Raw genomic sequence first — 72,089 nt, forward strand, 5'->3', positions numbered from 1 at the left:
TGGGGTAGAGGAAAGTCATCTTTAGGGCTTGCTTTGTTCAAGTCCCTAAAGTCAACACAAACACGGATTCACCCATCCTTTTTGGGTACGGGTACTATGTTGGCTACCCAGTCAGAACACTCGAAAACTTTGATGAACCCGACTTTGAATTGTTTGTCAACTTCTTCCTTAATCTTGAGAGCCCATTCTGTCCTCATTCGTCGAAGCTTCTGTTTCACAGGTTTGAAACCTGGCTTAATTGGAATTCTATGTTCAGCGATATCCCTGTTGATCCCTTGCATGTCTTTGTAGGACCAAGCTAAAATGTCTTTGAATTCGTTTAGGAGGTTTATGAAATCGGCCCTTTCGGTAGAGCTCAAGGTAGTCCCTATCCTATGTTCTTGGGGTTCTAGTTCAGTTCCTACATTGATGGGTTCGGTGTCTTCTATTACTGGTCCCCCTTCCCCTTCCTGTAGTATTTCTTTGGCTATGTAGGGAGGTATTTCGATCGAGTCTGGGTCTTGGTCATCCTCAGTATCATCGTAAATAGAATTGCACTCAAGATAACACAAAGAGTAAGCAGAACCTGATTTATTCATATTAAAATTTGAGTATAGTTGAAACAAAAAAGCCAACTGATCCATGGTTAGTGGCGACAAAGGGACAGTGGTTGGGGCATTTCCCGAACTACTGTGACTACTCGAGGCTAAGCTAGGAGAAATAAAGGGAGTAGGGATGACGACAGGAGGAGACTCTCTAATGACTTCTCTAGACTCCGACTCTGACTCCGACTTCGACTCGAACTCATCGTCTTCTGGTTCTCCTTTGAACATCTCTCCTTCTCCAGTGGTGAGCTTGAAGAGTCTTCCTTGATTGTTGGTCCACTTGATCGATTTTCTCCATCCTTTCAGCCGTCTTGCGTTGGTTTTTGTAATTAACGCGTTGGGGTTGAAGCGATCGTCTTGAAGTATCATGGTAATGATCTCATCCTGCGCGGCCCTGACAATTCGATCTTCTCCAAACAATAGGCTAACGGCTTGTTCGTCTAAGCAAGGCGCTTGACGGGTTTTGACGGTAGGAACCGTTTCTGGAGGGATAAAGTAGCAATCATGAAAGATCTCGATTCCGGCTAGCTTCATCTCGAGATAATGCCAAGGCTCGGGAAATCCGTGAAAGAGTTCTAGACTTCCTTCTTGAACAAAGTACCCATTTAAAGTGGGGAGATAGGGTCTCATTTGGACTCCTACATGCTTGCGGTTTTGGACTTGGGCAAGCATTTCGAGAACCTCTTATTTAGTGGGTTTGTACCCTAGTCCAAGTGGTATCCTCTTTAAGTTGCCTTCCTTGTATGGTGCGAAGGTGTTTCTTCGAGTAGGGTTCAAAGGCATTCCAGGGAAGTATCCCTGGGTTTTGAGCATGTGGTTGACCACCAAATTGGAGTAGGGATCATAGTATAAGGGTGCCAACTCACTTTCTATGACGCTTACACTTTGGAAGCCTCCAAGTTCGTATACGGGATCTGCAAGGACTTGATTGTTCGACTATTTTTCGATTATTGCCTTGATGGGTGACGAAGTGATCGTCACTACTTTGCCATTTAGTGGGATCTTGATCTTTTGATGAAGGGTGGATGTTACCGCTTTGGAAGCGTGAATCCACGGCCTTCCCAGAAGTATGTTGAAGGAAGCTTCAATGTCCACTATTTGGAAGTTAACCTTTCGTTCAATTGGCCCTGTGGCTATGGTTAGGTTAACAAGTCCTACCACCTTTCGTCGTGTACCATCATATGCACGCACACCTTGATTGGTAGGGGTCCAATCCGACTCTTTCATGCCTAACTTGTATGCCGTTTTGAGGGGTATGACGTTGACCGCGGAGCCATCATCTACCAAGGTCATTGGCACGTTCTTCTTTAGACAAATGACAGTGATGTAAAGAGCTAAATTATGACTGGCGCCAAAAGGTGGCAAATCTTCGTCTGAGAAAGTAATAGGATTACTTAGCTTTGGTGATTCTTGGAAGACCAAGTTGACTACATCTTCGGGTGTCGAGTTATGTGCTACATTTAGTTTGGCCAAAGCTTGCAGTAAAGCTTAGCGATGTGGGAATGAGCTTGCTACTAATTGCCAGACTGAAAGATCAGCCTTCGTCTTCTGTAATTGCTTGAGCAAATGGTCAGTGGAGTCCTCTTCGTTATCATTTGGTGTGACAACGTTGGTTGGACCGTTTTGAGTAGTGCTTTGATATGGACGACCCGAGCGAGTTAGGTGGTCTACATCTTGGTCTTCACCATTTTGGACTATTTCTTTGACTAGGGAGTTTTCAATGAGATACTCGTCCTCATCATCGTCGGCCCAAACTTCATTGATTGCAGTTAGCTCTCTCATTCTCATGATTTCATCTTCCAGTCGTATGATTTGGTCAACTAGTTTATCAACCACGGTGACTACTTCTTGCATAGTAGCATTTTGAGAGAAGATTAGTGGCACTTGTTCTTTGGGTGTTGCGTTGGGATCGCGTAAAGTTGTCACCATATTTTCTAATTCCTAAACTTGCCTATCTACACTCCTTGCCCATATGATGAAGTCGGAAATGGTAGGGGAGATAGTAGAGTAGAACCCTTCATTCTCGATTGCGTAGACTTCATTTTCGATTGGAGAAATAAGGTGTGAGCAATCTAAGGTAGATTCATCACTTGTAATCACTAGAACTCCAAGAGGATTCTGAGTATTGTTGGGTTTACCTCCCGGCGGTATTGGCAATCGACCATCTTCAATCATGTCTTGAAGCACGTTTTTCAACTTGTAGCATTTTTCTGTGTCGTGCCCCTTGCCCCTATGGTATTCACAGTACGAGTTCTCGTCCCAGAATTTGGATTTCCTTTCGGGTTCGGGAGTAGGTCCAATGGGTTGGAGTTTGCCTTACTTCATTAACCTTTTTAGAGCGTTGGAGTAAGTGTCCCCAAGATTTGTGAATTTCCTTGGTGGGGTACTTTTCTTGGATGGCTCGAGAAGGTTAACCTCATCGGTTTTGCTAGTAGAGCCGTTTGAACGACTTGTTGAACCTTGATATCCTCGACCTACCGTTTTGGACAAGAGTCCTTTATGGATGTCATCTTCAATCCTTGTCCCTAGTACGGTCAAGTCCTTAAAAGTTTTGATGTTTTGGTACCTCAAATGATTGGCATAGATGGGTTTGAGATTATCCACAAACTTCTCCACAAGGGTAGCCTCATCCGGGCGTTCAATCAGTTGGGTACTAGTCTTCCTTCACCTACTTAGGAAGTCAGTGAATCCTTCTTTGTCATTTTGGGTAAGAACCTCTAGAGTGCGCATGTTAACTTGGATCTCGGCATTATCCGCATATTGTTTAGAAAACTCAATTGCAGCATCTTCCCAAGTAGCGACCTTCTTATGATCTAAGGAGTAGAACCATTGTTTTGGGATAGTGTCAAGAGATGAAGGAAAGATCCTTAAAAACATCTCGGGTTTGATGCCTTTGATAGACATATAATCTTTGAAGGCACGGATGTGGTTCAAAGGGTTCTCGTGTCCCTTGAATTTAGGGATATCCGTCATATTGAAGTTGGTTGGCAATTTTGAATTGACGGCCTCATACTTGCGATTGTTCTCCCTATAAATGTCATCCCCCTTAAGGTACATCAATTGCTCCTCTAAGTATTGGAGTCTTTTCTCAGCTACAGTCATCCCCATGAGAGGATTTTCATCCTTGGATTCATTATCGGAGTCACCTAGTACTTCACTTTCATGAGGGGGCAACCTTCCCTCTACGGCATAGATACGGCCCTCGATGAGCTCAAGGCGGTCATAGACTTGGTATTTGGTAACTTGCATTTGGGCTAGCGCGGCTAGGATTCGATCATTACCATCTTGAAGTTGGTGGAGGTTTGTTTCGCTGCATCCAGGCATCTTGAAAACTGGATAAGAGATCGGTGACGAATCAAAACACGATCGACCATTCTAACACACTTGCTAAAAGAACAAATTAACAAACTAAATCAATTAATTAGGTTAAATACAACGGATTAATGACGAATATATGATAGATATGACAAATAACAGATGTAAATATGTCAATGATGAATTCCAGAAACTCAATATTGATGAATTGAATCTCTAAAACCAGAATTGAGTTTAATGACGAAAACCCGCAAATATTGATTACTTGGGATTTAAGTCGAATTTATGATGAATTACGTGCCAATGATTGATAATTAATATACATGTGAGACTATTATGACGAAGAATTAAAGAACAAACAAATAAAAAGCAAACAACGAACGAGTTTACAGAGGACGAAGGAAGAAGAAAGGAAGCAGGAACTGCGGCAGCCTCACGAAGAGGCGCAGCAGGTACTGCGCTCCTTCGAAGAGGCGCAGCAGTTGCTGCGTCCTTTCTCAACGGTTAGTCTTCTGGAAATCCGTGAAAAAAAGAGGTTTTAAAGCATGGTTAGAAATCGGTTTTAACGAGGTATTTTCAATATAAACCTTACAATAGTGATACAATAATTAAAGTACAATAAATAAAGGAGGATTTACACCCTCAGACTTAAATGTTGACGAAACGAGAAGGACTAAGATATCGATTAGTGATGCTCGACGCGAATGCAAAGAAAGTGCCCTCGTAAGAGGAAAACGATTAGATTAATAAAGTTGATTGATGTGTAGTTGGTCAAGTTGGTCGGTCATGCAAACGAGGCTGGTACTCAGAAGGATCCGAGCTTACGTGGTCGAATGTTCAAGCACGTAGACGTCAAAAAGTAAGAACAAAGGTCTAGAATGCAAAGGGAGAAGAGAAGGGCGGACACTCGCGTGAGAAATATGAGGAGCGAAGGCTCCTATTTATACTAATCACGTGAAGGAATTAGGGTTTCGGAGACTCTTTGGAAGTGAATCTCGGAAAGATATGAAAAAGATATAAAAATTACACAGAAAAGGACCTGGGAAGAGGCGCAGCAGTCACTGCGTCTCTTGGAAGAGGCGCAGCACCTGCTGCGTCTGTTCCCAAGGGGTTTCCACCTGCGGAAGAAAGATTTCCGTGTTTAAGTTATGGTAGGACGGAATAATTCGGTTTTCCTTAATATCTTATGTGAATATTACGGGAAATTGTTTACCAAAAGATAAAGATTGTGAAATATGGAATAGAAATATCCGGAACATTCCAGAACATTCTGACTTGGGATTTAACGGTTATCAGAAAATGGAGACGGTTTTAGGCCCGGACTCCAAATGTACTCTAATTACTGTCAAAACGACCGTATCGGCACGTAGATGATAACTAAAAGGTAGACATTAATATTTGAGCAATCACTTGACGATAATCTTACGAATTGTCACAAATCGTTCCGCGTACCAAACATACGGCCCAATCATCACCGGGTGGTTTGCGAGAGGTGCAGAAATGAGGTATCTACAATTAGGTTAGAATTATGATCTCTACACTCCTCTTTTGTAACCGAAATAAGAGTGAATGAAGGAGATCTATTCTCACCTAAAATCGGCCCATATGACCGAAATAATAAGGAGTAATATCTACTTATTTTCGGTTTTGGCAAAAATGTATAAATGTGTTAAATATAAATTGTCATCTAGTGAGGATCGAACCCATGACCTCTTGGTTTGAGTACCCTCACTATTACCACTATGACACATTCATCTTGTTGATATTAAATATAACCGATTAAATTTAATTACGAATTAACATATTAATTCGTCCAAGCTAACATTACATACATTTAATTAAATATAACTTATTATATTCAATTTACGAATTGTGATTAATTGTCTCAACTAATATTATTTAATCTTCATTAAATAATTGTCTCATCAACACATTGACTAACTGTTTAGTCATATAAGGCATCAATGTGATTACATTTCCATAACCACATCTCTCAAACACGTCCTATAGGTTTGACCTTTAGGGACCAGTTGATCACCGCCATCTGTATGATAATAACGTCAAACTTTCTAACAAGCTAACCGTTATTAGGTAATCGTTAATCAACTGATTAAAATACGAAGTATACCCTTGTGAACCCGTAAGAGATTTACAAATGTTATCACACTAATTTGTGGAGGACACAAGCTCCAACAAACTCCCACTTGTCCTCACAAGTGTATGTGCGATAACCGATTCTCATATCCTAAAATTTCTCCCACTCAATGTAAAACAATTTGCAAATCTGTATTCACAAAGGTCGTATTTTACAAGCGATCATTATCAAGTGTGGTTTCCCCGACTAGAGAGTAACTTAACTGATAAACGAATCATCATTCGAGCATGGCCATGCATTTCAGTTACTACTCCTCGAGTGGCCCTGAGAAATAACTATACCTGATAAGGGTTGGATATTTTCCTCAACTCGAATCCTGCAGATGTAAGCACAGTATGAAATGACCCAGAAAAAATCTACTTAGCCTCCGATTTACAGACCGTGAGAAAGAAACCAAAGTCACCCAAAAACTGCCTTAATCTCAAGAGACAGTCGTTAGTCAAAAGAATCGACTCTAGGAACACAATGGATGTCCTATCCACGACCTGGCACCGAATGTTATTAAACATTTAGGACTCCATTATGTTGTCACAAAAATTTGTCCTACGAGGTATCGTTATAATCTCGCATTTGTGATCGATACGTCAACAGTTTGACTTATGGCTCGTTGAACCCACCATCAATCGACTGCACAATATAATAGCCGGAGTTATCAGCTCACATGGGCGATTACGGACCAAACAAATATAATGTAATTCAGTTCACTTTGTGGCGTTCAATGTTGTCAGTACAATCCACATGAAAAACAAAATATTATAATAAAACGATGAAGTTATAAATAGTATATGAAAAAGATAATGTATCAAATCCATAATCAAGTACTACAACTCAGGAACACATTTAATTCCCATGGAAATAACGTGCCCTACATGCTTATCATAATTCAACGGTTTAGTGAGAGGATCTGCGATGTTATCATCCGTCGCAATCTTGTCTATCACTATCTTCTCTTGCTCCACGTAATCACGGATCAGGTGAGCTTTCCGATGTACATGTCTAGATTTGTTGCTAGACTTTGGCTCCTTAGCTTGGAAGATGGCACCTCTATTGTCACAATAGATGGTGATCGGGCCATTCGAACTAGGAACTACTGTAAGTCCGTGTAAGAATTGACGCATTCATATCGCTTCCTTTGCTGCCTCCGAAGCGGCATAGTACTCGGATTCAGTAGTAGAATCTGCTATAACACTCTGTTTGGAACTCTTCCAGCTGACCGCAGCACCATTAAGAGTGAAGACGAACCCGGACTCAGATTTTGAGTCCTCTCGATCTGTTTGGAAGCTAGCATCTGTGTAACCGATTGCGCATAGCTTAGTATCGCCTCCATAAATCAATACCCAATCCTTAGTCCTTCGTAGGTACTTGAGGATGTTTTTAACAGCTATCCAGTGTGTTTCACCTGGAGTCTTTTGGTACCGACTCGTCATACTCAATGCATATGCCACGTCTGGACGTGTGCATATCATGGCATACGTGATCGATCCTATAGCTGATGCATAAGGAACACGACTCATGCGCTCAATCCCTTCAGGCATCGTGGGTGACTGAGACTTGCTCAACTGCATCCCAGGCGTCATTGGAAGGTTCCCCTTCTTGGAGTTGGTCATGCTGAACGTCTCAAGAATCTTATCCAAATAAGACTCCTGACTAAGTGATAACGTCCGTCGTGATCTATCTCGGTAGATACGGATTCCCAAAATGCGTTGTGCCTCACCCAGATCTTTCATCTAGAAATGGTTCTTCAACCATTCTTTAACCGACGATAGGAGAAGAATGTCATTCCCAATCAAGAGTATGTCATCGACATACAATATCAAGAATACAATCTTGCTCCCACTCGACTTGATATATAAGCATGGTTCTTCGACCGATCGAGTAAAACCATACTCTTTTATCACCTGGTCGAAACGATGATTCCAACTCCGAGAATCTTGCTTAAGTCCATAAATGGAACGCTTAAGCTTGCATACTTTCTTAGGATGTTCAGGATCTATGAAACCTTCGGGTTGCACCATGTACAACTCTTCCTCCAAATAACTGTTTAAGAAGGCGGTTTTCATATCCATTTGCCAAATTTCATAGTCATGAAATGCGACAATCGCTAAGATTATCCGAATGGAACGTAGCATGACTACAGGTGCAAAAATCTCATCATAATGCAATCCGTGCACTTGAGTGAAACCTTTTGCCACTAGTCGTGCCTTATAGGTATCTGGTTGCGCGTCTACAGAGCGCTTTATTTTGTGAAGCCACTTGCACTGTAGAGGTTTTACCTTATTAGGTAAATCAACTAGATCCCATACGCCATTCTCACACATGGAGTCCATCTCGGATTGCATGGCTTCGAGCCACAGCTTTGAGTCGGAACAGGCCATAACACCTTTATAGGTAGCGGGTTCATTACTCTCTAGGAGTAAAACGTCATTCTCCTCGACCATACCAATGTATCTGTCCGGAGGATGAGAGACTCTACCCGACCTCCTAGGTTCCTCGGGAATATTATCCGTGTCATCAGTTGGAGGAACAACTTCCTCTATCCGTTCCTCGGTGGTTGGTTATGGAATCTTCGATAGCTCAAAGGTTCTATTACTCGTCTTGTTCTCGAGAAATTCTTTCTCTAAGAACGTCGCACTAGCCACAACAAAAACTCGATGTTCGGTAGGCGAATAGAAGTAATGACCAAATGTTCCTTTTGGATAACCTATAAAGTATGTCTTGACCGATCGCGGGCCGAGCTTATCCTCGTGTCTCCACTTGACATAAACCTCGCAGCCCCAAACCCGAATAAAGGACAAGTTAGGGACCGTTCCCTTCCACATTTCATATGGAGTCTTTTCGACAGCTTTAGTCGGACTTCGGTTAAGTATAAGAGCAGCTGACAAAAGAGCAAAACCCCATAATGAATCAGGCACTACCATGTGACTCGTCATGGATCGAACCATATCAAGTAAGGTTCGATTTCTCCATTCGGACACACCATTTAATTGAGCTGTTCCAGGTGGAGTTAACTGTAGAACGATTCCACAGTCTTTAAGGTGTTGATCAAACTCATTTGAAAGATATTCGCCAACCCGATCTGAACGGAGTGCTTTAACCTTTCTATCCAGTTGGTTCTCAACCCTGTTCTGGTATTCCTTAAATTTCTCAAAGGATTCACTTTTATGCTTCATTAAGTAGACATATCCGTATCTACTCAAATCGTCCGTGAAAGTGATAAAATATCTATAGCCATCTCTAGCGGTAATTGACATAGGTCCACAAACATCAGTATGTATGAGTCCTAATAGGTCACTAGCGCACATTCCAACACCTTTGAAGGAAATTCGAGTCATTTTGCCAATGAGACATGATTCACACGTGCCATATGTAGAAAAAATCGAATGCGGGAATAGTCCCATTATCGACGAGTTTCTTTACGCGTTTCTCATTTATGTGTCCCATTCGACAATGCCATAGATAGGTTCGATCTTTGTCACCAACCTTTAATTTCTTATTATTCACGTGTAATACTTCCGTGGTTTTATCTAAGATGTAAATTCCATTCATGGAAACTGCTTTGCCATAAATCATTTCATTAAAAAGAAAATACAGCTATTATCCTTTATTGAAAATGCAAAACCGTCTATCTCGAGTACGGAAATAGAAATAATGTTCTTAGATAAACTGGGTACATAGTAACAGTTATATAAAAATAACTCAAAACCACTAGGGAGTTGGATTACATATGTTCCCTTCGAGACTGCAGCAACTCGTGCTCCATTCCCGACTCGCAGGTCCACATCACCCTTTTCGAGAGGTATGATGTTCTTTAGGTCCTGCAAATAATTACACAGATGAGAACCACAACCAGTATCAAGTACCTAAGTTCCGAAACTTGCATGGTTAATCTCAATCATATGAATATGGTTAATCTCAATCATATGAATATAAGATGACATACCAACAGGAACGACGCGGCCTGTTTTAATGTCCTCACGGTACACGGGACAGTTTCTCCTCCAATGTCTAGTCTTGTGACAATGGTGGCACTCAATGTCACCGCCCTTGCTCTTTGCCATGCCCTGTGAGCCACTAGTCTCACCGGGACCACTCTTACCATTTCCTGGCTTTTTAAACTTTGGCTTACCTACAGCTAGGTTGCCATGAGCCTTGCCCTTACCTTTACCCTTGTTGGAAAATCGTGAGAACATCCTGCTTCATGCTCCCACTCAATTTCATATCCTTCTCGGTCTGTACGAGAAGGGAGTGTAGCTCATGAGGACTCTTTTTCAAGTCATTCATGTAGTAGTTCGCCCTGAAAAGAGCAAAACCATCATGAAGAGAATGAAGCATTCGGTCAATGACAATGCTTTCACTGATTTTGCAATCAAGAGCCTCCAACTTCTCGACATTCTCAATCATGTGAAGAATGTGTGGGCTAACCGGTTGGCCCTTCTGGAGTTTCGCATCAAAGAAGCGACGGGTATGCTCATATGTAACGATTCTCGGTGCTTTTGAGAACTCGTTAGTGAGCGTGGTGAAAATCTTTCTCGCACCTTGGGCAATGAAGCGTCTCTGCAAATTGGTTTCCATTGCAAAGATGAGTACGTTCTTTATCGCACCCGCTTCCATAACGAAGTCACTATAAGCGAGTGACTCGTTGACTCCTGCATTGGGGCCTGGGTTTACCGGTATTGGCTCAGTTAAGTACATGAGCTTACCGTCAGCAATGACAGCATTCCGTAGTGCTGCCTCCCAGTCCGCAAAGTTGGACCCGTCGTTTTTCAGACATGTTTATTGATTCATTTGGTCTATGAATATTTTCAGCCAGGACTCGCGTCCAAGTGTGGCACTAGGCATTTGGATTGCGTTATTTCCAGACATTTTGTTGTAACAGTAAAATAAACGTGTGCTACACTGCGAAAAGAAGAATAAATAATAAGCATGTGCATCGATTTTAATTTAAGTCTAATGAACTAGTGTCATAACGCGAAGACTTAAAACATTTATACAATTGACTTTCCTCAAGAATTATATAAATGATCCCAAGACTCAATTATCTGTAAATTGATAAGCTAACCTTTTAGCTAATTCTACCGTTAGAATTCTTGGTCGATAAATTTCTGTAAATTCTATCTTTAGTCCATCATAATCACGAGAAACTCTTCAGACTATAATATTGAGATAAACTAAGTCAACACAAACTACTTACCCAACGTAGAAGGGGTCATATTATGCCTACCGACGAAGAAGGGATTCATAGTTGTTTGCCCTTATAAAGACTAATCTCAATTTCCGTTTTAGAGGAAGATCCCATCAACTTTATTTTAATTCATTTTAAGTGAACTAAAATCTAGCATGCGTGAATGAATAAACTAAGATGATGGCTTAATAAACATGTGACATCTGTATGTCTATGAAAACTAACATACAACCTATATGTGTCAATTTTCATGCATTTTAGTAGTAGGTGGTTTGGTTTTAGGCGAAAAATAATGCATAAACTATCATGTGAATGAAAAGCAATAGGAATGAAAACGTAAAAACAATAAAAAGTCCTAGTGTGGCCTATCTTATCAAAATGAACATTAAATACAAATTTGGAATCCATCCTTGGACCCGAGAAGCTTGTCTCGATGTTCCATCTTGATCCATGTAGCGGGAGTGAGCTCCAATCTCCATCTTTAGTCTTCTTTGAAAATTACAATAATAAATTTACATAATAAACCTATTTATTACATTCTAATTTCAAAACCCAAAAACTAAAGAAAATAAAGGAGATTCGAGATCTCATAATTACATAAAAAATTATGTTTCCTTCATTACGAAAACATAATTTGACTAAGGTCACACTAAGTATTACAAATTACAACCGATTGCAAAAAACAAAATACGTAAATAAATTCATTCAACGATTCATTCAACAAAATGCATCAACTAAAAAATTAAACATGCAAGACATAATTCTTTAATTATGTAGATTAATTTTCCAAACCACCTATTTAAAAACAAATTAAGTGACAATTCCTCAATTAATCACATTAATTTCAATCTTAATTCATATTAAACTTGTAATATGAATTTAATCCATCAATATTTTAAACTGCTTTAAAATAATTAGGTATCTTTAAATTGTGAACCGTTTCACAACAATTAATCATACATTATAAAGGTAATGTATAATTAATATTGGCCAAAACAAACAAAAACAAAATCCCTTTTTTTTATAAGTCTCGGCTAAAACAAGGAAAAATAAAACAAGCTTTTTTTTTTCGGTAATAACAGCAAGAACAAAAAAAAACAGCCCGTTTCATATATTGTACACGGTTTTATCTGTAAAAACCGAAACAAGACAATTTTTATTTTTTTTTAAACATGTCCTCTGTGAACAGTAACCACGTGAACAGTAACAGGAAAAAAAAAATTTCTTTTCTCGGATGCTTTTCAAATCGGCATAAACAAAAACAACCGCAAAAAACTTTAATCGGTTTTTCAGGAAAAACCGAAAGAGCAAAAAAAACATAAAATATTTTTTTTTTTAATAATAATACTGTTCATCCGTGAACAGTAACAGAAACAGAAGAAAAAAATTCCACTGCTATAAAAATTATCAGTTCGGCAAAACCGATTTCCATTTACATCTCGATTTAATAAATCGAAACATCTACAAATTATCATATTATTATCTTAACTGATTAGAAACAACAATATGAAAATCAAATGGAAATAAAACAACAACAAAAAAAACGCAACAATCGGCTCAAAAAAAACCAGCCGATTATATATTTTTTTTCGCAAACCCTAATGTTGTTTAACAAACAATTTTATGAAAATCATCAAAATTATAATTCGTAACCTGTCTCTGTTACCACTTGTGGGATTTATCTGTATGCATCCCTTTGACTTAAAGGATTATAACGAATTTATAAGACGATTACTAGTCATAAAATGAATTCCATAAACAAAAGGTAGAGAATTAGAAATAACCTTCGGTCCTAGCTAATTCGGCCTATGAACAATATCGCAAAGATATTCTCCTATCAGTTGCACCCAAGATGCTCCAAGAAATGCCCTTTGATTTTGCTAGAATCGATTCCTAAATTTTCTGTAAAATTTTAGGTTATTTTTGTGTTTTTCTGATGAGAGGAGGCAAGGTTGAAAAATTAGGTTAGAATTATGATCTCTACACTCCTCTTATGTAACCGAAATAAGAGTGAATGAAGGAGATCTATTCTCACCTAAAATCGGCCCATATGACCGAAATAATAAGGAGTAATATCTACTTATTTTCGGTTTTGGCAAAAATGTATAAATGTGTTAAATATAAATTGTCATCTAGTGAGGATCAAACCCATGACCTCTTGGTTTGAGTACCCTCACTATTACCACTATGACACATTCATCTTGTTGATATTAAATATAACCAATTACATTTAATTATGAATTAACATATTAATTCGTCCAAGCTAACATTACATACATTTAATTAAATATAACTTATTATATTCAATTTACGAATTGACAGTAATTCGTCTCAACTAATATTATTTAATCATCATTAAATAATTGTCTCATCAACACATTGACTAACTGTTTAGTCATATAAGGCATCAATGTGATTACATTTCCATAACCACATTTCTCAAACACATCCTATAGGTGTGACCTTTAGGGACCAGTTGATCACCGCCATCTGTATGATAATAACGTCAAACTTTCTAGCAAGCCAACCATTATTAGGTAATCGTTAATCAACTGATTAAAATACGAAGTATACCCTTGTGAACCTGTAAGAGATTTACAAATGTTATCACACTAATTTGTGGAGGACACAAGCTCCAACATGGAGAATCCGTGTTTGTGTTGATTTTAGGGACTTAAACAAAGCAAGTCCTAAAGATGACTTCCCTCTACCATATATCGACATATTGGTGGACAATACCGCAGACCACGCGTTACTATCCTTCATGGATGGGTACGCGGGTTATAACCAAATCAAAATGGCCATAGAAGTCATGCATAAGACTGCCTTTGTCACTCAATGGGGAACCTATTGCTATACGGTCATGCCGTTTGGGTTAATCAACGCCGGAGCTACATATCAACGCACCGCAACCATTCTCCTACATGACATGATGCACAAAGAAGTATAGGTATACATAGACGACATGATTGTCAAGTCCAAGGATAGAGAGGGGCACATTGCGAACCTTCGCAAAATTTTCTCAAGGCTACGAAAATACAACATGAGGCTCAATCCTCAGAAGTGCGCATTCGGAGTAACATCTGGCAAACTCTTGGGATACGTCGTAAGCCAACGAGGTATATAAATAGACCCTTACAAAATCAAGGCTCTGATCGAAATGCCACAACCTAAAACAGAAAAAGAAGTCAGAGGATTCCTAGGTAAAGTGCAGTATATAAGCCGATTCATATCGAAACTTACCATGATTTGTGAACCTATCTTCAAGAAGCTCAAGAAAACGGATCACATCATGTGGGATGATGACTGTCAGAAGGCATTTGACCGAATCAAGGAGATATTAGCTAAACCACCAGTGCTCATGCCACCTCAACGAGATCAACCTCTTGGTTTATATCTCACAAGAATCAAAAAACGACCATAGGTGCCATGCTAGCTCAAACCGTAGGAAAGCAGGAAAGGGCTATCTACTACCTTAGTAAGAAGTTCTTGGAGTACGAGTGCAAATACTCACAACTCGAAAAGACATGCCTCTCTCTTGTGTGGGCAACGAAGAAGCTACGCCATTACATGCTTAGCTACTCCGTCAAAATATACTCCAAAATGGATCCAGTCAAATACCTCTTCGAAAAACCCGTCCTCAATGGACGCCTAGCAAGATGGACTTTGATTCTCTCAGAGTTTGACCTCAAATACGTGCCTCTAAAAGTTATAAAAGGGCGCGTTGTTGCCGAATTATTTACAGAAAATCCCATCAATGATGCACAAACAATAGATACTTGGTCATTTCCAGACGAGGATATACTCCAAACCGACGTAGACTCCTGGGACCTTTACTTTGATGGAGCATCAAACTTAAAAGGATTCGGAATAGGAGCGTTGCTCATTTCTTCTGAAGGTGAGCATACACCAATCTCTGTCAAACTCGACTTCGAGGTGACAAACAATGCTGCAGAATACGAAGCTTGTCTCATTGGACTACAAGCGGCAGTGAGCTTAGGCATTAAAAACCTCCGAGTACATGGGGATTCATCCCTGATCATCAATCAAGTTACGGGATCTTGGAAAATCCGAAGCGAAAGCCTAGCACCCTATCAAGCCAGAATAGACCATGTGGCCCAATTCTTTGATCACGTGACCTATCTACACCTACCTCGGGAAGAAAATCAATTTGCGGATGCTCTTGCAAAACTCGCATCTTTGATTAATATGCCAGATGACATGGTGGAAATGCCTTTATGTATCGAGCGACGGTCAGAGCCAGCTTACGTCCACCAAATCACCGATGAAGAGAAAATCACAAAGGAACCTTGGTTCCAAGCAATCCTAGACTTCAAGCTCAACGGTACCTATCCACCAAATATGGACAAAAGGAGACAACGTGCTATACGCCTACTAGCTTCCCAATACGTTCTCATGCAAGGAGAACTATACAAAAGAACACCTCTTGGCGTAATCCTACGTTGCCTTGATCATTCACAGGCACGGAAAGTGATGGAAGAAGTTCACGATGGAGAATGCGGTCCTCACATGAGTGGGCCCATGATGGCCAAGAAGATCACACGTTTGGGGTATTATTGGACCACAATGGAATCCGATTGCATCAAATATATAAGACATTGCCACAACTGCGAAATCTTCGGGAATGTACAACATGTCCCTCCTTCATTGCTCTATACGATGACATCTCTTTGGCTCTTTTCTGCCTGGGGAATTGATATAATTGGGAAGATAACCCCAGCCGGAACAGGAGGTCATTGTTTCATCCTAGTGGCAATCGAGTATTTCACCAAATGGGAAGAAACGGCTTCCTACACTAGTCTCATGGCTAAAAACGTGGCAAAGTTCATACAGAACAACATCATCTGTCGATACGGTTGCCCACATGAGATAATTAGCGATAATGAATCACATTTCCAAGCTGAGACTGAGCAATTGCTGGCCAAGTACAAAATTAGGAATCACCACTCTTCGCCATATAGACCCCAGACTAATGGCGCGGTAGAGGCAGCAAACAAGAAAGTTGTCACGATTCTCAAGAAAATGATTGACAACTATCGAGATTGGCCAAGCAAGATACCCTTTGCTTTGTGCGGATATCGCACATCTGTTAGGACGCCCACTGGGGCCACACCTTTCTATTTGACCTACGACATGGAGGCTGTACAACCACTCGAGTTAGAAATACCATCATTGCGTATCTTACTTGAAAGTCAAATCCCGGAAGCCGATTGGAAGAGGGGTAGATATGAAGAACTCATCCTCCTGGATGAACGTAGGCTACGCGCCTTGCACAATGTCCAAACATATCAAGCACGTATCAAACGAGCTTTCAACAAAAGGGTTAAGCCAAGGAACATTAAGGAAGGAGACTTAGTACTCAAATCGGTTAGAGCTCTTTTACCTGTCGATCCACGGGGAAAATTCAAACCTAATTGGGCCGGGCCATTTCTAGTCAAGTCCATACTTCCAGGGGGTGCGGTTAGGATTACAGACCTAGATGGGAATGACTTTTCCAACCCAACAAACCTCGACCAACTAAAACGGTATTATGCCTAGAATAGGAACAAAAACGCGCCTCGCGTAACCTCACATGTCGCTCTTGTGGCATTAAATAAACGGCCCCTGGCCAAGCTGAAATAAGCTAATGTCACTCTGCCCTTGCATTTTGACATATTTGTCATCCTCATATCATCAAATAAACTAAATTTGCAACTTAAGAGTAAGTAAAAAGCTCATGCTTATTTTCTAAAGTTTATTACAAGCTCTTGCTTAGAACAATTATTCTTTTACATAAACTCGAACTACGCGCAAGGGTTTGATTTCATTTTCTTAATGAATACGTAGGCAATCCTTCACGGGATACAACCCATTATTTTCAAAATGTAAATAGAACGACATTTGCATTGTGTTGAGTTTATGGATTCAAGTACCTAAGAGGGGGAGGGGGTGAATTAGGTACTATTTAAAAAATTTAACTTCAACTTTATTGATTTAAAGTGAGTTATAAGAACAAAAGAAATGAGAGAATACTTCGAATAATATTGAAAGACTAAACGAGTATTAAGAGGAATGTTTGCTGAAGTATGAAAGTAACAACTGTTCTGACTGTAGCTATTAGTCTCAGTTTATGGAATACGGACTGCATACCAAATGTGACAGTATGATGAACTGTTACTTCGAAGGTTAAGCAAAGCAAAATAAACAAGCAAGATAAATAGCAGCGGAATAAAGTAAGAAGATTAAACACGAGATTTTTGAATTGGTTCGGCAAGAAACTCAAGTGCCTACGTCCAATCTACTTTTTATTGATTTCTTTTAGTGATCTACTCCGACAACTAAAAGACCCGTACAATAAAAACACCAACCTACTCCGGTTGTAAAGCGAGTCCAAGAACTACTCCGTTCTTATGACAAGCCAACTCGCAACCTACTCCGGTTGCCAAAGAGTTGAAGACTACTTTGTCCTAACTCTACACACACACTAAGAATGTTTTAAGGATCAAGCTTCCACTATCTTATTCTTAACAAAGAATTGAGGTGGACAATTTTTACAAGATCAACAATCTTAAGTGAGAGAGTTTAGTATGTTAAAAATAAAGAGCCAAGATTGTAACAACTTGAAGACTCTTAGAAGTTTTGCAAAATAAACACGGTTTTAAGCTTTGAAAAACAATTTGCAAACTTGAAATAAATTTCAGAAAAAGTCTTGGGGTTTTATGAGGGAATAGCATGCCTTTTATAGAGAGGATGAGTAAGGGAGTTGCTAGGGTTTTGAAGGGTTAAAGACCTCACATGTGATGAGTGATGCGTGTCTTTTATATAAGGTTTTCACCTCATTTTTACACGCATTTCTGTGCTTTTTATGTAGCATCTTGCTACAAATACCCCCGAATATCCTACTTTGGTCCGTTTACTGTAATTTGCAGGAATTGACCGAGGAGGAGCTAAATCGAGCCTTAATTGTCCCAATTGTATGCATTTACGGGAAGTAAGGAGCCGGAGTTTAGGAATCTTACACTTGGAGGACGTACGAGCTTAGTTAAGGAAGAAATTCAAGTCCTGATGCGCCTATATAGCTCGATCGAGTGCTTTAGTGCTCGATCGAATGCTTTACACACTCAAGATTGGTCGATCGACCAGTTTATGGAGTCGATCGAGGAGGTTCAGCAAGCAGTGCTCGATCGAGGGATCTTGCTAGCTCGATCGAGTGACTTAGAGTTCGATCGAGTAATCTCTCTACTCGATCGAGGGGATTTCGTGTGTTTTTGGTTTATTTCCGCCTAATCTTTTATGGGCTTTTGTAATCAGTCCATAGATTAGGTTTAAGACAATTTTTCAGTATAAGACTGAGGAGAACACTACGTTACTCCGATCTCTCTCACTACGTACATTTCATCTGTTATTTTGGCAATTGTTCTTTTGGAATTCTATTCTCTACCTTGCTACTCGAATTTGGTATTATCAATTTAATTTACTTCTTTATCGTATTTATTGGTTTTAATTCCTTTTCTCTCTTTACTTTATAATCGTTCAATCAATTAGATTATTCATCATGTTTAGTTTGAATTGTTTGGTTATCGTAATTGTTAACCTGATAATTATGAGTAGCTAAATCCCTATGCTAAGACTATAGGGGACCCATGATTTGAAGGGAGAGTAATCAAATTACTAGGTCAATACCGGCACCGTCTTTGTTGTTTAAATGCTACAAATAACTGTAATTGCCTAATTGAGTCGACGCAATTAGACCCTTATTCTTAGTGGACCTTGACCTGGACCAAAAGGTTGGAAGAGGGAGACTAGTAGCGAACAATAGAGTATTGCAGCGAGGGCGAAAGTTAAACTGTTTACACTTTAGGGTGAATTAAGGACCGAAAGGTGACGTTCGCTACCCCTTAGACCGTACTGCATTGACCTGGGACCTAGATTACTCGACCAGATGATTATGGCGAACCGCTTGTCTTAGCTATTCTCCTTTATCTGTCAACCTCCTCCCTTTAATTTCTCTTTTCTTCACTCTCTTAGTTTAGAAATCACATTTTATAAACCCCCAAATTGGTTACTTTGGCGAACCTAGTTTAGCAGATAAATTCCTACCTCTCTGTGGATTCGACCCGACTTCCCTAGCTATATTAGTTAGTTGGAACCAGTTGGTTATTTTTGACAGTCTGCGACGAGACGTGTCAAATTTTGGCGCCGTTCTTGGGGAGGTGGTGCAATTTTGTTGCTTAAATTAAGTTTGTCTTTTGTCTCAAGGAATTTATTCCTTGAGGCCGATCTCATTTTTCGCAAGTTTTGACAGTTTTGCAGATTAGTCGTTGCTTCGAAGGTTGGTTGACAATATGCCTACGATTACAGAGCATACAGAGCCATGTGGTAGATGTGGCGAGGAAGGACATGATCTCTACGAATGTGTAGCGAGTATAGAGCGCGCTCTTGCATATAAGAGGTACAAGCAGGGAGTTCCTTTCTCCCAGCTATATGAAGAGATAAAGAGCGTTGCTACCCCTTCTACGCCAAGTATCACGACCAAGCCTCTCCTCTGCAAGAGAAGAAATTGCCGAGTTGAAATCCATTATGCTGAGTATGTCACAGAAATCTGATACGGTTATATCGGAATTGAAAGAACAAGTCGCACAGTTGACACAGGCGACGGATCAAGCCAAGTTTCTTCCAATTTGCGATCCAGTTAGTACAATGAACTTCCAAAATGACCCTCCTCATGAAGAAGACAAGGTATTGGCAGCTAATGATGATTCAGATGATGATCTAGACGAGTTCTTGCAGGAAATACTTGCTGCGTGTGCAGTAACCACTCGATCGAGCAACTCATCTACTCGATCGAACAGTTCTAATCACCCAGTCACTCGATCGAGTGACACTGGCGGTCGATCGAGAAATACAGAACTCCAAGTTGGTCGATCGAGTAACTATGCTGAAGAAAACACTCGATCGAGTGTCAAGGCAGGTCGATCGAGTGAAATTGAAGAAGAAGCTGGTCGATCGACCAGTAAAAGTACTCGATCCAGTGTATTAAGTGGCGGAATTCCTAATTCAGTATCTAATACCGCCACCGTGTCATCTTCCCCTGCTGTGGAGACGTCACGCATCGATAAGGGTAAAGAAAAGGTTGCGGGACCCCTCATCGCTACCAGGGTACCCTTCCCAAGCCGTCTGAAGGATGCAAAGATCGAGCAACAGTACGGTAAGTTCGTGGACATCGTGAAGAACCTCCAGTGTAATCGTCCCGTTTTACGAACTTGTCACTCAGGTACCCACTTACGCTAAGTTTATGAAGGATATTGTGACACGTAAGAGAAATTTGAGCGAATTTGAGACGATTTCATTTATGGAAGAGTCTAGTAACTCTCTTTGTTAAATAAGGCCCCTCCAAAAATGAAAGACCCGGGCAGCTTTTCTATTACCTGTGTCATAGGTAATATGATTATTGATAATGCCCTTTGCGATTTAGGTGCCAGTGTCAGTGTCATGCCCCTTCTTGTTTGCGAGAAATTGAAGATGAGTCACTTCAAGGTGACTAACATTACCCTACAGATGGCTGATAGATCTGTTAGGAGACCTTTAGGTGTCTTGGAGGATGTGCCTGTGAAAATAGGCAAGCTTTACATCCCAGTAGATTTCATTGTTTTGGATATAGCTGAGGACACCGGACCCAAATTATTTTAGGAAGACGTTCCTTTGTACAGTGGGGCCGTTATTGATGTCAGACAAGGGCGTCTGACCCTTGCAGTAGGGGATGACGCTATCACATTTAGTTTGCCTAGCACTTTAGCCCACCCAATGATAGAGGACACTTGCTATTCGGTCGATATCATTGATGAGTCTATTTATGACTTCTGGTCGGGTTCTTTTATGAAGGACCCCTTTGGAAGCTCTCATGCTTTTTGATGAGTGTGCAGATAGCCCGGAGGACGATGACGCTGCGTTGGATTTGCTTGTTGATGATTTAGATGAGCATGACGGAGAGCAGGTGGAGCAAATGATCAGCACTCTTTGCTCCATTGAGGTAAAGGTACCGGAACGTAAGCCTCTCCCTTCTCATCTTAAATATGCTTTTCTAGACGATACGGAGCAAAGATATCAGTCATTGTTAGTGCCAAGCTTAGTGATGATCGGTGACTTCTTTGTTAGTCTGTACTTAAGAAAAACGGGAAAGCAATGGGCTATTCACTGGATGATATCACGGGGATTAGTCCCGATATTTGTATGCACGGGATAGAGCTGGAGGAGGATCACAAGCCTTGCAGGCGTGGTCGGCGTCGGGTGAACCGGAAGATGCGAGGATGTTGTGATGGCGAGGTAATGAAGTCTTTGGATGCGGGTATTATTTATTCGTAGGTAATTCTAAATGGGTAAGCCCAGACGGGTAGTCCCGAAGAAAGGAGGGACAATCGTAGTTAATAATGAGAAGAATGAATTAATACCCACCCGAGTAGTGATGGTGGCGGATGTGCATAGATTACAGATGTGAATGAATGCCGCCACTAAGAAAGATCACTTTCCCCTTCCTTTTATTGATCAAATGGTAGAAAGGTTAGCTTCTCATAAGTTTTTCTGCTATTTAGATGGGTATTCAGGGTTCTTCCAGATCCCTATCCACCCAGACGATCAGGCCAAGACTACATTTACTTGTCCTAAGGGCGTTTTTGCGTATCGCAGAATGCCTTTTGGTTTGTGCAATGCCCCTGCCACCTTCCAAAGGTGTATGATGGGGATATTTTCAGAGTATATTGAGTCTATCATGGAAGTTTTTATGGATGACTTTAGCGTATATGGAAGTGATTTTTCTGACTGTCTGTCTAACCTTGAAAAAGTGTTGCAGTATTTGTATTGAGGTTAATCTTGTCTTTGAATTGGGAGAAGTGCCACTTTATGGTCAACGAGGGAGTTGTCTTAGGGCACTTAGTTTCTGATAGGGGAATAGAAGTTGACAAAGCAAAGGTGGAAGTGATTCAGCAATTACCACCTCCTGTTAATGTTAAGGGGGTGAGGAGCTTCCTTGGTCACGCTGGCTTTTATCGCCGGTTTATCAAGGATTTCTCCAAAATTGCTAAACCACTTACACAGCTGTTGCTTAAAGATGCCCCTTTTGTGTTTACTGATGCTTGTCTTTCTGCTTTTAACAGGTTAAAGCAGGCCTTAGTCTCCGCGCCGATCATACAGCCTCCCAACTGGGACTTGCCGTTCGAGATCATGTGCGACGCGAGTGACTATGCACTAGGAGCGGTGCTAGGCCAGAGGAAAGACAAGGCCTTGAATGCTATTTACTATGCGAGCCGAACTCTGGATGAGGCTCAAGTGAAGTACACTACCACTGAGAAGGAGCTGTTAGCTGTAGTTTATGCCTTAGAAAAGTTTCGTACTTATTTAGTTGGGTCAGAAGTCACTGTTTTTACTGACCATGCAGCTTTGAGGCATCTCCTTGCTAAGAAGGAGGCTAAACCGCGGCTACTGAGATGGATACTCCTTCTTCAGGAGTTTGACCTGCAGATTAAGGATAAGAAAGGAGCCGAGAAACGTTGTAGGCGATCACTTGTCGCGATCGATGCGACAAGAAGGGAAAGATTCTCTACCTATTGATGATTCTTTTCCTGACGATACTTTAATTCTTTGTTATATCGTCTATTGTTGACCAGGAACCCTGGTATGCAGATATAGCTAACCGTTGTCGGTGCAAGCAAGCGCCCGACCTTTCTTCTCGGCGAAGAAGCGTTTTACGTATAACGCTAGCGATATACGGGATGACCCTTACTTGTTCAAGGAATGCGCAGACGGTCTCTACAGACGGTGTATTCCGCAGTGGGAGACCAAAATAGTCCTGGAAGGCTGTCACTCCTCTTCATATGGTGGTCACCACGGTCCATCACGCACCGTGGCTAAGGTACTTCAGTCTGGTTTTTACTGGCCCTCTTTATTCGCTAATGCCAAGTCTTTTGTTTCAGCCTGTGATGCATGCCAACGATCAGGGAACATTTCGAAGAGACATGAGATGCCACAAAACGGCATCCTAGAGGTTGAGGTTTTCGATGTCTGGGGCATTGATTTCCAAGGACCGTTCCGTCCGAGAAAGGTAACAGGTACATTTTAGTAGCTGTAGACTATGTGTCAAAATGGGTTGAGGCAATTGCTTCACCTCATTGTGATGGTAAGACCGTGATAAAAATGTTCAAAAAGATCATATTCCCCCGTTTTGGTGTCCCTAGGGTCGTCATTAGTGATGGGGGGATACATTTTAAGGAAAAGAAACTCACTTCCATACTGTCTAGAGTTGGTGTCCAACACCGGCGTGGTTTGGGGTATCATCCCCAAACTAGTGGTCAGGTAGAGGTCTCTAATCGCGAGCTGAAAGAGATCTTGTCTAAAGTAGTTTCTAAATCACGGAAAGACTGGAGTCTTAAGCTAGATGACACATTATGGGCTTATAGAACTGCCTTTAAGACACCAATTGGTGCATCACCTTATAGGTTAGTTTATGGGAAATCGTGTCACTTACCTGTTGAGCTGGAATGTAAGGCCTGGTGGGCAATCCGTGAGCTTAATTATGATCCTAAATTGTGTGGTCAGAATCGTCTTTTGCAGCTAGATGAATTAGAGGAGTTTAGGCTTAATGCCTATGACAGCTCGCGCATTTACAAGGAAAAGACGAAGAGATGGCATGACAAGAGAATCCTACCTCGGGAGTTTCATGTGGGGCAGAAGGTGTTGCTGTTCAATGCCCGGTTGAGACTGTTTCCTGGCAAGCTGAAGTCCAGGTGGACTGGTCCATACACGGTGACAGCTGTTACCAAATTTGGATCCGTAGAACTTGAAGACTCTGAGGGCCACAGATTCAAGGTGAATGGCCAATACGTGAAGCATTACCATGAGGCGAGTGAAGCGGACAACCGCGTTGAAGTCCTGCGCTTCGACGAGCTCGACGCGCCAGTAAATTGATGCCAGAAAGGTCGTGCGGGACCTCTTAAACCAGCGCTCTCCGGGAGGCAGCCCGGACAGTTTTATTTGTGCTTTTGTTGAACTATTTTTTTTCTTTGTTTTATTTGTTTTTCTTTAGCTTTACGTTAACATTAGACGCTGTTTTATGAACAATTTTTGTGCCTTCCTTGCTTTTATGCGTCCTTTGCAGGTTAAGGTACTCGATCGAAGGATTTTTGTGTTCGATCGAGCACTTTCTGACGCGGCTGCTACTCGATCGAGGGGTGATGTCCTCGATCGACCAGATCCATAACCATGCTTACTCGATCGAGTGGGTTGACAGCTCGATCGAGCCCTTCCAATACACTGGTTCACTCGATCGAGCTGTTCCAGGCGCTCGATCGAGCAGTTATGACCTCCAGCCGCTGTTGTGTTACGTCTACAAAGCCACACTTTGACTCTCTTTGACCTCCCATGTTCATGGTCGGTTTGGGGAGGTCCCGCTTTATGACGTTTTGTAAGTTTTCCGACTCCACTCCTCCTTTTCTTTTCAGTTTGCAATTCTTTCCCTATTTTTGGTACAATGAGGGCATTGTACGGTTTGGTTTGGGGAGGTATGCATCCATATCTGTGTCTGCATGTTTCTTGCATTTTTGCTTGTTTTAATTTATTTATTTCCGCATGCATTGTTGTTTTAATTAATTCCAAAAAAAAAACAAAAACAAAAAAAAAAAAAAAAATCAAACTCATACAATTCAAAATTTTCATGTTTAATTTGAGTCGGAACGTTTGAACATTGACGCTACTTTGAATCTTTACTTGAGCCCTGCATATTCTTGACATTTAGTTGGCATGATTATGTGCATAATCTACGAGTTTTTGTTTCTCTCCTATCTGAACGAATAGACTTGATTCTCTATGTCAGCAAGCTACAATACATTCTGAGGTTAGAGCTTATTAAACTGGTGACATTCATGACCGGTTTCATTTAGAATGTGAGTAGTACTCTCTTTAAGACATGTAACATTAAATTGCACAAGCATGAGTCCAGTCTTCTTAATACCTGTATGCATTCGGTCTGTGGATGGTGACACGTGTTAGGAGAGGCAGTCCCCCTTATTTCATTCTACCCATGAGCCTCACATAGCCAAATTGCCTTTTTGTCCTATCAACTACTTTTTATAATATTTCCTACCCTAGCCGAGCTAGTAACGAGTAGTTCTTGGAATGTGTTATTGCAATATGGTTATTTCATCTGATTTCAGAAGATGGTGGAAGAATTGAAGAAAGAAAGAAAAAAAATGTGTTGAATTGAAAAAAATGGAACGAAAAAAGAAAGAAAGAAAGCGAAAAGAAAAAAAGAGACAGAAAATTCAAATGAAAAAAAAAGGGGAATGAAAAAGAATGAGAATTGCACAATGTTTCACACTCCCATGCCTTATTTATATTTTATGGGGAGTTAACGACTTTTTGGTGTTTGGTGAGTTTAGTGCATAATTTTGCACCGTGTCATCTTGCTGTTATGAGTACGAAGTTGGGATGCAGTCTATATTTGGATCCGTTGTTGCTAGCCTGGCTATTAACCCCACATATCCAAATTCATTTTAGCCCCTTCTTACCCATTACCTCACTAGCCCAAATGTAAGTCCTCGGCACGTGTCTTGGTCACTAGTATGGTTGGAATGCATACGTACGGTTGTAGAGACTTTATTCATGTTAAATGCATGCATGTTCTTATAGGTCGAGTTAGGTGAGTGTCTTGCTTCTTCCTATCTTTCACATATATACTCACCTTGTACCTGATTTTGAGTGACGAGCGACCCGCGAGAGTCCGACATCTTTGAATCTTGCAAGGTCGACGGTTCAGTAAGCTTGAAACATTAATTTAACTCGTTTGCACTTTTCAGTCGCCACTTTGTCATTTTGTTGCATTAAATTGGTTCTATTGGATGATTTGTAGCTGATGCGTTGGTCCCGTTCTATTGTTCACCCTTAGTTGCATTCATATTTGCTTGGGGACAAGCAAAGGTTTGGTTTGGGGAGATTTGATGCGTGTCTTTTATATAAGGTTTTCACCTCATTTTTACACGCATTTCTGTGCTTTTTATGTAGCATCTGGCTACAAATACCCCCGAATATCCTACTTTGGTCCGTTTACTGTAATTTGCAGGAATTGACCGAGGAGGAGCTAAATCGAGCCTTAATTGTCCCAATTGTATGCATTTACGGGAAGTAAGGAGCCGGAGTTTAGGAATCTTACACTTGGAGGACGTACGAGCTTAGTTAAGGAAGAAATTCAAGTCCTGATGCGCCTATATAGCTCGATCGAGTGCTTTAGTGCTCGATCGAATGCTTTACACACTCAAGATTGGTCGATCGACCAGTTTATGGAGTCGATCGAGGAGGTTCAGCAAGCAGTGCTCGATCGAGGGATCTTGCTAGCTCGATCGAGTGACTTAGAGTTCGATCGAGTAATCTCTCTACTCGATCGAGGGGATTTCGTGTGTTTTTGGTTTATTTCCGCCTAATCTTTTATGGGCTTTTGTAATCAGTCCATAGATTAGGTTTAAGACAATTTTTCAGTATAAGACTGAGGAGAACACTACGTTACTCCGATCTCTCTCACTACGTACATTTCATCTGTTATTTTGGCAACTGTTCTTTTGGAATTCTATTCTCTACCTTGCTACTCGAATTTGGTATTATCAATTTAATTTACTTCTTTATCGTATTTATTGGTTTTAATTCCTTTTCTCTCTTTACTTTATAATCGTTCAATCAATTAGATTATTCATCATGTTTAGTTTGAATTGTTTGGTTATCGTAATTGTTAACCTGATAATTATGAGTAGCTAAATCCCTATGCTAAGACTATAGGGGACCCATGATTTGAAGGGAGAGTAATCAAATTACTAGGTCAATACCGGCACCGTCTTTGTTGTTTAAATGCTACAAATAACTGTAATTGCCTAATTGAGTCGACGCAATTAGACCCTTATTCTTAGTGGACCTTGACCTGGACCGAAAGGTTGGAAGAGGGAGACTAGTAGCGAACAATAGAGTATTGCAGCGAGGGCGAAAGTTAAACTGTTTACACTTAAGGGTGAATTAAGGACCGAAAGGTGACGTTCGCTACCCCTTAGACCGTACTGCATTGACCTGGGACCTAGATTACTCGACCAGATGATTATGGCGAACCGCTTGTCTTAGCTATTCTCCTTTATCTGTCAACCTCCTCCCTTTAATTTCTCTTTTCTTCACTCTCTTAGTTTAGAAATCACATTTTATAAACCCCCAAATTGGTTACTTTGGCGAACCTAGTTTAGCAGATAAATTCCTACCTCTCTGTGGATTCGACCCGACTTCCCTAGCTATATTAGTTAGTTGGAACCAGTTGGTTATTTTTGACAAGTACGCGACAGACGTGTCAATGAGTCTCAACAACTTCCCAAACTTGCACCAAAGAAGGTTCTTATGCAAAGGCAAAAAGAGAGAAAGAGTGTTTGAAAATTATCCATAAAAGCTCATGCAAATTCAGAAAACAAAGAAGAAAAAACAAGTCACATGATGACAAGTTTACACAAATATGGCAAAAAACATTTCTTGTTTTATAAAAGACCAAAGGGTCAAATTTGCACAAAGAGGAAACATTTTGAAAATGATAATTATTCAAACCACTTTTTATTGAAGGCCAAATCCTTATAAAAATCTGAAGTTTATCTATCAAAAATAAGAGACACGAAAAGGGCTTTCAAAAGATAAAAAGAATTCAAGTGTTACGAATTGAGGCAATAGTCCAGGCGGATGTTACTTGTGAAAGTAACAGTCGTCTTGACTGTTTCTATTACTCTAAGATACTTTACTTTCTCACATGTACATTAGATGACACTTAAGACTCAATACGAAGGGATGATTAACAACTCAACACTTCTTAATCCATGCTTGATTTGATCATAAATCCTGAAAAGGTAAACTAAGATAGCACACATTAAATGGGCTTGTTATCATCAATCAATGGAAGCCAACAAATTCCCCCTTTGATGATGACAAGCCCTAAACGAATGTATAAGCAATGTAAACACCTTAATTCAAGATTTTAATCAAGCAAGATCATATGAGAGAAGGGACTATATTACCTTATGAAAAGCAAGAACTTAAATCAAACTAACCATGACAATTTTACACTGCCCTAAAACAAGAGTAAAGGCTAAGAAGGTTAGGCCTAGACATTAGTTAATCAATATGCAAAGAGATTAAGAGCATGATTTTACCTTTTCCCCCTCTTGACATCATAAAAAAGGATAGGGATGTCAACGACATTAGAGTGCAAACAACCATAAGAAAACACAAAAGACACATATAACCGTGATAAGATAACAAAGTCAACATAAACATGCGGTTTAACATAAGTTAACCATAGTTCACCATGGCTAAAAGTAGTTTAACGTACACCACCAAGCATAAAAACAACGACTAAAAAAAATGTCTTAGAAGAGCACAACACGGTGGGACAAAATAAAGAGACAAGGATAAGGGCACAAGGTTGAAATGGATAGGATAGGCTAAGGAGAGGAAGCTTGGTCACCATCTGAGTCACTACCCAAGGGATCTTCATCAAATTGATTAACATGGGCATCATCACCATGTTCCTTTGTTGAGACAAGAGTGGAGATAATGTCCACTTCACCACGAATGAGGTCCACGGTGGAGGCAAGAGCCGAGATGGCCATGTCCTTTTGACTAGCATCGTACTTAATCTAAGCACTCAAGTCAGCCACAGTTTGAAGAACTTCCCGCCAATTACCCGTACCAACTTGACTAGACAACCCACCCTCTAGATCCGTCTTAATTTTCACAGAAATCAATTCATCATTATCCACATTGATAAGCATTTTCCCCATTTGACCATCACTCATGATGTCACACATGTCTAAAGACCCCAAACTAGAACTCACTAACACCCCGTGTGCCTTGAGCACGATTGACAACCACATTCCATAGGGTAAGTGTAGCATGCTAGAGGAGGGTTTACGAAGTTTGGTCGAAATGAGATGAAATCGCTTAAACATTAACCCAATCAAATTCACCTTTTTATGAGTGGCAATGTGATAAATTAGGTATTGTTGGGCTATGGATAGTTTGCCCCGGTCACCCGAAGGGTAGATGGAGCGACAAAGCATGTTAAAGACAATTCGAAGAGGAGGGGGTACTTGGGTGTTGCTAATTGGACCACAAGTGATTGTTTTAGGACACACCACTTGAGCGACACCTAGGGGTGAGGCATAAGGTAACGCAACCCAAGTTTCAGAGGGGATATTATCGTAACCTCCGGTTGGGATATTAAGGGCGGTAGCAAAATCAGATTGAGTCAGTTTAAGGGGCTTACCATTCACCTTAGCCGTGAGGAAATCACCCGATTTATCCACTCGGACGGATGCAAAGAATTGAATCACTTCACTTACAAATACCGGTTCACGCAATTCCAACAACTTTTCCTAACCTTGAGCCAAAATCATATCACAGACATTGTGAAAAGCGGGAGACTCGAACCAAGACTGTTTGTATACCCGAGGAGAATGGATGGCTTTGGGGTTCATCAACCGCTCACAATTTTTGTAGATGGAGGTGGAAAGGTCTAAACTTTAAAGTTGTTCCCAAACATGAGCCACATCCCATTTAGAGATTAGGGATACCGAATCAGAAGGTGAAAGGTACACTAATTTTTTCTTTGATGGTTTTGATTTTTTCGAGGGAGGTTTACTGGGTGTTTCAACAGGGGGATTGATTGTGGGTGTTTCAATGTCACTTTGCTCGACACTTTCAGAGATAGGGGGTAATTGGGATGAAGAGGCTTTATCCTTTCTTTTGTTACCTTTCTTTGCTGGAATCGGATCTGACTCAGTAGACTTAGTCGGATCCTCATTCAAATCAATTGGAGTTTCTTCAATTTCATCAACATTCACAGTCACGGTCTCGGTGGAGGAGCTTGAGACAGTGGTACTCTTTTTCCGACCTCCTCGAGTACGACGTCCGACCATGGTGGAGATGGGGATGTCGTCAGATGTGACCGAGGTTGGTGGGACAGTGGAGAGAGGTGTTGGATGAGGGTTTGGTGGTTCTGGGTTAGGTGATGGTGAAGGAGTCGTGGCTGTGTTTTGTGGAGGAAAGGCATGGGAGATTTTTTGAGAAGGCATGGTTTGAGATGTCATTGGTGGGTCAGATGTGACAGGTGGAGAGGTCATTTTCACGGGTTTGATGGGTATAGGGGTGTTAAACGATGTTTTAACCATGGTAGGTAAAAAGGGTTTAAAGGGTAGGTGAGATGAGGGAAGTTTAGGAGGTTATGAGGTGAAGGATTTTTGGGTTATGGAGTTTGGACGGTAGGTTAGGGATAGAAGGTGGGTTGAGGAAGTAAATGGCCCAATAAATGAGGGAGGTGAGGTAGTTGACCCAACCAATTAATTTTGATCACTCGAAATAAAACGCAAGGTAACATATTATAAACGTAAATTTAGATATGAGGTTGAGTGATTACCGACTCACGAATACGGTGTCAATTTTTGGTCTAAAAATGATATGAATGCACTTGGAACACTTAATAACATATGTCCATTTTAATTTAATCAATTAAGGAAATTTATAAGACTCACACAAAAAATCATAAGCAATTAATTAACCCAATTTTTAGTCTAAATTTCTCAAAATGTTCTCTTGCAAGTGGCTTAGTGAAAATATCGGCAATTTGATTTTCGGTTTTGCAAAAGATAAGTTTAACATGTCCTTCCTCCACATGATCATGAATAAAATAGTGACGAATATCAATATGTTTGGTTTTAGAGTGTTGAATAGGATTTTTGAAAATATTTATTGCACTCGTATTATCACACATTATGGGAACGGAGTCAAAAATAATACCAAAATCCAAGAGTTGTTGTCTTACCCAAAGTAATTGAGAACAACAATGTGCGGCACTAATGTACTCACTTTCAGCCGTTGAAAGAGCTACCGTGTTTTGTTTCTTTGAGCCCCAAGAGATCAAGTAAGGACCCAAGAATGTTGCAATTCTGGAGGTGCTCTTTCTATCAACCGTGCACCCCGCATAGTCCGTATCCGAAAAGCCTATGAGATCAAAAGGACAATGTAAGGGATACCATAAGTATAGATTTTGTGTTCCAATCAAATACCGAAGAATTCTTTTAACGGCTTTAAAATGTGATTCTTTCGGATTTGCTTGGAACCTAGCACATAAACAAACACTAAAGAGAATGTCGGGATGACTTGCGGTTAAGTAGAGAAGTGACCCTATCATACCTCTATACACCTTATCGCTAACATTCTTACCGAGTTCATCTTTGTCAAATTTGGACCCGGCTACCATAGGTGTATCATGAGACTTACCATTAGTCATCCCAAATTTCTTAAGCATTTCCTTAATATACTTTTGTTGATGGATCATGATTCCATCCTTTGATTGCTTAATTTGGAGCCCAAGGAAAAATCCTAGCTCACCCATCATGCTCATTTCAAACTCCGATTTCATTAGTTCCGAAAAATATAAGTAAAGGAGCTCATTTGTTGCACCAAATATAATGTCATCAACATATACTTGTACAACCAATAGTTCGTCTGACTGTGACTTTAAGAATAATGTTTTGTCAACGGAGCCTCTTTTAAAACCATTTTCAATAAGAAATTTAGACAATCTATCATACCAACACCTAGGTGCTTGTTTTAAACCATAAAGAGCTTTGTCTAATTTGAAAACATGGTTAGGCAAGTCATTGTTCTCAAAACCAGGTGGTTGCTCTACAAAGACATCTTCTTCCAAATATCCGTTTAAGAAAGTGGTTTTAACATCCATTTGGAAGAGTTTAATGCCTTTATGAGCCGCAAAATCTATAAGCAATCGTATGGCCTCAAGTCTGGCTACCGGTGCATAGGTTTCATCGTAATCAATACCCTCTTGTTGGTTATAACCTTGTACCACTAGCCTACCCTTGTTCCTTACAATTTCTCCCGAGTCATCAAACTTGTTGCGAAAGACCCACCTAGTACCAATGACGGTACGATTAGGTGGTCTAGGGACTAAGTGTCATACCTCGTTTCTTTTGAATTGATTGAGTTCTTCTTGCATAGCAAGCAACCAATCTGCATCACTCAAGGCGACTGTTACATTTGAAGGTTCAATTTGAGAAAGGAAGGCATTGTGGGCACAATATTCGTTGAGATGAGCGAGATTGTTGATGGATGATCTTGTTCGAATTCCCGAGTTGAGATCGCTTGTGAGATTAGAGAGTGGATGAGAACTTTGGTGTTTCCACTTCTTTGGAACAACGGTTTCTTGTTCCCCCTCAGCAGCATCAGTCACAGTGACTGTTTCTTTTGGCCTGGAGTGATCTTCATCATCACTGTTTTGGGAAGATTCAGTTCTGGAGGTGGAGGCAACAGTCGTTGGGTCTGTTGCTTCCATAGAGGAAACAGCAGCAGGTGTGCTACGTGTTCCCCCTGGGCTGCTGATCTCTTTTGATGGTGACAGTCCCTGTGTCTGTTGCAAGTCAGCATTGGGAGCTTCTTCATTCTCGAACATGAAGTCTTTTCGAACAAGACCAATCTCAAACTCATCGTCATCATCATCTTCATCATCCATATTTTGTACCTGTCCAAGCACACTAGATTCATCAAAAATGACATGGATGCTTTCTTCAATTAACAAGGTTCGTTTATTGTAAACTTTATAGGCCTTGCTATGATCGGAGTAGCCAATAAATACTCCTTCATCACTACGTGGATCGAACTTACCCAAGTTGTTTTTACCATTGTTATGAAGAAAACATTTGCTTCCAAAACATCTAAAATATGAAATATTGGGTTTTCTTCCACGTAGCAATTCATAGGGAATTTTATTCAAAATACTCCTTATCATGACGCGATTATGAATGTAGCAAGCGGTATTTACCGCTTCGGCCCAAAAGTTCTTAGGCAACTTACTACATAATAACATTGTTCTAGCCATTCCTTCAAGGGTTCGATTCATCCTTTCAACCACACCATTTTGTTGTGGGGTTCTAGGAGCCGAGAAGTTATGGTTTACACCATTGTCATCACAATAAGCACCAAATGATGAGTTTTCGAATTCGGTTCCGTGATCGGTTATCATTGAAACAAGTTTTAAATCAAGTTTATTTTGAATCTTTCTTAACCAAATTAGAAACTCATCAAATGTCTCATCCTTAGAGCTTAAGAAGAGTGCCCAAACAAACCTAGAGTAATCATCAACAATGACACACACATAACGACTACCACCTCTACCTCTAGTTCTCATTGGTCCACACAAGTCGATATGTAAAAGTTGCAAAGGTTAAGATGTACTCACAATTCTTTTGGATTTAAAGGAGCTTCTAACATGTTTGACTCTAGCAAATTCATCACATACTTTATCAAAATCAAACTTCATGTTGGGAATACCTTCAACTAAGTCAAGTATTTTAAGAGTATTAAGAGTTTTTGTACTAACATGACCAAACCTTTTATGCCATAACCAAAGATAATTGTTTATTACACTTATGCAAGACATGGTGTGACCGGATAGAGTGTTCAAATTAGTTAAGTAAACGTCTTTGACACGTCTTCCTTCGAGTATTAGTTCATTAGTAGTGGCATCAATTATTCGACACATATTAGCACTAAATTCGACAATGTTACCCTTATCACAAAGTTGAGAGATACTAAGGAGATTATGCTTCAAACCTTTGACAAGCCGCACGTTGTCGACACAAAGTAATGGTGACTTACCAACCTTTCCAATGCCAATCACTTCACCTTTCTTGTTGTCACCAAACCTTACCGTGCCACCATTGTATGCTTTAAGTTAGAGGAATTGGCTTCTATCACCCGTCATGTGACGAGAGCATCCACTATCCAAGTACCAATTGCGGCCGCCTCTCACCAAGCCCTACACAAGATTAGATTTTGAGTTTAGGAACCCAAACAAACTTGGGTCCCCTTTTGTGATCAACATATCTTATGGTGTCTTTCCTAATCCACATTTGCTTAATTATTTTGATGTTCTTGTTAATGTCATGAAATCTTTTTCTACAAGTGTTGAGGACATGACCATTCTTACCACAATAATTGCAAATAATGTATTCGGGAAGACCAACGTACTTTCTCCTTCTAAAATCGGTTTTAGGCTTCTGGATGTAACAGTCTGTCTGACTGTTCTATTTGAATCCCAAACCAGCAGTTTTGTTACATCTCTCGGTTTGATTCGTGAGGAAGTTTAACACGGTTTGACTTCCTTCCCATTTTTCAGTGATGTTTTTAGCACTTACAAGTTCATTGGTCAAGTCATTGACTCGTGAAAGGAGATGCAAATTCTTTTCTTTTTCCCTCTTGAGTTCATCATTGTTAACACTTTCAATAGACAACCTTTTCTCAACTATGAAGTCATGGGTGTGGTTGTTGAGTTTAGACACGAGATATATGATTCGTTCCTTGGACTCTTCATATTTAGACGTCATCTCGTCAAGACTTTTGTTTAGATCAACGATTTCATCGGATCTATGATGAGGAGAAGACCTAGAAGTGTTACATTCGGGCATACCTTTTTGAAAAAAAGTAAGCCTATCATGAAGGACTTCTATTTCATTCTTGAGACAAACAACCTCATCTTTTAGACACTTGTTTTCATTTACCAAACATTCAATCTTTTCATTTGATTTGTCTAAATCTTTGTCAGAAGCAACAGTCTTAGCCACTGTTTCTCTTAGGTCTACAACCTCAACTACAAAGTCATAGACTTCATTTTCAAGAGCATCTTTATCCTTCAAAAGATCATCACGTTCCTTGGTTAGTGAGGAAACTTGCATCACCAAGGTAGTGTTGACATTTTCAAGGTCAGAGACGTCCGTGGGGGTTATCTTAAGACGCTCTAGTTCTTTAGTCAATTGTTTGTTTAACTTGTTGACTCTTTTAACTTCATCATAAGCTTCAGAGGTGAAAGTGACGCTGTCTGTTGCTTTTAGTTCATTTTTAAGGTTGAAGTTCTCTTGAGCAATTTCCTCAATCTCATTTTGCATTACCTCAAGCTTATCATTTTGAAACCGACACTTATCAAAAAGTTGGTCAAGAAGCTTACATACTTTTTCTTTGGAGTAAGTTCTAGCCTTGGCCTTTAGATGATTTACCTCGTTGTCGTAATCGGAGTCGGAATCGTCGGGATTAGCCATGAGGCATCTTAAGTGTTCAAATTTTGAGGTTTTTGAGACTTTTTCTTTAGAATGATTTGAAAGACACATTTTAGCATCTAGTTCCTCCTCGATGAGTTCCTCATCTTCCTCGGAGTCGGACATTCCCCAAATAGCACTCATGACTCTATGTTTGTAGTCCTTTTTAACCTTTTCTCTTCTCTTCTTTCCTTTGATTTGATATCATCCCACTTGGGACATTCTTAATTTGGTGAGTTTTATCACCACATTTAAAGCATCCACGGTGGAGTTAGGTCGTCTCTTAGGAAAGTGTTTTTTCGAGTAGTTATTAGTGAACCTTTTGTTTCCTTGACCATTGACTAACCCGGCTAGGTTTCTTGAGAACATACCAAACTCGTCTTCCTCCTCATCTTCTCCATCACTTGGAGAGGATGTGAGGGCGAGACTCTTTCCCTTTGAGGACTCACTAGAATGCTTATCGAGATTGAACTCATGAGCCATTAGTGATCCCATTAGTTCATGAAGAGATAGGGTTGACAAGTCTTTAGCTTCCTCTATGGCGGTGACTTTGGGTTGCCACTTAGAGGTAAGACTACGAAGGATTTTTCGAATGATGTCCTCGGACTCGAAATTCCTTCCTAGACTTTTAAGCTCATTAACAATACAAGAAAATCGTGAAGAGAAACTATTTATGGACTCGTCCTTTGACATTCTAAACATCTCATATTGTTGCATGAGAAGGTCAATATGGTGTTTTCTTACTTGGGACGTCCCTTCATAGGCAATTACAAGGGAATCCCAAATAGATTTTGCCGTAGGACATCCAGAGATTCGGCTAACTTCCCCCTCACCAACACAACGTTGAAGAATCGACATTGCTTTGGAATTCTTTTCGACAAGTTTGAAGTCGTTTTCATTGTAATTTCTTTCCTCTTTTGTCTTGGTGAAACCGTTTAAGATATCGGTTTCCTCAATGACAAGAGGTCCATTTTGGATGATGTTCCAACATTGATAATCGATACTTTTGATGTAATGTTCCATTTTGAGTTTCCACCATCCAAAATCGAACCGGTAAAGACCGGGATCTTGGAGTGTTTCTCGGAATCCATTACCCACGAATCAAACTCTAAGGCGATTAGCCTCGATCAAGAGCACGAGGCTCTGATACCAATTGTTGAGTTTATGGATTCAAGTACCTAAGAGGGGGAGGGGGTGAATTAGGTACTATTTAAAAAATTTAACTTCAACTTTATTGATTTAAAGTGAGTTATAAGAACAAAAGAAATGAGAGAATACTTCGAATAATATTGAAAGACTAAACGAGTATTAAGATGAATGTTTGCTGAAGTATGAAAGTAACAACTGTTCTGACTGTAGCTATTTGTCTCAGTTTATGGAATACAGACTGCAGACCAAATGTGATAGTATGATGAACTGTTACTTCGAAGGTTAAGCAAAGCAAACAAACAAGCAAGATAAATAGCAGCGGAATAAAGTAAGAAGATTAAACACGAGATTTTTGAATTGGTTCGGCAAGAAACTCAAGTGCCTACGTCCAATCTACTTTTTATTGATTTCTTTTAGTGATCTACTCCGACAACTAAAAGACCCGTACAATAAAAACACCAACCTACTCCGGTTGTAAAGCGAGTCCAAGAACTACTCCGTTCTTATGACAAGCCAACTCGCAACCTACTCCGGTTGCCAAAGAGTTGAAGACTACTTTGTCCTAACTCTACACACACACTAAGAATGTTTTAAGGATCAAGCTTCCACTATCTTATTCTTAACAAAGAATTGAGGTGGACAACTTTTACAAGATCAATAATCTTAAGTGAGAGAGTTTAGTATGTTACAGTAACAGTAGCCAAGATTGTAACAACTTGAAGACTCTTAGAAGTTTTGCAAAATAAACACGGTTGTAAGCTTTGAAAAACAATTTGCAAACTTGAAATAAATTTCAGAAAAAGTCTTGGGGTTTTTATGAGGGAATGGCACGCCTTTTATAGAGAGGATGAGTAAGGGAGTTGCTAGGGTTTTGAAGGGTCAAAACCTCACATGTGATGAGTCTCAACAACCTCCCAAACTTGCACCAAAGAAGGTTCTTATGCAAAGGCAAAAAGATAGAAAGAATGTTTGAAAATTATCTATAAAAGCTCATGCAAATTCAGAAAACAAAGAAGGAAAAACAAGTCACATGATGACAAGTTTACACAAATATGGCAAAAAGCATTTCTTGTTTTATAAAAGACCAAAGGGTCAAATTTGCACAAAGAGGAAACATTTTGAAAATGATAATTATTCAAACCACTTTTTATTGAAGGCCAAATCCTTATAAAAATCTGAAGTTTATCTTTCAAAAATAAGAGACACGAAAAGGGCTTTCGAAAGATAAAAAGAATTCAAGTGTTACGAATTGAGGCAACAGTCCAGGCAGCTGTTACTTGTGAAAGTAACAGTCGTCTTGATTGTTTCTATTACTCTAAGATACTTTACTTTCTCACTTGTACATTAGATTACACTTAAGACTCAATACGAAGGGATGATTAACAACTCAACACTTCTTAATCCATGCTTGATTTGATCATAAATCCTGAAAAGGTAAACTAAGATAACACACATTAAATGGGCATGTTATCATCAATCAATGGAACCCAACACATTGCATTTGGAATTCGACAAGAATAATAAATAGAAAATCACAACGGTTTCATAACCAATTAACCTTTTTTATTTCATCCATTTTCTAATAATAATACGTCACATAATAAAATCATAAAAAAAATAATAATATAGGCTAGGATTCTAAAAACCCCACCTTCTTATTACAATAATAATAATAATAATAAATAATAATAATAAAGACTTGGGCTATTCCTCCATCTTCCCTTTGCCCTTGTCATTCTTGTCATATTTCTTGTCACGACCTCGAGCCAGACGCTCTTGTGCCACTTCGGACCTAATAACCAACGGTCTTTCTCGAGGCCTAGCATTCCCATTTTTGTCAATTACTTTGTCCACGACAGGAGAGGTCTTCGGTTTCTTCGAAGGATGAACAACTCGAAACCCCACTTCCTCCTCTCCCTCAGTCAGATGCTTCTCTTTCTCCTTTTCCACCTCGCGCACCTTGTAGTCAACACGCTCAAGCTTCCTCAATCTCTCGCGCTCTTCCGGAGTAGTAGCTTTCCTCCATCGCAGATAGGAATCCGACACCCATAAGGCACTAACAGAAGAGTTCAAGAACCATACATTTCTTTGAGCCCATTTAATGGCCCACTCCCTTTGACTCTCGGTAGTAAGCGCCACGACAGTCTGCGGGACGGTGTCAAGCTTCGGGATTGTCTGCTTTAGTCCAACCTGTCTCATCAGCTCTTCCGGGAAGATGCATACCATGAATTCCAAGCCAGGAATGCGCACAGATCGAGTGAGATCCAAGGAAGATACTGCAGTGACAGATTTGAGGTGCCACCATGGTACAATCCACCTAATCAAGGGGCCATCATCACTCTTCAATTTATTCTCCCAATAATTGCAGACTCGAGTAAAGTCCACCATGTAAAGCCTGGTCCTCATAGCAATCGAACGAGCATGATAAGAAGGAACATGAACTGGGGGCTCGATCAATCAAAGGCGCTCCATAAGCCAGACCTACCAAAAGCGGGTATTAGAACACAAAAAAAAAGAAAAAAAAACCGAAAAAAAAAAACCTAAAAAAAAAAACGAGCGAAACAAAATAGAGAGAAAAAAAAAAGAAAAAAAATGTGCTTTTACCTGCAGAATAACGGGACTTCCCAAGTACGGTAGGTCGCGATTGGCTTTCCTATTATCCAAACCCAATAGGATCTCTCCTAAGCATAAACAAGCTGGGCTCCTGCGTAGATCCATTTGCTCAACTAGGCCTAGGAGACGGGGATCACCTCTCAAGTCTTCATCAACATGCCCTTGAAAGACACATACATGCAACAAACAAAACCCGAATGCCCTTCGCCTAACAACATAAGAAACGGTGAAGTCGGCTCTGTTAATGAATCGGTCAATAAAGTCCAACATTCGCACTCCTTTCGAGGTCACTAAACGGTCCACCTCAAGTCTTGTCAATCCAAGCAAGTCTCTAAATTTGTTCTTATACCCTTGCGAAGTAGAAGGAATAGCAGGCAAATATTCTGGGTCCCACCCACCGATCGCAGCAATTTCTTCAGGAAATGGGCAAATGTCGCCTCCGGGGAACGCAAAAACATGATAATTCGGGTCCCAATAATCAAGACAAGCATCTAGAAATGGTTTGACAACCTTGATAAGCTTCAAACTCAACAACGATCCAAGATTATAAGCTCCCATGTCGTGCTTCTCCATGTTGGAAAACTTATTGGTCCACTCTTTTAGGCAAATCTCCAAAGTATTCATGATGAGTGATTATATTGAGAGTTTTATGTAATAAGATGAAGAAGAGACGGAAGAATTGTGTGATTAAAACCTCTATCAACGTCTCTATTTGTACTAAACTCTGTTTCCTAAAATCTGCCAGAACAGACACACCTGGGAACAGGCGCAGCACCTGCTGCGCCTCTTCAAAGGGACGCAGCTCCTGCTGCGCCTCTTCCTCAGCAAGATTTCTGTGATTTTCCGCGTTGGATCTTTCCTAAATTCCTTGGCAAATAATTTCCTATTCTTACGGGTTATTATTTTGGTAAATACGTGAAAATTGCCATGTTTCGTGTTTCCTAAATCCGCGGGCACGCATTTCGAGACAATATCAACATTTTCGTCATTTTAACACACTTGTATATTTTCATTTTAGGAAATAATTTTCGTTTTAATTTGTTTCAAAACTTATATATATTTCTTTTATTTTTTGTTTCCTTTGTAATCATTTCATTTCTAACTTATAGGTTTTTGTTTTTTTCATTTTGTTAGGGGTAACTCTCCCTACCGTCCGGTCATTTCCGGCAATTTTTTTGCATTTTGACACTTTCTTTTGCATTATCTTTGCATCCTTTTGAGTCTTTCGTTTTGCGCTAATTTAGGCCATATGTATATACAAATGTATGTTTTGCGTGATTTCTATGTAAATTTCGGCAACATGACGGCGTAAACCGTCATCTACCAAACCTGTTCAAAGCTAACCTGCAGGTACAAGCAACGCAACCCAGCAGCAAAGGCACTCAGGCCATCATATATACAGCCAAAAAAGGGAAATGTACAACAAACTGGGGGCTCGAGCCCCAAGCATAGTCCAAAAAGTCCAAAATGTCCAAAATGTACAAATGTGCAAAACAAACAACAACAAAACAAAACTACTGCCGGTCGCCCTCTAGCTCCGTAACTCTTGCCGCGAGATCAGCAACCTCAGCGTCACGAACCTCGAACTCCCTTAACAAGCGAGCTGTCTCCTCCCGAGACTGGGCCAACTCTCGCTCCAGCTCGCGATCCCCCTGCAAACAAAAAATTGGCCCATGTCAATCATTTCAAGCAATTACGAGAAAAATCGGAAAATCAAAGTTCAAAAATGAAATAAGCGAAAGGTTCATACCTGACGACCTCGACCACCGACAAGTGCCTTGACGGCAGTAGCTCGCAGCCGGTTGGCCACCCTCCATAACGCCACAAACCGAGATGGCGCAACCTGCATTTTCAAAAAGAAGTTCTCAATAATTGAATAAGTTCAATCAAATGTGTTCTTACACAAAAATCATGCAAATTAGAGGCTCACCCTCCGAATCAGATCCTGCCAATCGTCCAGGCCAGCATCCGTCACAGCCACGTCAAAGTCACGCAGCTCGGAGATCGTCGTCCTCCCGGTCGTGTTAGTGTACTCAAGGGTCTCGGGGTACTTTGGGGGCTCGATGCCCGCTGCCTCAACCTCCTGCGAAGTCAAATGTTTCTCGTTAATCGATGATCTTTCATCGTATTCTCAAAATCAAAAATAAAGGAAGGATAAAGTGCTCACCACAACCAGCCAGTACGCCAACCTTTCGTAGAGGAACGCCGAGTAGTCCTCACCAGGAAGAAGGAGGGCGTCACCGTCGACGCCAGCCAAGTCAGCCTCCCTCTCAGCCTTGGAAGGCTCTCTGAACATCGTCCTAGGAGGATCGATGGGAACAGTTAAGACATCCCGAGAGCACTGACGAGCCAAGTGCTCGCCCAAGTACCACACAAGACCCATCGATGTCCTCAACAACAGCCGGCTCGAGCTCCTAGGTCGAAGGACCTCAGCCACAAAAGGAGGCGCTCCAGCGTACTCCGCCCAAGGCCTGGGCACCCACTGGACAAGACAAACAAGGAATCATTCTTATGATCGATTAAAGAAATAATAAAGAAGCAAAATGAATATAAGTGAGATGCTCACGCTGTCCAGCTGAAGAGCGTTCACGTCCCACCGGTAAACACCGTGAGAGGAACGCTTGCTCCTCGTCCGACACATCACCCAATCCCTCACGACGGGATAGGCCTTCACCAGCGGCTCCGTCCTCTTGGGCGAGTGGCTTGGAAAGTAGGAGTACACCCACGCCTATAAAAGTAAAATAGTCAATAACGATCTTTTGTAATTTGATAAGGAAAGGAATTGATTTTAGTCTAAATGAAGGTTCATACCTCCAACAGTAGTCCAGGGCCAACAGCACCAGGAGAAGTCCCCTTCTTCATCAACTCCGGATGAACCATGGCCCTCATGAAGCGGATGAGCACCGCAAAACCAGCAGTGACCCAGTCCCAACGCCCTAGGGAGCTCAGGTCAGAAAGGAAGGGAAGAAGCTTCGTCGACAGCCTCTCTCCCTTGTCTCCGAGGTAGATCGAAGACAGAAACCACCAAAGCCACAAACGGGCCCTCTGCTCAGCTGTACAGGGAGGAGGAGCCGTCTCTCTCCCATCGATCACCACCAGCGTCGGGGTCTTCCCCGCAAAGTAGTCTCGGACATAGGAATTGGGCACCAAACCAGGCACTGTAACGGCCTTCCGCGACAAGTTCCAGCCGATCAACCTCCTAGCCTCGGCCGAGTCCACCCTCATGGTAGTCTCCGGCCACTCCACCGCCTCAGTCCCACATGGCAGACCAGAAATCATGCCGTAGTCCTCCAAAGTGACTCCCATCTCATCAAAAGGCATGTGAAAAGTGGAAGTCGTGTCCCAGAATCGGTCCAAGAAAGCGCGGACCAGGCTAAGGTTAGCCCGCAGTTTCCTCTTCGCGATATCCCTCCAAGCCTGCACCAAGGCACCGAACGCTCCCCGTTCAATCATGGCGCGCTCCTCCGCCGACAGCCTCTCGTAGCACTCCATCGCCGTCGTGTAGCCCGAGAATGACCTGATGTTCCCGGCCTCCTATTGTGATTTGAAACAAAAGCTATCTTTAGTTTTGAATGAAATTGGGAAAGATATGAGCAAATGAAATGAAGGAAGATGAATGATGAGGGATGAATTTAAGATTACCAAGATCTTCACCGTCCTGTAGAACAGGTGACCCTCCGCAGCCCAAAGCAAGTGCTTGCTGTCCCAAGACTCAGCCCACGCGGGTGCTCCCCTCAGCTGACGACCGCCTCGTCCCACGTTGGCCCGCCTCGGGGCCTCCTCCTTCTCAACAACCTCCTCCTCGTGGACCTCGTCACCAGCAACCATCACCGCGGCGGTGAAATCCTCCTCCAAAGCCTCCTCGATAACACGAGAAGGGTCAACAGCAGTGTCTATCTCCATGGGAGCTCTCCCTTAAGTAGAAGCCTCATCACCTGCAACGTTAAAGTATTTTAGGCCGCGTCACGTGACGACAAACCTTGATTAGGGGATTTTCGAGCCTTCGGAAGCCTTGAAATCGCTCTTTTCTCGCCATCTTTGGCTATATTCTCACAAACCCGATCACTCATGTGGTAGCTTGGGTCAAGTTAAGCCTAATTTGAAGCCTAGTCATGGGTTCGAGTCGAAATTCCGGCAGCATTTCGTTATAACGGCGATTATGCCCTAGAAAAGTGCCCTGAAAAAGCCGTCACAAACCAAAATTCCGAGATGGTAGGAAGTTTACCCATCATCCAAGGATCCCAAATCTCAAGTTTCATCGCAAATGAGCAATCCTAAGGCCATTTTCGAAGCAATTTACGGTTTAGCCGTGAAGCCGTCTCAATTTCGCTCAAATGTTCAAAACTCAACGAAAATTCGAAATAAATACATGGTTATGATCCTTATACTACCAATTAGACATTTACATGATCAATTTTTCAAGGCAAGATCATTTGGGGGAAAAGCCCCAAATTTTCGACGTTTTAGGGTTGAAAACCCTAGATTTTGTCGATCAAATTCATCCATTATTGAAGATTAATGCAAGAATGATATACATACCTCGATTAGTCATGATGAATGCGCCTCTTCCTGAGGTTCCCTTCATACGAGTTTTCAAAAATTCGTTATGAGTTCGTTATTTGTGGGCCCATCTTTGGTGCGCCTCTTCCTCGGTGCCATTTTATCTTTTTGGTCCGTTTGACAATTATTCTTCGTTCAGATCCGTATTCCTAAGCCAACTGCAGACTATTATACGTTATTTATCGCTTCCAAGACTTTGCTTTTCACAACGAGCAGGTATTCCTTCACAAGTGTTTCGACACGCCTTCATTATATTCCCCCAGCGAGAGTAAGCGGACAGACAATCCCTCTCGAGACATGGAGATATTAGCGAGAGTAAGTGGACAGACAATCCCTCTCGAGACATGGAGATAAGTTCGTGATAAGGTTTCCCCAACGAGAGCTCACGACATACAATCGTCCTTCTCGAGTTCTTCTGAAGTTTGTGTGAAGACGACCCAAGCAGATTTCTCCCAGCAGTTCCCGCCCGTGTCCTGCTACTCATGATATTTCTTGTTTCCCCACGGAGTGCGATAAAGGTGTCGTTCTCCTGAGGTTCCCAGACCGGTAGAGTTCTTACACAAAAACCTTAGATGACCCTTTCAGGATAATCCTTCCTTCAGCCTTCCTCCCTTCAGATAATCCTTTATTTCTTCAGACACTTTCAGATAATCCTTTCAGTATCCCTTCAGACAACCCCTTTCAGTCCTTTAGAGAGATTTGTCCTTCAGCCTTCCCTTTTGGAGATAGCCTTCAGAGTTAGCCTTCAGAAGTATTAAGAAGTTCCTTCAGAATCCCTGTGATCCCTAATGCCTTCAGACACCAAGTTAACTTCAGACCAAAGGGTTTTGCCGAAGCGTCTTCAGTCCCGTTTCACCCAGGGGTATCTAAGGTATGGTCTCTTCTTATGGCTGGCGAGCCTCCTTACGTAGTCTAATGGTGTTTAAATGACCCTCCCCGATAGACGACAGACTCTAAAATGTTCCCGACGACAGGTCCTTGGTTCAGACCCCTTGAGCCGCCTCGCGTCGCCATAGTCGTCAGGTTGTAATCTTCGATTGACCTGATGGCTATACTTTGACTTTCACCTTGTCCAAGCCTCAGTCAAAGTGGGGGCTCTGTAGATACCTCATTTCTGCACCTCCCGCAAACCACCAGGTGATGATTGGGCCGCATGTTTGGTACGCGGAACGATTTGTGACAGTTCGTAAGTTTATCGTCATGTGATTGCTCAAACACCGATGTCTACCTCTTAGTTGTCATCTACGCGCCGATACGGTCGTTTTGACAGTAATTAGAGTACATTTGGAGTCCGGGCCTAAAACCGTCTTCATTTTCTGATAACCGTTAAATCCCGAGTCAGAATGTTCTGGAATGTTCCGGATATTTCTATTCCATATTTTATAAATATTTCACAATCTTTTAATCTTTGGTAAACAATTTCCCGTAATATTCATACAAAATATTAAGGAAAACCAAATTATACCGTCATTCCATAACTTAAACACGGAAATCTTTCTTCCGCAGGAGGAAACCATCTGGGAACAGACGCAGCAGGTGATGCGCCTCTTCCAAGAGACGCAGTGACTGCTGCGCCTCTTCCCAGGTCATTTTCTGCGTATTTTTCATATCTTTTTCATATCTTTTTGAGATTCACTTCCAAAGTCTCTCCGAAAACCCTAATTCCTTCACGTGATTAGTATAAATAGGAGCCTTCGCTCCTCATATTTCTCACGCGAGTGTCCGCCCTTCTCTTCTCCCTTTGCATTCTAGACCACGTTCTTATATTTTGGCGTCTACGTGCTTGAACTTTCGACCACGTAAGCTCGGATCCTTCTGAGTACCAGCCTCGTTTTGCATGACCGACCAATTTGACCAACTCCATATCAATCAACTTAATTAATCTGTTTAATTCCTCTAAGAGGGCACTTTCGTCGTACATTCGAGTCGAGCATCACTAAACGTTAACTTAGTTCATCTCGTTTAGTCAAACATGTAAGTCTGAGGGTGTAAATCCTATTTTATTATTGTTCTTTATTTATTGTAATCATATTGTAAGGTTTATGTTGAAAATATTTCTAAAACCGATTTATAAAACCATGCTTTAAATCCTTTTTTACGAATTACCAGAAGATGACCGTCGAGAAAGGACGCAGCAACTGTTACGCCTCTTCGTGAGGCTGCCGCAGTTCCTGCTTCCTTTCTTCTTCCTTCGTCTTTTGTCAATTCGCTTCTTTTAATTCGTTTGTTCTTGGGTTCTTCGATATAATAGCATAATAATTCTAACATGAAATATATTATTCATAATCCATTGTTAATTAATTCGTCTTAAATCCCTTATAACCAATATTTGCGGGTTTTCGTCATAAAAATCAATCCGGGTTTTAGAGATGCGATTTACCCATATTGAGTCTCTGGAATTCATTGTTGATATAGTTGCATCTGTTATTCATCGTCACCATCATCAATTCGTCATTAATAGTTTGTTTAACCTAATTAGTTTATTCATTAATAATCCAATTAATCTTGTATTAATTCGTTCTAGTAAGTTTCATCCATGTTTATCGCTTTTATGACCGTCAATCATATGTAAATAACCTATTAATCACTTCCATCCGAGTAAATATCATTAATCAATCATTAAATTAACCAACGAACGTTAACGACTTGCAATTTCGGCTTCACAGCCAGAACTGAGCCAAGGAACAGACGCAGCAACTGCTGCGCCTCTTCCAGAGGGCGCAGCTCTGCTGCGCCTGTTCCTGGTTGATTTTTGTCTCTGAATTCCTGTGTTTCCTTGACTTAGTTTATTTAGTTACGTATTAATATACTATTAATCGTATTATCGCCTAATTCCTGTTCGTTTATTTGTTTATTCTTTCTTTTCTCAAATTATTCGTTTTAGATGTATTTTCGACATAAATCATTTAAACCCGTTGTAATTATTGTAATTTTTCATTATTGTATTTATTATTGTATTCCTTTTATTGTATCACTTGCATGCCTTCACATGTAATTGAACTTAAATTCCTACTTCGACCCAATTGTATGCTAAAATACTTGTTCACCGACTTAGTCTAATTCTCACATGTTAGGATTAAAACTTGGATGTTGAATTGCATGCATATAATCGACAATATATCGAGTATAGACGATTTCCCTAATCATTAGTAGAGGCCGCTATCGAGGCGGGCGGGATTAGGTGTTCGATCAAAAGAGCTTCCTAATACGTACCATCACCCCTTACTCTAGATCTCTGTGAACATCCGTGTTCATTGGCATCCACGAGAGTCATTCTAGACATAGAATGCTAAGGGTAACGGTTGTTTGGTGTTCATGTCACTACTTTGTGTCTTGACATGACACGAGGTATTCGAACGGTTCCAATTTCCCATAAAAATTGTCGCGACTACTACTGAAATGCATGAAAATTGAATCATATAGGTTGTATGTTAGTTTTCATGGACATACAGATGTCACATACTTATTAAGCCATCACCTTAGTTTATTCATTCTCGCATGCTAGATATTAGTTCACTTAAAATGAATTAAAATTAAGTTGATGGGATCTTCCTCTAAAACGGAAATTGAGACTAATCTTAATAAGGGCAAACAACTATGAATCCCTTCTTCGTCGGTAGGCATAATATGACCCCTTCTACGTTGGGTAAGTAGTTTGTGTTGACTTAGTTTATCTCAACATTATAGTCCAAAGAGTTTCTCGTGATTATGATGGACTAAAGATAGAATTTACAGAAATTTATCAACCAAGAATTCTAACAGTAGAATTAGCTAAAAAGTTGGCTTATCAATTTACAGAGAATTGAGTCTTGGGATCATTTATATAATTCTTGAGGGAGGTCAATTGTATAAATGCTTGAGTCTTCGCGTTATGACACTAGTTCATTAGACTTAAAAACATAAACGATGCACATGCTTATTATTTTTATTCTTCTTTTCGCAGTGTAGAATACGTTTATTTTGATAATACTGTTACAACAAATGGCTGGAAATAACGAAATCCCAATGCCAAGTGTCACACTTGATCGCGAGTCCTGGCTTAAAGTTTTTATGGACAACATGAATCAGTTCACACGACTGAAGAATGATGGGTCCAACTTTGCGGACTGGGAGGCAGCACTACGGAATACTGCCATTGCTGACGGTAAGCTCAAGTACTTAACTGAGCCAATACTGGTAAACCCAGGCCCCAATGCAGGAGTTAACGAGTCACTTGCTTATAGTGATTTCGTCATGGAAGTGGTTGCGATAAAAAACGTACTCATCTTTACAATGGAAACCAATTTGCAGAGACGCTTCATTGCCCAGGGTGCAAACAAGATTTTCACCACGCTCACTAACGAGTTCTCAAAAGCACCGAGAATCGTTACTTATGAGCATACCTGTCGCTTCTTTGATGCGAAACTCCAAAAGGGCCAACCGGTTAGCCCACACATTCTTAACATGATTGAGAATGTCGAGAAATTGGAGGCACTTGTAACACCCCCATACTCCAAGTGCCTTACCAGGACCACTCAGGTATGAAGACATCACCATCTCGGTCGCCCGAGGTATGATAATCAAATAGACAAAACAGAAACAACATTTATTAAAAGTAGTTTAATGAATAATTACAATCCTCGAAACCAAACTGAAAGTACAATACATTATTCCAAACTATCTGTTCTCAACTGAACTGTAAATAAATGCTAAACTACAGCGGAAGACTCTATCGTCATGTCGTGGCCATCCCAGCTATCCCAGTACTCATCTCTATACCTGTTCAATATCTGCTCACCATCCCCGAATGGATCACCGCAGGTTTACAAAACAACACCGGGTCGTACTAATCACACAATCAATATAGATAACAATAACAAGATACACAGACAATTGAATGTCACACACACACACACACACACACCAACTCCCATCATCTCAATACCGATCGTCCCTTTGGACCACCACGCCCGATGGGGGACCGCAGCCGTTCCCACCTAAGCCCCGCTCATCGTACGAGCGATAACCCTATCCATTGATGTGCACATCCCCTTTCGTGGCGGGTTCCACGAAGGGCAAAACTAGGGCGTGAAGTCACTCCCGCAAGTGACCCCACTCAGCCGAGAACGCATCTCGAGAGCCATAGACAATCACTCACAATCACAATCACAATCACAATCATATCAAAGAACTAACTACAGCACATCACCAATACCCCATTATGGGACTAATACTGAGTAGGAAATCCTACCTGGAAAGCACAACACGCAGACGGTATCTACAGCTGTATCAAAACGGCTCCTCTACGAAGTCTCCTCCTATCATACAACACATAAAGACTACACATCACAAACTACACACCAAAACCCCCAATTCCTAAATTAGGGTTTCACCAAACTTAACAAAACATTATAAAGACTATGTTAAAAGCTTACCCTCGACGCAAGGAATCCAACGACACGAAAAAAACAAAGAAGAACCGACCGTCGAACCGGGAATTGTTAAGGATGCGATTAGGAAGATAATCGATCGCTTTCTCTCTTAAACAGGTTTTAGGTTTTGGTAAAAGTGTTTTAAAACAATGACGATTATGTTTAAATACCTTAATCGCATAATTAACAAAAATGAAAAACACCCCGTAAACCGGACGCTCGATCGAGTATCTAGGCTACTCGATCGAGTACCCCCTTACTCGATCGAGTACCCCCTTACTCGATCGAGTACCCAACAGTCGAAACTATTTTATTTCGCAACTTGCCCTTACTCGACAGAGTAAAGGCTACTCGATAGAGTACCCCAAGACATATAAATACGGAGTATTACAGTCTTCCCTCCTTAAAAGGAACTTCGTCCCCGAAGTTCAAACCACCACTAAACAAAGGTACTCCCATAAGCCTCCCGACTCGAAGGTCAAACAAAACACACCGTAAGGCATGATACTAACCCAACTTATCCCGACAAACATACCGACACAACATATAAAAGGTGTATAAAACTCTTAAAAACTCTCGCGATCATCTCCTACCCCCCTAAAAGAAACAAGGTTACTTCCCCGTAACCATACATACCTGATCAAAAAGGAAAGGGTAACGCTCTTTCATGATATCCTCTGCCTCCCATGTAGCTTCCTCAGTCTCGTGGTTAGACCAAAGGATCTTAAGCAAAACTGTCTCACCACTCCTGGTCTTTCTAACCTTTCGGTCTAGGATCTGCTTAGGCACCTCAAGATATGATAAAGACTCATCCAGCTCTAAGCTCTCTGCCTCCAACACATGTGACGGGTCACTCACATACTTCCGCAGCTGCGATACATGAAACACATTATGCACTCTCTCTAACGCAGCTGGAAAAGCCAGACGATAAGCAACTTCCCCAACTCGCTCTAAGATCTCATAAGGCCCTATAAACTTCTGACTTAGCTTGCCTTTCTTCCCAAATCTCATAACTCCACGCATCGGAGACACTTTCAGAAGAACCTTGTCCCCAACCTGAAACTCTATGTCCCGACGATGTAGATCTGCATAACTCTTTTGTCGATCTGAAATTTGCTCTCATCCGTTCCCCGATCATCTTAATCTGTTCCACCATCTCATGCACCATCTCTGGTCCTAAAACCCTTGCCTCAAAGACTATCGTCCCAGATTGGACTCCTGCATCTCCTCCCATACAAAGCCTCAAACGGTGCCATACCAATACTGGTGTGATAGCTGTTGTTGTAAGAAAATTCTATCAAGTCCAACCTCTGTTCCCAGCTACCACCAAAATCCATCACACAAGCTCGCAACATATCCTCAAGAGTCTTGATTATTCTCTCGATCTGCCCATCGTCGCAGGATGAAATCTTTGTACTCATCTTCAAAGTGTTCCCAACGATTCCGCAACTCCTTCCAAAACCTCGATATAAACCTCGCATCTCTGTCAGACACTATGTCCTTAGGGACTCCATGTAACTTAAGCACGTTCTTTCGATAGGCCATAGCCAATTGTGCCTTAGTCCATGTATCTTTCATTGGAACAAAGTGAGTGATTTGGTCGACGATCCACTATCACCCAAATCATGTTGTTACCTTGTTGACTCTTAGGTAAACCCACAATGAAATCCATGGAAATGGATTCCCACTTCCACTCAGGCACCTCTAAAGACTGAATCTTACCTTGTGGTCTTCTCTGTTCCCCTTTTACTCTTTGGCATGTCAAACAACGGGACACAAACTCAGCTGTCTCTTTCTTCATCCCAGGCCACCAAAATGTTTTCTTCAAATCTTTGTATAGCTTGTCTCCACCTGGATGAACTGAATATGGTGTGCAATGCGCTTCTGTCATGATCGTCTTTTTCAACTCCTCATCGTTAGGAACACACCACCTACCATCAAACCTCAAGCTACCATCTGTATGAATGGAAAACCGGGACACTTTGTCCCTTTCTCTACTCGACTCTCCACTCCACTATCTTAGGATCCAAAGCACGCTTATCCCGAATATCATCATAAAACTCCGGATGTCTTGTCATATCACCCATGGCATCTCCTTTCTGCATCATATGTATCCCAAAGCTCGCTACCTCATCCCTCAGCCTCATCAAAGATAGAGCTGTACACAAGGAATGTACACTCTTCCTACTTAAAGTATCAGCTACAACATTGGCCTTCCCTTCATGGTAGATAATCTCCATGTCGTAATCGCCAATCAACTCCATCCACCTCCTCTGTCTCATGTTCAACTTCTTCTGCGTGAAGATGTACTTAAGACTTTTGTGATCAGAAAATACCTTAAAGATTGCTCCATAAAGGTAATGTCTCCAAATCTTGAGAGCAAACACCACTGCACCCAACTCCAGATCATGAGTAGGGTAGTTCTCCTCATAAGGCTTCAACTGCCTAGAAGCATAGGCAATCACTTTACCATTCTGCATCAACACACATCCCAACCCATTCTTCGAGGCATCTGTATAAACCTCGAAATTCTCGCTCCCTTCAGGCAATGCGAGGACAGGAGCTGTGGTCAAACGCTCCTTTAATGTTTGGAACGTCGTCTCACAACTCTCATCCCAACGAAACCTGTTCTCTTTCCTCATCAACGCTGTCATCGGTCTAGCTATCTTGGAGAAATCTTTCACGAACCGTACGTAGTATCCGGCTAAACCCAAGAAACTTCTCACCTCAAAGCAACATTCTTGGTGCTTCCCACTTTATCACCGCCTCAATCTTCGCCGGATCCACACTACCCCATCTTTAGAGATTACATGCCCCGTAAAGGCAACTTTCTCTAACCGAACTCACACTTGGACAGACTTAGCATACAACTCATGATCCCTCAAAGTCTGCAACACGATTCTCAGATGCTCCTCATGCTCCTCCTTAGTCTTAGAGTAGACTAAGATGTCATCGATAAACACTACTACAAACCGATCCAAAAGCGTCAAGATTCTATTCATCAAATCCATAAACACTGCCGGCGCATTAGACAACCCAAACGGCATCACCACATACTCATAATGGCCATACCTCGACGTGAAAGCTGTCTTCGGTATGTCCACATCTCTAATCTTCACCTGATGGTACCCCGACCTCAAATCAATCTTGGAAAAGACCGTTGCACCGCTCAACTAATCAAACAGGTCATCGATCCTTGGCAAAGGATACTTGTTCTTTATCGTCACACGGTTCAGCTCCCGGTAATCGATGCACAGCCTCAAACTCCCATCTTTCTTCTTTACGAAAAGAACTGGTGCTCCCCAAGGCGATACACTTGGTCTAATGTATCCCTTCTCTATCAAATCATCCAACTGCTTCCTAAGCTCCTCCATCTCCTTAGGACCCATACGGTACGGTGCCTTAGAGATTGGCCCCGTCCCTGGCTTCAACTCAACGGTGAAATCTATCACCCTCTTCGGTGGCAACCCCGGAATCTCCTCCGGGAAAACATCTTCAAACTCTCCCACCACTGGTATCTCGTCAATTGTCGGACTCTCTATCCGGTCATCTCTCACATGGCACAAGATCAGAGGGCATCCCTTCCTCAGATAAGACTTCAAGGTAACAGCTGCAATCAACTTAACCTTGGGTTTGATTAGAAACCCACGGTAAGACACACTAACACCCTTAGGGCCTCTTAGGGACACTTTCTTTTGATGACAGTCTATCTTAGCCTTATACTTTCCTAACCAATCCATCCCAACTATCATCTCAAAACCATTAAAAGGAAACTCTAGCAAGTCTACAGGGAAATCGACTTGCCCAATTATCAACGATACATCTCTAAACAACCTCCCACACGATACAGACTCACCTGAAGGTATGAAAACTTGCTCCCTAACAGACTCATATACTCTCAAACCCAACTGTTTTACATGACTCGAAGACACAAACGACTGAGAAGCCCCCGAATCAAACAAAACAAACGTAGGAACACCATTAACAAGAAATGAACCGGTGATAACGTGCGCATCTTCCTCAGCTGTCTTCTTGTCCATCATGAACAACTTGCCATCGGTCTTCGCCCACCTCCCCGGACAAGATCTTGGCGATGCGGTCGGCTTAGCACCCGACCCTTGATTGTTGTTGTTGTTCATCGGTGTCTTCGCATAAGAATTACCGCCGTTGCGGTTGCCTCCACTCTGGTAGCTCGACCTCCCGGTTTGGCCATGATCCGGTGGTCTATTGCTCGCAAAGCTCGTGCGGGTCTCGACAGATCCCGTGCACTCGTGCACTCATGTCTCTTGTGGCCTACGCCACCACAACCAAAGCAGTCACTCCCCAGCTATTGCTCACACTCCCACGACCTCGCCCAAAGGAAGTTCCAAAGACTAAACCCGGATCCGAAGAAAATCCCTTAGATTGATTGTGGTTGCCTTTCTTGAAATTAGATTGGCCACCACCCTCGCTCTCGGACTTCCTCTTCTCTCCACCGACCTTTCCGAGCCATCTCCACTAGTCTCTCGGCTCTCCCCCCCCTCTCATACGCTTCCTTTACATCGGTAAGGACTCCCACGGGTAACTTATCTATAATTTTCGTGGTTAGCCCTCTCTCAAACCTCAAAGCCAGATTCTCCTCACTCAAACCCATATCCTCAAAGATATCTAGATTTCTCATTGAAGCGCCTATAGTACTCACCCACAGACATCTCGGCAGTCATCTTAAACTTGTCGAACTCCTCCCTCAACTTACTCCTCACATGTTCTAGTACGAACTCCTTCCTCACGACCCTACGAAACTCCTCCCAAGGTATAGCGAGGTAACCCTTGGTTGGTATATATCTCCTTAGCACTCACTTTCACTGAATCCTACCACTTGCCAGTGCCTCCCTCGGATAGAATGCGGCTGATCCACCTCATCTCATCGGACAATGAACTAAATCTAGTATGTTCTCCATCTCCCTCACCCAACTATCAAGATGGTTAGGCTCCTCAACCCCCTTGTACTCCTTTGGGTTAAACCTCGCAATATAGAGGCTGACTTTAGCATGGTCAACCTCCTTCTCCTTACTCTTATCCTTGTCCTCATTCACTCTCTTCAGGGTCTCAGTAAGAGCATCCTGGTGCTCCAACATCTTAACGATGTCATCCGTGGTCATAAGCTCTGCTCTCGCGTACAAAGCATTTCTCTTGGGCGGCATCTTGAAACTATACATATATAAGAAAAGGGGTAGATATGAACATACGTACTAAACTTCAAAACACGAAAACACGCTGCCCAGAACCTACTCGATCGAGTATCCAAACCCACTCGATCGAGTAACGGGCTACTCGATCGAGTGCCCCCATGTACTCGATCGAGTACCCAAACTCTAGAACCAAACAGACCTTCTGATCTCTTACATACTCGATCGAGTATCTAGGCTACTCGATCGAGTGACCCCCTACTCGATCGAGTACCCCTAGTTACTCGATCGAGTGCCCCAAAACTCGATTCTGGACTCAAAATCGCCAAAAACCCACCCGATCGAGTCAGTCTCACTCGATCGAGTACCACTAATACGTAAGAGCTACCCGCATGTTACGTCATATACTAACATGCTAAACTTCATAAAACCACATGATATCACAATAAATATGCTACGCATCTATTCTGCTATCAACAAGATCAATTCATCATGCTATTAAGGCCACATTGTAAACATCCAACATGTTATTCCAACATCAAGTCTACACACTTTCTTTCATATTCTCAACTTCTCCTTCAACATCCAACAATCACACACTTCATCACATTGTTAACAAGTTAACCAAGCACACATATACTCGACAAACACTTTCCCCCGTGACCGGTTCAAAGTTGTAGGGCGACCCCCGCGACTTTAGGACGTCTCCCAAGCCTTTGCACTAGCTCCTACAACCATTACCCCGGGTTCATTTTAATTGACTCCCTATGTTCATTAAGTTCATTGGTTACAGGTTTCAGGAGCGTCGCTCTGATACCATTTGTAACACCCCCATACTCCAAGTGCCTTACCAGGACCACTCAGGTATGAAGACATCACCATCTCGGTCGCCCGAGGTATGATAATCAAATAGACAAAACAGAAACAACATTTATTAAAAGTAGTTTAATGAATAATTACAATCCTCGAAACCAAACTGAAAGTACAATACATTATTCCAAACTATCTGTTCTCAACTGAACTGTAAATAAATGCTAAACTACAGCGGAAGACTCTATCGTCATGTCGTGGCCATCCCAGCTATCCCAGTACTCATCTCTATACCTGTTCAATATCTGCTCACCATCCCCGAATGGATCACCGCAGGTTTACAAAACCACACCGGGGTCAGTACTAATCACACAATCAATATAGATAACAATAACAAGATACACAGACAATTTGAACATCACACACACACACACACACCAACTCCCATCATCTCAAATCGATCGTCCTTTGGACCCTACCGCCGATGGGGGACCGCAGCCGTTCCCACCTAAGCCCCGCTCATCGTACGAGCGATAACCCTGTCCATTAATGTGCACATCCCCTTTCGTGGCGGGTTCCACGAAGGGCGAAACTAGGGCGTGAAGTCACACCCGCAAGTGACCTCACTCAGCCGAGAACGCATCTCGAGAGCCATAAACAATCACTCACAATCACAATCATATCAAAGAACTAACTACAGCACATCACCAATACCCCATTATGGGACTAATACTGAGTAGGAAATCCTACCTGGAAAGCACAACACGCAGACGGTATCTACAGCTGTATCAAAACGGCTCCTCTACGAAGTCTCCTCCTATCATACAGCACATAAAGACTACACATCACAAACTACACACCAAAACTCCCAATTCCTAAATTAGGGTTTCACCAAACTTAACAAAACATTATAAAGACTATGTTAAAAGCTTACCCTCGACGCAAGGAATCCAACGACACGAAAAACAGCAAGAACCGACCGTCTGAACTCCGGGAATTGTTAAGGATGCGATTAGGAAGATAACTGACTGCTTTCTCTCTTAAACAGGTTTTAGGTTTTGGTAAAAGTGTTTTAAAACAATGACGATTATGTTTAAATACCTTAATCGCATAATTAACAAAACCCGCGAAAAACACCCCGTAAACCGGACGCTCGATCGAGTATCTAGGCTACTCGATCGAGTACCCCCTTACTCGATCGAGTACCCCAGCTACTCGATCGAGTACCCAACAGGTCAGAAACTATTTTATTTCGCAACTTGCCCTTACTCGACAGAGTAAAGGCTACTCGATAGAGTACCCCAAGACATATAAATACGGAGTATTACAGCACTTGATTGCAAAATCAGTAAGAGCATTGTCATTGACCGAATGCTTCATTCTCTTCACGATGGTTTTGCCCTTTTCAGGGCGAACTACTAGATGAATGACTTAAATAAAAGTCCTCATGAGCTACACTCACTTCTCGTACAGACCGAGAAGGATATGAAATTGAGTGGGAGCATGAAGCAGGATGTTCTCACAATTTCCAACAAAGGTAAAGGTAAGGGCAAAGCTCCAGGCGACCTAACTGTAGGTATGCCAAAATTCAAGAAGCCAGGAAACGGTAAGAGTGGGCCTGGTAAGACTAGTGGCTCACAGGGTAAGGCAAAGAGCAAGGGCGGTGACATTGACTGCCACCATTGTCACAAGACTGGACATTGGAGGAGGAACTGTCCCGTGTACCGTGAGGACATTAAAACAGGCCGCGTCGTTCCTGTTGTTATGTCATCTTATATTCATATGATTGAGATTAACCATGCCAGTTTCGGAACTTGGGTACTTGATACTGGTTGTGGTTCTCATCTGTGTAATTATTTGCAGGACCTAAAGAACATCATACCTCTCGAAAAGGGTGATGTGGACCTACGAGTCGGGAATGGAGCACGAGTTGCTGCAGTCTCGAAGGGAACATATGTAATCCAACTCCCTAGTGGTTTTGAGTTATTTTTAAATAACTGTTACTATGTACCCAGTTTGTCTAAGAACATTATTTCAGTTTCCGTACTCGATAAAGATGGTTTTTCATTTTTAATAAAGGATAATAGCTGTATTTTCTCTTTCAATGAAATGATTTATGGCAAAGCAGTTTCCATAAATGGAATTTACATCTTAGATCAAACTACAGAAGTATTACACGTGAATAATAAGAAATTAAAGGTTGGTGACAAAGATCAAACATATCTATGGCATTGTCGAATGGGACACATAAATGAGAAACGTGTAAAGAAACTCGTCGATAATGGGACTATTCCCGCATTCGAATTTTCTACATATGGCACGTGTGAATCATGTCTCATTGGCAAAATGACTCCAATTTCCTTAAAAGGTGTTGGAATGCGCGCTAGTGACCTATTAGGACTCATACATACTGATGTTTGTGGACCTATGTCAATTACCGCTAGAGATGGCTGTAGATATTTTATCACTTTCACGGACGATTTGAGTAGATACGGATTTGTTTACTTAATGAAGCATAAAAGTGAGTCCTTTAAGAAATTCAAGGAATACCAGAACAGGGTTGAGAACCAATTGGGTAGAAAGGTTAAAGCACTCCGTTCAGATCGGGGTGGCGAATATCTTTCAAATGAGTTTGATCAACACCTTAAAGACTGCGGAATCGTTTTGCAGTTAACTCCAACTGGAACACCTCAGTTGAATGGTGCGTCCGAACGGAGAAATCGAACATTACTTGATATGGTTCGATCCATGATGAGTCACACGGTAGTACCTGATTCATTATGGGGTTTTTCTCTTTTGTCAGCTGCTCTTATACTTAACCGAAGTCCGACTAAAGCTGTCGACAAGACTCATATGAAATGTGGAAGGGAACGGTCCCTAACTTGTCCTTTATTCGGGTTTGGGGCTGCGAGGCTTATGTCAAGTGGAGACACGAGGATAAGCTCGGCCCGCGATCGGTCAAGACATACTTTATAGGTTATCCAAAAGGAACATTTGGTCATTACTTCTATTCGCCTACCGAACATCGAGTTTTTTTTGCGGCTAGTGCGACGTTCTTAGAGAAAGAATTTCTCGAGAACAAGACAAGTAATAGAACCTTCGAGCTGTCGGAGATTCCAGAACCAACAACCGAGGAATAGATGGAGGAAGTTGTTCCTCCAACTGATGATACGGTTAATATTCCTGAGGAACCTAGGAGGTCGGGTAGAGTCTCTAATCCTCCGGACAGATACATTGGTATGGTCGAGGAGAATGACATTTTACTCCTAGAGAGTAATGAACCCGCTACCTATAAAGGTGCTATGGCCTGTTCCGACTCAAAGCTATGGCTCGAAGCCATGCAATCCGAGATGGACTCCATGTATGAGAATGACGTATGGGATCTAGTTGATTTACCTAATAAGGTAAAACCTCTACAGTGCAAATGGCTTTACAAAATAAAGCATTCTGTAGACGCGCAACCAGATACCTATAAGGCATGACAAGTGGCAAAAGGTTTCACTCAAGTGCACGGATTGCATTATGATGAAATTTTTGCACCTGTAGTCATGCTACGTTCCATTCGGATAATCTTAGCGATTGCCGCTTTTCATGACTATGAAATTTGGCAAATGGATGTGAAAACCTCTTTCCTAAAACGGTTATTTGGAGGAAGAGTTGTACATGGTGCAACCCGAAGGTGTAACACCCCCATATTCAGAGGAGCCTTAACTAGGCCTGCCTTAGCATATAAGGGTGTTACCATCTCGGTTGCCCGAGGAAAGTAATTATCAAACGTCAATAAAAGAACTATTAAGTTGTGTTACAAGTGATTTAAACCATAATACAATACAAAGGTACAACTCAAGGACTACTCGCTATAACCATCATAATCGTGAAGACTCATCCCTGCCCGGAAACCAGCTATCAACATCATCAACACCTGCTAAGACCGACTGCTCACCATAAGGGATCACGGCAGACACATAACAAACAAACAACCACACAAGGTCAGTACTGAGACAAGACAAGACAGCTACAAACAACAATACAAACAATGACACTAGTCCCAACTGCAATCACAACAATCCAACCAAAACACATCATCGACATCCACTTTGGACCGATCCTGCCGATGGGGACGCAGCCGTTCCCACCTAAGCCCCGCTCATCAAATGAGCGATAACCCTGTCCATTAATGTGCACATCCCCTTCCGTGGCGGGTTCCACTGTAACACTACGGATTTTTCCTTGGTGACTACTCGACCGAGTAGCGCCTACTCGGCCGAGTAGTGCTGAGGTTGTGTGTTGTTTTGGTTCTGCCGAGGAACACTCGGCCGAGTATAGTTAACACTCGACCGAGTATGGGACACTCGGCCGAGTATACACTTACTCGACCGAGTGTCCGGTTTGGCGGAGTGTTATTTCGACGGTTTGATTAGGGAATGTTTAGGGTATTTTATATTTCCGCGTCAGTTTCTAATATCATTTGAAAGCTTTATCATTCTACGATCTCTCCCTAATCACTCCCTAATCATCCTCATATCTCGTTGTGTGTGCAAATCGTCGTGATCCTTGCGTGTAGTCTCTTATTCTCTTTGTTGGTAAGTTTCATTCCCTTGTTATTTGTATTCTTTTGGGGTTACTGTATATATGGAATTGGGGAAAGTGGAATTGTGCAATGTGTAATTGTAGTATGTGATTATTGTTGTAGGTGACGACGTGATATTTGTTATGCATTTGTATGGTTGATTACAAAGATAGCGGATTGCGAAAAGGTAGGGTTTTCCCTACTCAAGATCGTTAATTGATTGAGATTACTATTGTATTGTAATTGTTGTTATCTGCTGATCATCGGAGTATGGGTGTTGTGGTGACGGTGGTGAGATGATTGTGTTGTGACAGCTGTGATGCTGTGGTTTGTGTGATTGTGGTGGAGTCACTTGCGGGAGTGGCTTCACACCCTAGTTCGCCCTCCGTGGAACCCGCCATGGGAGGGGAAGTGCACATTAAGGGACAGGGATTGTTAGTCGCTCGTTGATGATTTGGACTAGGTGGGGATGGGTGCGGTCACCCATTGGCGGCGAGGATTACTGTTGCGATGGGTAATCTGGCGGGGGCTACACACTTCGGTGTGTAGTCGGTTCTTGTGCGTGAGATCGATGATCAGCTAGTGGTAATGTTGTTGTCTTATATTGATTGAGTAATCGACCCCGTGTTGTTGTTGTTTGTAAAACTGCGGTGATCCATTCGGGGATGGTGAGCAGATTGTGACAGGTGATACATTTATTGAGCTTGGGGCAGTCATGGGAGAGTCACCACGCTGGATTAGATGACACCATCACGAGCTTTAGTTATTGTTTTGGTAGTTGTTGCCATTTGGATAATTCGTTTATTAGATTTTGGAGACTATGTAACCTTTATAATTACCGTACATTAATAAACGTGTTTGGACTGTTGCTTTTGATATATACTAACCTCGGGCAACCGAGATGGTAACAACCTTTCATGCTGGGGTAGTCCTGGTAAGGTACCTTGGTATGAGGGGGTGTTACAAAGTGGTATCAGAGCCGACGATTCCGGCACCTAAAACAAATGAACCCAATGAACTTAGGGAGTCTAAATAAAATGAACCCGGGGAGAGTTGTTTGGAGCTACCGCAAAGACTTGGGAGACGTCCCGGAGTCGCACTAAGGCCCTTACAATCTCAAGCCGGTCACATGGGGGAAAATTTTGTATGTTGAGTCATGTGTGTGTAATACTTGTAACTTGAGCCTTGTATTGTTGTTGGATGAAATGAAAGGATCTGACCATGGTGGTATATGATAAAGGAAGTGCGTAGTTGTGTGTGATAGAACCTGGAGCATGTTATGTGGTTACTGCTTGGCTTTTGAAACGGGGTGTGGAGTGTCATATATAGATGGAAAATCTTGTTTAATTGTGTTAACGAAAGGTGAAATAATTGGAGTATATCTAATGTGAGGTAGGATGTATTTATATGATCATGATGATGTTAATGTTTGGTTGTTAGTAGTAGCATGTGATTAAGCTCATGTGTCTATGCATATGAATGTCGTGTTTAATTTTCATGTGAGAATGATAAAAGTTCATCCATGTACTGGTATTTAGAAGTATTAAGTTGTTTTTGTTGCCTTATGCATGTTCAAGTTGTTTTGGCATTAGAAAGCTTGATTTATCTGAATACCGATTACGGAAGGGTTGTCTTAAAACTGTTATAAGTCAAGTTCGAGAAATGATATTGCTGTGATTCCAAGTTGAGGTGATATCTTGTCCTCTTAAGATTCTAACGATAGGTCACACGCCCAGAATGACCAAGTAACGAGTGAGATACGACTGTTTTACAAAAACTGGACGGTGCTGAGAACTGCGCCTATACTCGACCGAGTAGTCCCTCCTCGGCCGAGTGTCTTTTATACTCGACCGAGTATTCCATATTCGGCCGAGTAATCTCTCTATGATAATACTGTTTAGCGTCTGGAGTCGTGAACTCGGCCGAGTGGTCTCATACTCGACCGAGTAAGGTCTACTCGGCCGAGTATTCCCAATACTCGACCGAGTAATCCTTCTGCGATAATTGAGTTTGCTTCTGAGTCGAAAACTCGACCGAGTAATACAGTTACTCGACCGAGTACCTTGTACTCGACCTAGTATGTTATGTAGTCGACTCAGTACCTCATTGGGCGGCCACTTTGAGTGGGTGGCTATGTCCTTACTTTTGTTTTGAGCTGGTGGCTATGTTTTTACATTGTTTTGAGTCGTAGGGTATATACACATGTATGTTTTGAGTCTTAACGCATTCTTTTATATGTGAGACGGTCTTGATACGTAAGTTACCGGAAGTTATGACATGGAGAATGACGGCTTATGAGGGACATGTGTTGGGTAAGGAAGACATGTGTTAATGTGGTTGTGAAGGATAGTGGAAAAAGAAAAGGGAAGAATGATGAGCTAATCGAGATAAAGAGCATGTTTTGTGAGATATGATGAGTGATATAGTCGTGTATTGAGTAGTATAAAAGTAAGTGTATATGGGCAAGGGTGATGTAAGTGTAAAGAAGCATGAGAATGAAAGATTGAGATGAGAGATACGAATAGTGACATTTCGGGATGTGTAAGGACTTATAGAGGGAGACGGTTAGCATTGTGTTGCTTAAGGATATATGTAATGAAAGGTTGCTTTAGATGGATGGAGAAAAGGGGTATATAGTGAACTTAGATAGAGATATGTCGCGACGTGGAATTGAAGATGTGACCAAGTTTGGGAATTTGGAATTTTCACGATGTGAGCCTAGTGAGTAATTCTTTGGGCAGCTAACGGTATGAGATGAATTTTGGTTTCCTAGTGATGTAAAAAGGGAGATGCAATTGTTTGAACTTTAAACGTTGACTTTATGGATAGATTAGTGACAATTGGGAGTTATAGTATAATGAGAGAAGACCCATGGTAAGAAAGAGTGAGATGATATCGACATAAAATAATGGGAATTGAGTTTGGAGCAATGTGAAGGTAACCGGAGCACTAGAGAGTTAGATAGAAATAATGAAGAGTTGAATCATTAAGGGAGTTTGTTGAGGGTAAAAGAAAAGAATAAGGGGAGTAAAACTAGGAACATGTTCACTGAGGATATGTGATATAAAAGTAAGGAATCGTAGAGATGTATGATACTATCATGAGGATTTGAGTTACAGTTATGTAGAAGTTCCAGGACAACATGATAATCATGAGTTTCGAGGAATTAAAGAAAGCAAAAGTTGGGTAAAGAATTTGCACGATATGAGATTTTGGTGGTGAGTCGGGTGACGATACAATTACGGATGAAATTGGAAATAGTGTTGAGGTGATTTTTGTTGATATATTTGATGTTTGTTGTTTGGGATGAGAACCAAAGGGAGGAAAGGGATTGTTATATTAAGAAGTGATAGTAAGAGAGTAGTCACATGAAAAATGTTGGTGTCATAGTATTGTCACTAGTGGTTGAGGATGATGTTATTTTGGGGAAGTTAGTTGTTCTAATGAGGATGATTTTGTGAAGGTGGTTAATGTTTGGTTATGAGGGATTTTAAGGTATGGATATATGAGGTATTCGTTGGTAGTTGGGTACAGAGGATATGGCTACGTTAGTAGGGTGGTGATAATTGTGTGTAAAAGAAGATATGTTATGAAGGGCACTTGAGTTAAGTCTGGATAAGAGATATTCTTTGTCAAGTGGTAACTTACGTGATCAGGATTGACTAGTTGGATGTGATTACGGGTCTATGATATGTGTAAATGTTTGCGTGAGGTTCTGACCTCACAAGAAGTGGTATGGTGTGATAATTATAAAGTTGTTATATGAATGTTTTGTAATTTATGTTGGGTACGGTCTACTAATGGAATGAGGTTCAAAAGGTAATAATTTGATTGATCTGGCATGGATAGTTAAAATTGTATGTGTATTGATGATACATGTTTATTCCGTGAAATGGTAAGGATGATGTTCATGAGATTCTTGTCAGTTTATTCCGTATAATATGTTGTGTTATAATCTAGTAAAACTGTTTTGAATGAGTTTTCTTGCTCGAAATGTCATACTGAGTCAGTGTTTATGGAAATTATATGCGATTGAGATGTTTATCGATGTGGTTGTTGTGCCCGAGTGGTGATCCGGGCATGGTACTTCATGTTGTGATGCGGGCATTTTCGCGCTGCGGTGCGGCTGTTGGTGGCGGTGTTGCGATGCCGTCACCGGTTGTGGTGGAGTATACGGGGTGGTTACGATTTGAGTTTCGAAAGTACAGACCAGTTATGCACAGATTGTTGTTTTGTTGTTGTTGTTTCTTGTGAGTTTCGATTAGACATGTAGACTATTGTTTTGTTTGTTGATGTTTCTTACCAGTTTCGGTTTGGGAATGAGGGTAGAGGATGATATGAAAGAGAGTTGTATATGTTTTCGTTGTTATCATGGTATAGTGATATTCTGTTGATGGGACACAGTTGTGATAGGTTGTTACAGTAATTTTGATCTTGTTCTAGATGAGGCTTTAGTAGAAATGGTAATGATCTGATATATGCAGATGGTTCATAATCCTTTGTTGAGACAGTGAGTATAGAGTGTTGGGTATTTAGTGCCGTGTTAAGTCATGTATGAGTCTTGCGGTAATGAAAGAAAGGAACTTGAGGATCTAGTATGAGTGTACGTAACAAGTGTGGATCGTGAATTATGCTTTTGGCGATAAGAGTTTTATATAGTTTATATAGAGAGGTATGTCGTGTTGCGGTAATGTGGAAGAGTTGAAGTTTTGGGTTAGGTTAAAGATTTTGAGGTATAGGTTAGGGGGTGTGACGAGTGAATTGAAGGATGAGAGTTGTTTAAGTAAGAGAGCCTAAGTCATATGCATGGCGACTGTTCAGATTATAAGTGGTTATCTTTGACATGCGGTGGTGATGGGGATAAGGAGAATATATAGCTAGGATTTAGTATTCGCGAGTTACGAGGACGTAACATTTATCTTAAGAGGAGTAGAATGCGATAAAAGAGATTTTTATGGTTGTGCATATGGTAGTATAATTGGAAGTAGAGTGTTGGTGTAGCATAAAGGACGGATATTTGTGTTGATTTTATTAAAGGTCATGATCGTGCTTGTAGTAGTCCGATGTTAAGGAATGAGAGAATATTTCAATAGTGTTGACAATTGAATGATGACGATTATGAGTCTGATAGTTTTGACAGTTGGAAGATGATGTTTATGTGTTTGAGTAAACTTTGAGGACGAAGTTCGTTTTAAGGATGGTAGAATGTAACATTCCGTTTTGATGGTTGTTTTTCTTTTGTGAATTGAGTGCTATTGAGTGTTATGGAAGTAATACAAGGTTGGCAACATTATATTGTGGTTATTGGGTAATGTTATGGAGTCAGTATTGGGAGCCTATGCTATAGTTGAGACGATATCGTGAGCCATGTTGTGGAAGGAAGAGTGATTTGTGGAGTTGGTGTTAAGTGTCCATGTTTTATAGGTTGGGTTGGAACTTCGCGGTCGTGTTTTGTTTTGTTTGTTGTTTTGCTTTGAGTCGGGGTAATGATTTTTGAGGTGACTTGTGTAGTTCCTTGGTGTTGTTATATGTGGTTGGTATAGTCTTGTGGCGTAGTGTTATGCTTTGTTTTATAGTAGAGTGTGAACTTCGGGACGAAGTTCTTTTTAAGGGGGGAAGATTGTAACACTACGGATTTTTCCTTGGTGACTACTCGACCGAGTAGCGCCTACTCGGCCGAGTAGTGCTGAGGTTGTGTGTTGTTTTGGTTCGCGAGGAACACTCGGCCGAGTATAGTTAACACTCGACCGAGTATGGGACACTCGGCCGAGTATACACTTACTCGACCGAGTGTCCGGTTTGGCGGAGTGTTATTTCGACGGTTTGATTAGGGAATGTTTAGGGTATTTTATATTTCCGCGTCAGTTTCTAATATCATTTGAAAGCTTTATCATTCTACGATCTCTCCCTAATCACTCCCTAATCATCCTCATATCTCGTTGTGTGTGCAAATCGTCGTGATCCTTGCGTGTAGTCTCTTATTCTACTGTTGGTAAGTTTCATTCCCTTGTCATTTGTATTCTTTTGGGGTTACTGTATATATGGAATTGGGGAAAGTGGAATTGTGCAATGTGTAATTGTAGTATGTGATTATTGTTGTAGGTGACGACGTGATATTTGTTATGCATTTGTATGGTTGATTACAGCATAGCGGATTGCGAAAAGGTAGGGTTTTCCCCTACTCAGTACTGTTAATTGATTGAGATTACTATTGTATTGTAATTGTTGTTATCTGCTGATCATCGGAGTATGGGTGTTGTGGTGACGGTGGTGAGGTGATTGTGTTGTGTGTTTGTGATCTTTGTGGTTTGTGTGATTGTGGTGGAGTCACTTGCGGGAGTGGCTTCACACCCTAGTTCGCCCTCCGTGGAACCCGCCATGGGAGGGGATGTGCACATTAAGGGACAGGGATTGTTAGTCGCTCGTTGATGAGCTGGACTAGGTGGGGATGGGCTGCGGTCACCCACTGGCGGCGAGGATTACCTGTTGCGATGGGTAATCTGGCAGGGCTACACACTTCGGTGTGTAGTCGGTTACTGTGCGTGAGATCGATGATCAGCTAGTGGTAATGTTGTTGTCTTATATTGATTGAGTAGTACTGACCCCGTGTTGTTGTTTTGTAAAACCTGCGGTGATCCATTCGGGGATGGTGAGCAGATTGTGACAGGTGATACATTTATTGAGCTTGGGGTCAGTCATGGGAGAGTCACCACGCTGGATTAGATGACACCATCACGAGCTTTAGTTATTGTTTTGGTAGTTGTTGCCATTTGGATAATTCGTTTATTAGATTTTGGAGACTATGTAACCTTTATAATTACCGTACATTAATAAACGTGTTTGGACTGTTGCTTTTGATATATACTAACCTCGGGCAACCGAGATGGTAACAACCTTTCATGCTGGGGTAGTCCTGGTAAGGTACCTTGGTATGAGGGGGTGTTACATCCACGAAGGGCGAAACTAGGGCGTGAAGCCACTCCCGCAAGTGACCCCACTCAGCCGAGAACGCATCTCGAGAACCACCAACAGCAATCACAACCACAATCACAAGACGCACAATTACTGTATCAAACAACCACAATACTTCCACAACGACCGACACACTAGACCATCTACAGAAACTGAGTAGGCGAACCTACCTTTAAGCGACCGCAACCAATCCATGCCGACAGATAACACATCCAGCAACCAAGCAAAGCCTATTACCATCATGCAAATATCTATTACTACAAGTAAAACCCTAACTATAGAAGTAAAGGCACGGATGATGAATATGACATACCTAATAGGGGAAACTCAGCAAGAGACCGCTACCCGACTCAAGAGACGCTCTCCTAAGGCTCAAGAATCTTCAAAAGGCATCCATGGAGATTTTGAGGTGAAGGGAAGGAGGCGGCTGAAGGATAGGAGGAAAGTGGCGGAAGTGATTTGCGGATTTAACAAAACGCGATATAAAACCCTCGCTGAAAACCGGGCACTCGATCGAGTACCCGACCTACTCGATCGAGTGGCCCCCTACTCGATCGAGTACCCTAGCTACTCGATCGAGTAGCCTCTACTCTATCGAGTACCACTCCTAATACGCACCCCAAGATGGTTTTGGCATACTTCCCTAAGGTTACTCCCGCTCCCAAGGACGGTCAACGCTGGTCAAAGGATCCCCAAAAGGGCGGGTATTACAGTCTTCCCCCCTTAAAAAGAACTTCGTCCCCGAAGTTCAACTCACCTCTCCCGCTCATGGCACGGAACCAACACAATCTCACCAATCTTCCCGGTCAAACCATCACTCCTTGTAAACACCATCCCCCCCCCCCCCCCCCCCCCCCCCCCATGTCATCATCATCACCGTCCACAAATAAACCTATCGACTCTTGTCACTATCATGCAAGCTTTATCACAGTCAACAGTTATTTTATATACACCTAAAACATCCGACGCGCAGTGCGAATCGCCGCTCACGAACTTCCAACATACACAAGTTACTGTCCAACCATCCATCTAGAACATGTCTCATATCAACTTTCATGTGGTACAACTAATGCCACCATGTTACTTGGCAACATGATTCAGATACAATCACACTCACTTTAAGGAACCAAAGAAAATAAGTCGTTATAATTCAACAACAAATTTTAAATTTTTTTTTTTTTTTTTTTTTTTTTTACACATGACACCACCCACCTTATAAACAACTTCCAACAACATTATGAACAAGCAAGACATTATTCTAAAACCACCTTTTTATTTCGCGACATTACTCTTCCCCTCTAAAAGGAACTTCGTCCCCGAAGTTCACCACCCAAATTACCACGCACTTTACTTATTATTTGATTCATGACGTGGGTTAAAACACGTTATCTATCGCGGACATTACTCGTTAAGCACGCACTCGTTAAATTGGCAATTATACACTAACCACCGGACTAGTTAGCTGTCTTTCAGAGGGCACGATAAAATGGTATGCACAAGCATAGGCGAAGTTACAACGGCGACAAATAGATCGTAAGGAGGCGTATGCAATATTAAAGTAACAAGAAATTATTACCGCCTTACTAATTGTGACAAATACGCTTATAAACTTCAAGCACGACTTTCAACATATGAATTTAACAGTTCAAAGATGTTACTACGCACTAATAACCACATTAAACATTAAACTTGCCGTTATAAAACAATTGAACATTTTTAATTTTTAAAAACCCCCCTGTAACAGGGTCACTCGATCAAGTAAGTATCGGTACTCGATCGAGTGTCTTGGCTACTCGATCGAGTAGCCCTAGATCAGAATGTTCCCTTTCTTCCTTTCCTGCAGCTACTCGATAGAGTGTGGGGTACTCTATCGAGTACCTGCAGGTCAAGTATCTTACACAACCTGTCGTAAACCAACATATAACAACATGACTATCACATAAATTGAGTCGGGATGATGCCCCGACTCTCAATCGTCCTGCAAAAGGTTAGACTAGCAATTCCGGCCTTATGGCCAATCATACAAATCCAATTAAGTTTCAATAAAAAAAAGGAAATAGCTACCAAAGTCTAACAACAATATCACCGTCTAACATCAACCACTATCAACAAAGATAAGAACGAGGAGTATCACTCCTCCTGCTGCTGCTGCTGCTGCTCGAACATCACCTCATCATCACCACCACCTGAAGCACCTGCTCCTGCTGACCCGATCCCCGCATCCACCCCTGCTCCTGCTCCTGGGCCCGCATACCATGGGGTCAAGCCACCGTAAGGGAAGGACTGAGGTGTCCCCCACGTCGACTGATCCACCCCGTAGGCATGGAAAACCCCCGAGTAGTTCCCTACTCCACTCCACCAAACTGGATGCGGTCCCTCGGTCCCTATCCCCTGGGTGTACGCCATCTCGTGCATGTTCCGAAGTGTCAAGGTAGATGACACTCTCTCCGCCAGGTAACTGGATCGCGTCTCCGGGGTGTCGAGGTAAGGGTAGCATGGAAAGGATCTCTTCTGGTTGCTGCGGTGCTCTCGGGCCGTGGCCTAGGCTCCGAGGCCCTCTCTCTCACTCGACGGGGTCCCCTCACCACTCTAGGTCTCTCTGCCACCTGAACTCCCGCATTCTCGCCCTTCGTCGGCTCCGGCATCTCCTCAAGGATGGTGCCATCAATGAGATAGGTCTGCAGCTGGCGAGGTCCGTCATCATCCTCCTCCTCCTCGTCATCAGAGTCCACCGTCACTACCGTTGGCTCCAAGGGCTCCGTGGGTGGGAGGTGCTCAGGAGCTGGAATCTTCATCCAGCTCATCCCATACACCCTCCATGCTAGGCTACCATCAGCCAAGGTCCTCAACCATTTCAGGTCGAGATAATATTCACGATCCATGGTAGGCACTGGAGTAACTAGGGGCACGTATGCCGAAGATGCCTCAAAAGAGGTTAGCTTTTCAGCTAACCGAGTGGCAATGGCACCACAACTCAGGTACCGGGAAGAGGAAGAAGCCATCAAGGCTAGAGCAGCACAGACTATAGAAGGAGCATTGAAGACCACCTTCTTGGCCCGCTCCGGGTTGAGGTACGACATCAAAAGCAAGACCTCATGGTTGTTCAGCTTACTAATATCCTTCCGGTCATAGAGGAGGTTCGAGAGAGAACGGAGAAAGATCCTCAAGGTAATATGCTGAACATCATTAATCAGCATGTTACTCGAGGTGGGAGCTTGCTTCCCAGTCAAGCAAGGCATTAGGCGGCAGACGCCGCACTCAGCTGGAATGTCAGTGATGGAGTCCTTGGGAGGCTTGGCCAACCCAAGGTGAGAGGCAAATAGGTCCATAGTCAACAGAACACTGGTATTCATCAATCTAAACTCAACAGTCTGACCCACTGGGTCATAGTTAAAAGAGCTCAGGAACTCCAAGGTAAGAAAAGGGTAGGTATGCTTCCTCAGCCTATACAAACCAGTAAAACCCAAGGTCTCGAATATATGACGGACATCCGTCTCTATTTCCAACTCTTCTAACACACCGGTGTCTATACACTTTGTGGGTCTCATCTTGCGTTTTTGTAAAGCTACAAAACGCTCCCTTTGCTTAAAGTCGACAAAAACAAAGAAGGGTACTTAAAGCTGCGGGTACTACCGGTCCACCAGCCTCCCCCCTCTCAAGTGGATCAACCCTTCCCCGTTTACTCTGACGGGTTCCAAGGTTTAGTCTCGGCATCTGCTTTAGACATATGTTCAAACAATTTACATAAACATGCAAGCATATACTTCATGTAATTTGGGTTCTAAATACTTAGTAAGTTTACTAATTCATCAACCAGTTCCATATTTGAAGCACATAAATCATGCCACCAAACCTAGATGCTCAGCTAGGTACACACCAATTTACCAACAATTCTCAGCATGTGAAGCACATATTTCACGTTGTTACTTTGAGTATGAAGATAAGTATACATGCTCATTAGCAGTTTCTACGATTTCAACATACAAGTTCATAATATTACTACTCATAAGCCATAGTGGTGAAAGTGATTATCACGATGGCCGCATATGCTCAGCGAATTTGAATACCCTATCATGCTTCTAAGGGTTGTTCTAGTACATTGCTAATTACATGTTACTAATTCAAGAGAATGACTAATTTATGACAAATCAATATCACCCTTCACTATTATGTAAAACAACTCAATTAAAATTTTTCAGACGGTCTTTACAGCTGTGAAAATTGTGGCATGTATTCATCAATCATTGTTTCTATTATCATATTGAAGTTCAATTCATGCTTATATTGTCAATTACAACATCAATTTTCCAATTCTAAGTCACGAATTCCCCATAAGGCACTTTTAAGACGGAGTTTTAAGGCAACTTTCCAAGGGTAAAATCATCAAAATTCATCCTTCTACATGATATAAACAATGTATAGTACTTAATTCCATCATCTAATCAATGTAAAACAATCAAAAATCAATTTCAAATTTGTAAACCCTAGAAATTTCGATTCCAACTATGTATGTTTCTAATCTAATCTACAGCAATTAGTCACCAACAAGCATGAATAGGAGGCATGTGAATCATGTTTCAACCATCAAAACAACATCTTACTCATGTGAATCGAAATTTTCAGATTATTTCACTATTTTAACACATTCAAAGTAACAAATCACATAAATTAAGAAGGATAACATACCTTGATTGATTAGTAAGGTAAAGAAACGAATTAAACAAGAAAATCAACCCCAAGAATCACTACTAACCCAAAAGAAAGAGAGGATTTGAGAGGAGAAGTAAGGAATTGAGAGTGATTAAGTGTGGGTGTGTCGAAAAATAGAGAAATAAGAAGGAGAAATAGAAAGATGGAGGGTTTTAAGAAAACCCGTAGGAATTTCTGCACAGTAACCTACTCGATCGAGTGCCTTGGGTACTCGATCGAGTACCACCCTACTCGATCGAGTAGGAGCTGAATCATCGAGTAACTGCGGGAATTTTCCCACATTCCAATATCATGGCTTCCTAATGGATCGAGTGAGGTCTACTCGCTCAAGTAAGCACTCGCACTCGGTCAAGTATAGCTAAGTGCTCGATCAAAAGTACGAAATAACTTGAAGATTCCTGCAAAAACAACACCGCGTGTCGATTCCAACTAAGTTCGGAATTCGGCACTCATTATCAAGTTCATTCACGCATTACTATTATTAACAAAGCCTATCATATCGTCAAACAGATGGAGCTTATTCCACGTACCCTACACCCATTACCCTACTCGGTTTACCTGCTACCGAATCTTCCATAAACATAATCACGTCATCGTCTTACATTCAAGCTTACTTTATATATATTACTACCAAATTGAAACATTTAAATTAATATTAGTTCATTCTTTCACGTATTACATAAATGCATACTTTTCAACGCAAATTAATCTACCATGTTTCACATTCTA

Source organism: Silene latifolia, chromosome 2 (genome assembly GCF_048544455.1).
Source record: "Silene latifolia isolate original U9 population chromosome 2, ASM4854445v1, whole genome shotgun sequence".
NCBI lineage: Eukaryota > Viridiplantae > Streptophyta > Magnoliopsida > Caryophyllales > Caryophyllaceae > Silene > Silene latifolia.